Here is a 72,089-nt window from a genome sequence, read left to right on the forward strand (position 1 = left end):
TGTGTACCCATCGTGATGGCGAGCGTACAAGCATGTGTACGGCCCGTACCACTACGAGTACGCATACGCAACAACACCCATAGTGGTAGGGCCGTACACACGCCTGTACGCTCCCTATCACTATGGGTGTCCTCGCGAATGCGTACTCGTAGTGGTACGGGCCGTACACACGCCTGTACGCTCCCTATCACTATGGGTGTCCTCGCGTATGCGTACTCGTAGTGGTACGGGCCGTACACACGCCTGTACGCTCCCTATCACTATGGGTGTCCTCGCGTATGCGTACTCCTAGTGGTACGGGCCGTACACACGCCTGTACGCTCCCTATCACTATGGGTGTCCTCGCGTATGCGTACTCCTAGTGGTACGGGCCGTACACACGCCTGTACGCTCCCTATCACTATGGGTGTCCTCGCGTATGCGTACTCGTAGTGGTACGGGCCGTACACACGCCTGTACGCTCCCTATCACTATGGGTGTCCTCGCGTATGCGTACTCGTAGTGGTACGGGCCGTACACACGCCTGTACGCTCCCTATCACTATGGGTGTCCTCGCGTATGCGTACTCGTGGTGGTACGGGCCGTACACACGCCTGTACGCTCCCTATCACTATGGGTGTCCTCGCGTATGCGTACTCGTAGTGGTACGGGATGTACACACGCCTGTACGCTCCCTATCACTATGGGTGTCCTCGCGTATGCGTACTCGTAGTGGTACGAGCCGTACACACGCCTGTACCCTCACTATCACTACGTGTACGCATACGCGAGGACACCCATAGTGATAGGGAGCGTACAGGCGTGTGTACGGCCCGTACCACTACGAGTACGCATACGCGAGGACACCCATAGTGATAGGGAGCGTACAGGAGTGTGTACGGCCCGTACCACTACGAATACGCATACGCGAGGACACCCATAGTGATAGTGAACGTAGGCACGCGTGTACGGGCCGTTGCAATGCATTTGGGGTGCCCTAGGGCCCCGGAACGCACCGTACCTGTGTGTGAAGCTCCAAATTACATAGGGGACACATGAGGGACAAGTATTAAGGCCTACATGCATGCTGGTTGTCATGGAGACCAAGTTCAAATTTTGAATTTGTTCTGGAAGGTGCACAGGAGAAGTCAGTTGGAATGAATCTACTTTGTTGCAATGTGTTTGTGGGGCTGACATCATGCAGGAGAAAAAAACCGATAGAGAACCCACAGACTGCTAGGTTTGAAGGGATTGGAGGAAACATAGGATGCAAATGTGAGTGACCAATCACTCTGTACTCCTGTGCATGAGATGGGCCAGCAAGGCAGATATAAGGCAGCCAGGTCCCATGAGGGAGCACTTGCCTGCACATCTCTGTATTCCACGACCCAGCTGCTGCTACTGATTCCCTGGAACCATGTCAAGGGCTGTGGAGAGGTCACAGCCATTCACCCTGGAGGAGAACATGGCTTTGGTGGAAGTGATCCTCCCACGGTACCCCATGCTGTATGGGCGACCAGGTTATCAGGTGAGTGCAGTGTCCACTGCCACAGACTGTGTCCCCTTTTTGTGACTGTGACTTCTGCCATTGTGTCCAGGTGTGACACACATGCTATGTACTGTAGGGGGGTCCCAGGGGGGGGAATGCCTGATGTCTCCCAGCAGTGGCCTGAGACACGAGGGGTGGGTGCAGAGTCCTCCCAGCAGTGCCCTGAGACAGGAGGGGTGGGTGCAGAGTCCTCCCAGCAGTACCCAGAGACAGGAGGGGTGTGTGCAGAGTCCTCCCAGCAGTGCCCTGAGACAGGAGGGGTGGGTGCCCATCACTCCCAGCAGTGCCCTGAGACAGGAGGGGTGGGTGCAGAGTCCTCCCAGCAGTGCCCTGAGACAGGAGGGGTGGGGGCCTATCACTCCCAGCAGTGCCCTGAGACAGGAGGGGTGGGTGCAGAGTCCTCCCAGCAGTGCCCTGAGACAGGAGGGGTGGGTGCAGAGTCCTCCCAGCAGTGCCCTGAGACAGGAGGGGTGGGGGCCTATCACTCCCAGCAGTGCCCTGAGACAGGAGGGGTGGGTGCAGAGTCCTCCCAGCAGTGCCCTGAGACAGGAGGGGTGGGTGCAGAGTCCTCCCAGCAGTGCCCTGAGACAGGAGGGGTGGGGGCCTATCACTCCCAGCAGTGCCCTGAGACAGGAGGGGTGGGTGCAGAGTCCTCCCAGCAGTGCCCTGAGACAGGAGGGGTGGGTGTGATGCACAGTGTGAGCCTGGCTCATTGATTGTGTAGTTGCCCTCATTCCACCTGTGTCCTTTCAATGGCACGTACTGCTTTTGGCCTTCCCCCAGAGGATCATGTCCCTATGACAAAGTTGCAATGCGTTGGATGCACACTATGCCTTGTTGTAAACAGCAAATGTGTTCTAATCTGTGTCCCTGTGACATGTGCAAGGTGTATTGATGTAGTGTCACTTGTTCATCCTCACAGGTAGACGCCTCTGCCAAGGAGCAGATATGGCTGGACGCCGTCAGCGCCGTGAGGAGTGTGGATGGTTGGAGGCGGCACCTGTCCCAGGTGAGGAAACGCTGGCAGGATATCCGGTGCTGGACGCGGAGGATCGCACGGGTCCTGCTGGGGGACTCACCTGAGAGCCACAAGAACCGCGAGTGCCGCCGTCTCTCCCACATCCAGAAACGTGTGCTGGCGGTGGTCTTTCCTGACTTGGACAGGCGTCTACAGGACATGCAGCAGCCGGAAGGGGGTAGGTACATGTGTGTGTTTGTTGTGTTTCACCAGCATTTGTAAGTGCACTGTTCCATGGATACACTTCCAGGGTTTATGGTGCTGTGCAGATCCTGTTCCCCACAGTATTGCAGTGCTCTCCTGCCTCCCTTCCCCTCCTTGCAATGTGTTCCCTGGTCTGTGTGTAGTCACTCCATCACAAGGTTATGTAGCCTGACACCTTCTCCAAGTGTACAATGCCTGCAGCATCATGTGTTGGGGTGGTGTGTAACAGGTTTTGTGACCTTGCCTGTGCCCTGTCCAGTTCTGGACTTGTGGGTTCCATGTCAGTTGGCACTAATGCTGAGTCCAGACATGGGAGTTAATCTCTCGAGTGCCAGGCCTTCCAGCAGGCATGTCCCATGTGGTGGCCTGTGACATGATGTGCATGAGTGTGCGTTACGCATAGTGCAGGGATGTTAGCGTGTGTTGCAGTCATTCCCATTCAGGAGCATGGAGTTGTGTGGCCACTACTGTCCCCAGGGGCATATTTTCCTAGGTATCATGTGTGTAATCCGAGAATGTCGACAATCTCTGTGTCTACAGCATAGGTTGTGCTCTGTGCCATTGTCCCCTGGCACCATGTTTCTTGATGTGAGATGTATTACAAGTGTCCACTGTCCAGCCTGACCTGATTTTCAAAGTACATACTCACGGTGGCCATTGCCTGTGTGTCTTGTTGCAATCATCTGATGATGCCCATTTGTACATGATTATTTGGACAGGCGCACCTTGGGTATTTGGTGTGCAATCTTGAATTGTTGCATCCCATGTGTATTTCACCCAGACTAAGACATGTAAGTGCTTCCTGTGTCTCCACAGATTTGTCTCATGTAGGGGGTGGGTGGGGCGGCCATGGCCTACATGTGAAGACCTGTCATCTCCTTGCTCGGACTGGCCAGTGTGTGATGTTTGTCTGGACATACACTCAAGGTGCAGCGTGCCAGTCAGGGTGGGCATGTTCTCAGTATTACCTATGCTGCATGTGCCTCTAGTTCCTGGATTTGGTCCCTGCTCATCCCAATTTCCTGCCACGCTGTGTGGTGCAGATGCAGTGCTGTATTGTCCCCAGGGCCTTGCTCCTCAGTCAGAATACCATGTCATCTCATTTGCTATTGTGTTATGCTCTCCATAGTTTTTCCATGGCATGGTGGGTCACACAACTGTGTCTTGCAGGGCCGACGTATGTACCTTGTTTTGTAGTTGTAACTCATCCTTTGTTTCAGGCTATGCACTGTAACCTACGTAGATTTGACTCATGTGACATATGTATACAGGTGTATGATTAATTTCTGTCTCTTCACCCTGCCCACAGCATCGTCGGGGGACACGGAGGGAGACATGGACACAGACGGCGCGGAGGGACCGAGCACCAGTGCCAGCGGTGACATCGGGGCTGGCACTTCGAGTGGGACTGAGGCGGAGGAGAGTGAACCCGGGGACCTGTCGACTGGCACAACAGAGTATGAAGCTGACGGGTCTGAGGATGATCTCTCCGAGTGGCCGGTGGCTGCACCACCATCTGACAGCAGCCCTACATCTGGCACCACCCCCTCCATTGGCATCAGCCACCTCCCACGTGCTCGTGTCCCTTCCCAGCGTGCCCGGTCACCACATGTCTCCTTCCTGCCAGGCACCGCACCCCCTGCCCCTGTCTCCACTGCTGCCGCCAATGCTGAGTCTGTGGACATCCAGCGGCAGTTGCAGATTGGTCAGACTGCGATCCTTAATGTCCTCCATGGCCACAGCCAGGTCCTCAACAACATGGAGGCATACTTGGAGGGCATTCATTCATCGCAGGCTGACCAATGCAACTTGCTGAGGTCCATAGACTCCACACTGACTGCAACAGTGGGTCTCCTGCAGCGCTACGTCCCACCCCCACTCCCATGCCTGTCCCACATACACCCAGACGTAAGCATGCACCCACCACAACAGACACAGGCACCACACCAGCAGGGAAGGTCCGCTGCACACCTCCTGACACGCACACACAGGGTGCAGTAGGCACACCCACTGGGTCGGGGGGCAAACGTGTGACACGCAGCCAGAGTGGGAGTCCGCATTCCACCCAATCCACTCCCTCCAAATCCCCTCCCCTCAGCTCTCCTGGCCACATCTCCCCCAAAGACTCCTTCATGGCCGCTCTGTCCCTGAGCCCCACAGTGACACCACCCCGCAAGCGGTCAAGGAGGTCCCCGGTCAGGGTGCTTGAGTCCCCCCCCCTGTCCACACCCTCCCCCAGTGGCGCTGCGACCCATCCCTCTGACCCACCCCTCCTTGGGGCCTGTGGTTCCTTCGGGTGCAGGGGAGTCCCTGGAGGACCTTGCTAAGGTGTGCAGCGAGATCCTGGCCTCCGCCTTTGGCCCTGCCCCACCCCCTGTGGTGGAGTCCTCCATCCCTGCACCCACGACGCCTACCCTTCACCCTCCTGTCCCTGCGGTGCCTGTTTCTTCCCCCCCACATGATGCCCTCACCCCTGTGGAAGACAACGGATTGTAACTGTGCAGGCAAGCTAGGGGACACGCATCCCACTGTGTCCCCCATCCAGCTGGGACTCCTGGACTGCCCTATGGCCTTTGTTAATATTGGACTTACGTCATACTAGTTTTTTGCTCATGCTGAATAAAGCTATTTATTTTTTGCCCTTGGAACACTCCTGCATTGCTGGCATTGCTGTTGGTGGGGCTGCTACATGGTTGTGGGTGTTGGTCATGTGTTGGGTGTGTGGGTAATGTAGTAGTGTGCTGCTCATAGGGGGGACCCTGGGATCTGTGTGCCATCACACGGTGTTAGCTACCTTTCTCCATTCATGTAAGCAGTTGCTGCATGTTGCAATTGTCCCAAGGTGTATTACTTCCTCTGTGTGCCCTGACTTCTTCCCTGCAGGGTGTCCCCTGACTTTAGCACAGAGCTGTGTGTCCATTAGCTGGGTGTGTGACGTAGTCCTTCACCTTTGCACATGCATGCTGAGCGATGTCTCCACCTGCATCATTCGTGGCATCCTTGGTAGTCATTGTACTTGTGTATGTGGCCTATTGACATGACTTCATGTGTACATGTTTTCTTTTCTGCGCTATGCATGCGTATACTCCCAGCCTCGCACACATGTGGTACATGTACTGCAGGGTCTTTGTGCACCTGACTGACATTTGTGGGCATGGTATCTGTGACTACTCCACCCTTTGCGTTCCATGGGCACTGCTGGGAGTGATAGGCACCCACCCCTCCTGTCTCTGGGCACTGCTGGGAGGACTCTGCACACACCCCTCCTGCCTCTGGGCACTGCTGGGAGGACTCTGCACACACCCCTCCTGTCTCTGGGCACTGCTGGGAGGACTCTGCACACACCACTCTTGTGACTGGGCACTGCTGGGAGGACTCTGCACCCACCCCTCCTGTGTCTGGGCACTGCTGGGAGTGATAGGCCCCCACCCCTCCTGTCTCTGGGCACTGCTGGGAGTGTTAGGCACCCACGCCTCCTGTCTCTGGGCACTGCTGGGAGTGTTAGGCACCCACCCCTCCTGTCTCTGGGCACTGCTGGGAGGACTCTGCACACACCCCTCCTGCGTCTGGGCACTGCTGGGAGGACTCTGCACACACCCCTCCTGTGTCTGGGCACTGCTGGGAGGACTCTGCACACACCCCTCCTATTTCACAATATGTGCGCTCATGGCATACACGGATGTGGGTACGCTCCATGCATTCGAGGTGAGGGTACGGGTCGTACTTACACTGTTGGGGTGGGGGTACGCTCCATACGTACGTGGGTGGGGGTACGTGTCGTACTTACACTGTTGGGGTGGGGGTACGCTCCATACGTACGCGGGTGGGGGTACGGGTCGTACTTACACTGTTGGGGTGGGGGTACGCTCCATACGTACGCGGGTGGGGATACGGGTCGTACTTACACTGTTGGGGTGGGGGTACGCTCCATGCATTCGAGGTGGGGGTACGTATCGTACTTACACTCTTGGGGTGGGGGTACGCTCGATACGTACGCGGGTGGGGGTATGTGTCGTACTTACACTGTTGGGGTGGGGGTACGCTCCATACCTACGCGGGTGGGGGTACGTGTCGTACTTCCACTGTTGGGGTGGGGGTACGCTCCATACGTACGCGGGTGGGGGTACGGGTCGTACTTCCACTGTTGGGGTGGGGGTACGCTCCATACGTACGCGGGTGGGGCTACGGGTCGTACTTCCACTGTTGGGGTGGGGGTACGCTCCATACGTACGCGGCTGGGGGTGCGGGTCGTACTTACACTGTTGGGGTGGGGGTACGCTCCATACGTACGCGGGTGGGGGTACGGGTCATACTTACACTGTTGGGGTGGGGGTACGCTCCATACGTACGCGGGTGAGGGTACGGGTTGTACTTACACTGTTGGGGTGGGGGTACGCTCCATGCATTCGAGGTGAGGGTACGGGTCGTACTTACACTGTTGGGGTGGGGGTACGCTCCATACGTACGCGGGTGGGGGTACGGGTCGTACTTACACTGTTGGGGTGGGGGTACGCTCCATACGTACGCGGGTGGGGGTACGGGTCGTACTTACACTGTTGGGGTGGGGGTACGCTCCATACGTACGCGGGTGGGGGTACGGGTCGTACTTACACTGTTGGGGTGGGGGTACGCTCCATACGTACGCGGGTGGGGGTACGGGTCGTACTTACACTGTTGGGGTGGGGGTACGCTCCATGCATACGGGGTGGGGGTAGGGTCCGTACATATCCGTCCCCACGCTATGTGATGCTTGTGCGGCCCGTACCCAGGCCTTTGCCACGTGGGTACGAGCCGTCCCGCCATTGTTGGGGTGACGTGGGTGTGGGCGTGGTACGACTCGTACCCACGCTCTTCAGGCGTGGGTACGGGACGTACCTGTCTGGTTGTGTTGCCGGTTCGCGTCGTGACGGACTTCCGTTGTGGCGGTCGCTGGCTTAGCTGGACACGCCCCCACCCCCTCGTAGTGACCAGGGCATGGGAGTCAGGTATGTCCAGGGCATGTGTGCTGTGTGACTTTGGTGGGGGGTTTGTGGCCTGCCCTGGTCCTGCCACCCCCACCCCACCCCACTTTCCCCCCTCCCTTAGTTGTTCTGACCTTCTGCGGCGTCTGAACCTGTAGAGGAGGTCGACTGCTATGAGGGCCGGGATGACACGTAGGTTCGGGTCCATGTTTGTCCGTCGCGTACGGGTCCTCCTTGTTCGCGTCGTCCTGTCTGTCCGTCGCGTACTGGTCCTCCTTGTTCGCGTCGTCCTGTCTGTCCGTCACGCACTGGTACTCCTTGTTCGCGTCGTCCTGTCTGTCCGTCGCGTACTGGTCCTCCTTGTTCGCGTCGTCCTGTCTGTCCGTCGCGTACTGGTAGTCCTTGTTCGCGTCGTCCTGATTTCCCGGCAGTTTTTGGCAGCCGGAAAATATTCACCGTGCGGGATGACGTCGGTGCGAATCGTAATTCCTGGTTCGTGAATGGCAGGCTGCGAGCGTCCCGACGTCAGGTCGGCGCTTTCCCGGATCGCATTTGTAGGTTTATTTTGTTCGGTCGGGGTTTTTTACGATTCGTACGGAAATGGTGTTCCCGTGCGAATCGTAATTCCATGTTTGTATATTTTGACGACCGGGTACGCGTCGGACGGAGAATATGCTCCGTCCGACGGTTCGTACCCGGTTTTTACAGGATCGTGATCGGCGCCTTTGTGATTGATAATTTTCAACTTAATGAATCACCTTACAATTGCCCTGAGATTCTCTGGAATACTTTCTCAGCTGCCTCTAGACATATATCTTTCTTTTTTCTCTGTGAACATATAGCTTTCTTTCAGAAATTTACTTCAGATCTTGAACTGCATTAAACAACTGGAGCATACACATATGCTAGGATACTATGCTACTGAAGCTAAAGCATGCTTGGATTAATTGAGTAAAGGAAAATTCAATAAACTTTCAATGGAAGATGCTACATTGTAAATCCAGTGCTGCATTTTTTGTAGAACAGAATAAGGTTGGGAAACTGCTTATAAACCATCTAGTGAAGGTACAATCTATTTTATAACATAATAAAACAATAGTTTTCAGATGAAGATATTTTAGCCAAATGTACTAAATATTATGAGTTTCTTCATACTCCTGTGTAGCCCTTCTTCAGAAGCTATTCTTCAGTATTTACCCTCTCTTAATATGGCCACTATTATAGATGCAAACTATTGTTGTCTGGACACCAATATTACCACTCAGGATAGTCCCAAGGCCTTGCAATCCCTTAAGAAGAGTAGGGACCGTGTCCTTATGGATATCCTATAGAATTTTACATCCATTGCCCCAAAAGAGTCCTAGCCTACACCAACTATTCATTTGTTTAATAAACTTTAATTATTCTATGGGTTCATTTTTAGATGCCTAAATCTGTCTTATTCCAAAAAGAGAAAAAGGACCTTAAACTATGTAAAAACTATAAGCCAATTTCCCTAGTTAATTCAGACTATAAAATCTTTTCCAAAATTCTTGCCTAAAGTCTTGTTCCTTTACTCCCTAAATGAATTGGAAGAGAAAAATTGGGTTTCATCAAAGGTCGCCACTTTTCTGATAATATTAGATTGTTTTTTAACATTTTGAGTAAATCTAAATCTTATAAGCACTGGCAGCAATTTCTTTAAATGCCGAAATGGCGTTTGATCCTATTAAGTTTATTATCTAGTTTCTTTATTATATCCCTCTGCTCAAACTTCCATTTTCAGGTCTCGCTGAGCCCAGCGCATGCGCTGGCTCGGAGAGACATTTTGTATGTGTGTTTTCAAAGTGCTGCTGGCTGGCCTAGCGCTTGCGTTCACGCGACCGTGCACGCGCGCCTTCAGCAGCACTTTGAAAACTTGTGCGTCATCGCGATCGCGATCACTTTCGCTTTCAGAGCGATCGCGATGACGCACGCTTTCAATGCTTGTTGTTTTTTTTGCTCTAGTTTTAAAAGCAGCTTGTTGGGATGAGTGCAGATCGCTTAGATGGACTTTAAAATGATGTTTGTATTCCCTGTACCTATGCAGTGAGGAGAATGACGGCACAGCGCAGCACCAGACCTACTCCCACTGGTGGTAATATTTCCTTCCCCAGGGTTTACTGTCATTTTCTTTAAGAAGCCTGTAATTTTGTAGCCCGCACTGTCTTTACCTCTTACTCTTTGAACTCGTTGCATGCTCCCTCAGCATACCGTCCAGCAGGTCACCCTTCTCCCACCACTCCCTCGTTTATTTTATATTTCGGCTAAAGGCGAGCACTGAATCCCATGGACCCGTATAAGCTGTGCAAACCCTTGAATAAAAACCAAAATAACTGTGTGTTAGTATCACAAGGTTGCAGTGCAAGGGTCTTCCACTGTGCAGTCTGATGATTCACGTCTTTCCTCCCAGGATCCTCTGGCTTCCTTTCTCGTCAGACATCATGGAAGAGATCAAAGTTTCTCCATATTACAACTGGTTCAGAAGCACTGTTTAATTTAAAAAGGTATCAGTTTCTCCTCACATTTAAACCGTTACATTGTTGCAGTCTCCGACTTATTTACAGTTCTCCTTTGATCAACTTTAAGAAACGTTTATGGAGCACGGCCTGTATTGTCCACTCTCTGAAGATCTGTATTGCTCATTTTGTGTCTGAACTATACTGAAGGGGCATTTTGAAGGGACTTGTTTGTAAGTTTTGATGTGGCTGAGTGGGAAATAAACAGTTTCTCTCTTACTGATGAAGTAACCTTTCACATATGTGTTCCCACTAGCCACATGAGTCAGAAATTACACAATTACAGAATGCATGCTCTTTCTGAGAGAAGGCAGGTGGTTAGTATTTGAATCTACATTTCGTCTCCATGAATTCTTCCAACATTTATTAGTAGCAGACGTCTGTATCCCTGACCCATTGCTTTCCCATAGCAAGAATTTGCAATGGAATAGGTCTCGCATTGGAGAGATTTTGAGCTATTGGTATTGTAAATGACAATACATTATATGTATGTGTTTTGAAAACCTGAAAGCGGTGCGTAAACACACACTTTATACTCATAGCCCTTGCTTATGAGCTGCAAAGCTGGCAGTGAAAGAGGCGCCGTACAAAGTGTGTGTTTACGCACCACCTGCAGGTTTTAAAAAAAACACATAAATTAAAGGCATTGTCATTTACAATGCCAATAGCTCAGACTCTTACAAATGCGAGACCTATTGCATTGCAAATGCTTGTTTTTAATGTTCTCATATCAGCACCATTTCTTTACACCAAGAAGTTTAACAGGGCTGCCCCTACCACCTTTTTGTTTGTTTTAGCCCTAGAACCATTTTTATCTAAAATTCACCAGAATCCAGACACTCATGGGTTTGAATATGGTGACAAACAATTAAAACTTTCTGTATACAAGGTTTATATTATTTTATTAATGGCTCATTCACAAACATCTTTACTATCTTATTTGGCAGAAGTCACTAATGTTGCCTCTTTTTCAGGATATAAGCTTAATTCAGATAAATGTGAAATCTTCTAACTTAATAAATAGTGTTTTCACTCAGATTTCGCCTCCTCTCATTTCCATTGGAATCAAGACATAAATATATTGGTCTTTTATTCACTGATTCCATAAAAGAGACTGTTTCTCAATAATTTGAAAGTGGTTCTTACGACTTTAACCACTCTTACATCTAGATGCACTCCCTACTTTTGAATCAATCAATAATTAAACCAATCTGGATTTTTTATAGCGTGGCTGCTTACCTGTGAGTGTATCAAGGCGGTGAGAGTGCTGCTGCAGGGGGCTCAGTTGAACAGCCACGTCTTAAGTTCTCTTCTGAATTTCAGCGGAGAGGATGAGGTCCGTAGGTGCAGTGGGAGGTCATGCCAGGACTTTGCGGTGAGGTAGAAGGAGTGTCCTCTACTTTTGCTGCGACCGATGCGGGGTCTGTGAGTGAGGCAGAGAGAGGCGGAGCACAAGTGTCTGGAGGGGAGGTTAGAGTTCAGCCGGTGATTGATGTATATTGGTTCCTGGTTGTGGAGGTCCCTGAAAGAGTGGATCAACAACTTAAACTGGCATCTCTTTTGAATGGGGAGCCAGTGGAGCTTCTTGAGCTGGGTGGTGATGTGGGTCTGTTTAGGGAGGTCAAGGATGAGCCTGGCCACTGAGTTCTGTATTGTTGTCGCCTATTGAGGAGGTGTGAGGCGATTCTTATGTAGAGTATGTTGCCCTAGTCCAGTGGGCTGGTGACCAGGGCTTGTGTGACAATACGTCTGGTGTCAATAGGGAGCCACTAGAAAATCTTGCAGAGGATGCGAAAGTTAAGGAAGCAGGCAGATGATACTGTGTTGATCTGTCTTTCCGTGGTAAGCTTACAGTCCAGGAGGATGGCAAGGTTGCAGGAGTGGTCGGCCGGAGTGGGTGAGAGTATTAGTTTAAGAGGCCACCAGGTGTCATTCCATGGGGAGGCATTGTTTCCTAAGATCAGCACATTTGTCTTGTCTGTGTTGAGTTGTAGGCAGTTATCTCTCATCCAGTTGACGATGCTAGTCATTCACCCGTGGAAGTTGGTCAGCGTGGCTGAGGGTTCTCATGATAGTGAGAGGATGAGCTTGGTATTATCGGACTTAGGATATGATGTTTAGTCTATGCGATCTGACGGCGTTGGCCAAGGGAGTCATGTAGGTGTTGAACAGGGTAGGGCAGAGAGGTGAATATTAAGGGACGCTGCAGATGGTGTTCTTGGGTTCTGAAGTAAAAGAAGGAAGGCAGATTCTATGGGTTCTTTGGGTGAGGAAGGAGGTGATCCACTTGAGGGCACCTCCTTGGATTTCAATATTGTGCAGTCTTTTGATCAGGGTGTGGTGTGATACTGTGTCAAACACTGCTGAGAGGTCGAGGAGTATCAGTGCTGCCATTTTTCCTTGGTCAAAGAGAGATCTGAGGTCATCTGTGGATGCAATTAGGGCGGTTTTGATGCTGAGGTTTGGGAAGTGTCCAGAAGATTGTTGTTCTCCAGGTGTTCTGTTAGTTGGCAGTTGATGATCTTCTTGAGGATTTTGGTGGGAAACAGCAGCAGAGAGACACAGCAGTAGTTTTGGGGTTCATTGGGGTCAGCAGATGGTTTCTTGAGTAGGGGCTTGACTTCTTCATGTTACTGTTCTTGGGTAAGGTAGCCATGGTGATGGATGAATTGAAGATGGCACTGAGTTCATTGGTGATCCTTTTACTCCCAATTGTGAAGATGTGGTGGGTTAGGGTCCGTGGGTGCTCCTGAGTGGATGGAGTTCATGATGGCTGTGGTGTCTTGCATAGTGAGCTGGCACATGGAAGAGAGCAGGTGGTTGTGTTCTTCGTTTGTGGAGGCGAGATGGCTGAGGATATCAGTGGGTTGAGGTTTGAAGTGTCTGTAGATAGTGGAGATCTTGTTGTGGAAGAAGTCCGCAAGTGAGTTGCAGAGTTCCTGTGAGGGGTCATGACATTTTCAGTGGATGAGGGGCTGGATAACTCTCTGAATATGTTGAAGTGTTCCTTGCTGTGGTTGAAACTTGATGCGATCTGCCACAGCACTTCTTTTCATCTTTTTCAGGAGTTGATTAAATTGTTTGAGAATTCTTTTACAACAACATCGCGTATGTACGGTGAGTACCCCAACATCGCGTATGTATGGTGCGTACGCCAACATCGCATATGTACGCACCTTACAACAACATCGCGTATGTACGGTGCATACCCCAACATCGCATATGTACGCACCTTACAACAACATCGCGTATGTACTCACCGTACATAGGCAATGTAAAACAGCACAAGAAGGGTCTATTCGACTTGCATAACACCACAAAACACGTCTACAGTGCACAAAACATGGAAATGACTGACCTGGCCACATCCAAACAGGCAAAGAGCGGGGCAAACTCACAACCACCCCTTATAACACACCCACCAAAAATTCAAACTGAGGCCCACCCACAAATGGACCAATAAAAATGGCCCACACACACAAACCATGAGCCTTTGCAACAGACTCACTGCAGCTAGAGAGCACACACCAACAACTGCACCCATCTACCTTAACATATACACCTTCACACAACCTCCTTCACACATACCCCCTCTTCACATTCAGACCCACAACTTCACATTCAGACCCACACACCCACAACCATCCACACCCTCACCCCACACCATGCCCACAGACAAGAATCCAAAGTTCACAAGGGAGGAGCTGGGGATCCTTGTCAATGAAGTCATCAGAGTCGAGCCACAGCTGTTTGGAACATTGGTCAGACAGACCAGCATAGCCGAAAAATCACAGCTGTGGCAGAGGATCATCGATAGGGTGAATGCTGTTGCACCCATCAGAAGGACCAGGACTGAATGCCAAGCCAGGTGGTACGATCTGCGGAGGTCAGTCAAGCGAAAAATGAATGACGACTATGCACAGAGCAACATCACTGGAGGTGGTGGGCCCCGCAGACCAGTACATTTCCATCCCTGGGAGGAGAAGGTGATGGACTACAAGGAGTTCCAGAGCCTGGTGAGTACACAAACAACTTATGTAACATGGGGGTAATGGCATCCACACCCCAACTACACAAAAGGCACGCAACTACCTCCAAACACTCACTGGCCAGAACCATAGTCAAAAACAACGCTAATGCCACTAACATGTGTATGCCCCATTAAGAAAGCAAGGACATACTATGTCCCATGCTACACGAAGCACTAACCCAAGAATGGATGTCCGGTATGCTGGGAGGGTGGGTGTCACAAAACGCATTGTTGAACTCCAAATCAGACACAATTGCCCTCATCCCATATGGCCCAGGTACATACCTATGCACCATGCCCAATGCACAGGTACTGTGAAAGTACTGACAAGATAGCTGACACTGGGCCCTGGTGTAGGCAGCACAAGGCCCTCCTGTGACCAGTGCAAACACAAACACCAAGACAACAAGGTCAGATATCGAGGACAGGAACTCTCACTCACTGTCATGGGAGCATGCTCAATGGGGGGACAGCTACATCACCTGGGAGCCCCAATGCCAAATCACACTACACCCACCAGCAGGCCCTGTCACACACACCCCTTACACAAGCAGACACCCCCGGGACAGGCAATGGATTTACCCACTGTCACAATGGACATGTAACACAACAAGACCAATACATAGCCGAAGAAGCATCCAAGCCAATAATCAACAAGTCAAAGACTCAGGAACACATATCAATCTGTCCCCCGCAACATACCCATCCACAAGTGAACATTGAGGAGAATGCTAGTCACATACAACTACCTGAAGGAACAGTGCCAACTAGAATGTGTATGAAACATGGATGTTGCATGAAACAGCATTAACATTGTCTGTCTTTCACACACAGGGCAACGTGATGAATCTCCCCCCAGGGGGAGATTCACAGTCCCAGGCTCGGGAGGAACCTGATCCCACCGGCACCGATGCCTCTCATCACTCCGCGGATGACCCTGACCGACCTGGACCCTCTGCTGTCCAAGCCCCTGCAGCACCTGGTTCAGGAACATCTGTGCCAACCACCACCCCCATTCCTGCCACATCCCAGGAGACACCAAGGAGCCCTGCCCACAGTGAACAACTGAGCCAGTCTGACCAGGAGGGACAAGGTTAGCCGGGCAACCAGGAGGAGGCAGACAACACCACCACTGCCATCCCTCAGGGGTCCCGTAGACCCAATGTGCCCACAACGGCAGGCCAGGCTCATGTGGGCAGGGGTTATGGGAGTGGAGGCAGGCGGAGGCGAGAACCTGACCAGCCAGCTGAAGAGACCGGTATGTCACACATACACAACATCATGGAGGCATACCGGCGTGACACCAGGGAGATCAGCCAGGTAGTTGGGACACTCACAGAGATAAAGGGGACCATCACAGAGATGAAGAACCAGCAGGCCAAGCAACACGCCAGTCAACAAGAACACCAAGGACGGATGGAGGCAAGACTGGCTGAGCTCCTGGTGGTGCAAAGGGACATAAGCCATTCACTCTGTCGGATAGCATACAACATGGGCAACCCTCCCTGTGCCACCAGGCGAAGACCACCACCAGCCACAGGGAGGGAGGAGGAGGAGGATTTGCCCGACGGAGCGTCCCAAGCATCGTCAAGGCCTGCATCTGAGGGTCCCCTGAGGAAGGTGGGTCGTCCACGGAAAAGACCGTGAGTAGCAGCGGCCCATCCACATCTCCTAGGTCACCTGACCTGGCACCTGGCCTTCATGTGCAACAGCATCACCTCATTGACTGACATACTCTGCCACATGGACTTGCTGGTGACAGTCTGACCAATGATGCCAAACACTGTGGTCTGGACTCTGCTGCTTTCAAATGCCAAGGATCCCATCTCCCCCTGGGAGCTTTGGATTCTATGGTCCCTGTATTGCACCTCTTTCTTGCACAAATAACGCCCCAGACCTATAATAAAAAAAAACAAATGTAGTTGATGTTGCAGTAATTTCGCATGAGTCCACAACATACATGTGGGGATATGTCAAAGTATGCCTGAGTGTGGAACTAACTCCAGAGATCCATACACTGGGATCTGAGTCCGGTCGAGGACACACATGGGTCACAATGTATCATCAAATACAGACATGGAGCCCAATACTCACCTGTGATGGCCTCAAGCTGCTGAGGGGGGCTTGCAATACTGCTCGGACAGACCAATTTGGAAGAGTATCATGAAGGCGTAGTGGTCATGGGTCATGTGGAGGTGCCCGGGGAGGGAGTCCCAGGTCTGTTTGGCGAGGTGGGAGAACTATCTCCTGCATGCAGTTGTTCTGTGGATTTGATGAATGGTGGCCAGGGCAAGGTTGGCTGCACGGAGTTGGGCCAACGGGGTGTTGGATGACAGATGTCCAAGGTCGGTTTTGGGTCTGGGGTTGTGGACTCCCTCCTGAGTGTGGGTGAGGAGTCTGAAGGTGATCCTGCAGCAAACAGTGAGCCATTGTAGCTATCTCAGGTGGGCGGTGATGTGGCTGGGGCGGGGGATGTTGAAGATGAGGTGTGCGGATGCACCCTGGATGTGAACAAGTTCTCCTGCAGTTTTGTTGTTGTTCCTCCATAGAGGGCGTTGCTGTAATTGACCCGGCTGGTGTCGTGGACCTGGGGGACGGTCTGTCTTGCCTTGGAGTGGATCTATCTGTGGATCATTTGCAGCATGCGGAGGGTGTTGCAGCATGAGGTACAGATGGTGTTGAGTTGCATGGTAATTGTGAGCGATGAGTCCATGATGAACACCAGCTTGCATGCGTGGCCACTGTGTGCTGGTGCGGTGCCCAGGCTGGTGGGACACAAAGAGTTGACCCAGCCGTAAGGGGACAATCCTCAGATGATGACCTCAGTCCTGTCCAAGTCCAGCCTCAGGTGGCTGATGTTCAGCCATTCGTCAACGGATCTCATGCCTTCTTGAAGGTTGGATCTGGCAATGGCTGGGTCTTTGGTGAGGGTGAGTAGCAGCTGGGTGTCAATGGCATACGAGATGATACTGAGGACGTGTGTGCATGTGATGGTGGAGAGGGGGGTCATGGAGACATTGAAGATCGTCACGCTGAGAGATGAGCCCTGGGGCATGGGCCAGATCACCCCAGTGTACCACATGCTGAAGGGTGCAGGCCGACTCCCTGGGCCTTGCTGGTGACCTACTTGGTGATTTAATCCTGGGCCCTCCTCTGGATACCAATGTGAGCTGACAGTGTGGTAGCACATAGTGTAAAATGCCGTTGAGAGGTCAAGGGGGGTGGTCTCACCATTGTTGAGCAGGGCACAGTTGTCGTTGGTGGTGGCAATTATGACGGTTGCAGTGGTGTGATTACTGTGGAAGATGGTCTGGTGCTGGTTGCCTGGAGCTGTTTGCATGGAGGAAGTTTGTCAGTTGCTCATTGAGTGTCTTCCTGATGACATTTGCTGAGTAGGGAAGCAGGGTGATGTTCCAGGCGATCCTGCGGTACTGCCGTCCGTTGTTTAAGAAGGGCCTGGGTCTCTGCATGCCTCCAGCTCCCATGGAATGTGGCAAACTCAAAGGAGACATTCATGACGTGCTGGACGTGGGCTTCAAGGATGGGGGATGATGTGGTTTAGATGTTGTGTGGGAAGGGGCCGGATCGAGAGCCAGAGTGGATGGTGCACATGAGCCAGGTGGTGTATTTGCTGCTGACGGGAGTCCAGAACCTGAGGGGGATTTGTCCCGCGGATAATAGTGCTGTCTTCTCCTGTGTGCCATGGCTGTCGTGTATTTCCATGAGCTTGCAGTGGTAGAAAATTGCAAGGGATTTGATCTGCCTTGCAAGGGTGGGGTGTCTTTTGGATGGAGAGCTGCTGTCAGTTCACTCACAATGCTGAGGAGCTCCTTTATGTCATGTGTTTTGGTGCCTCTGCCCTATCTGAAGGATCTCCACTTGTCCTTGCTGATGATATGGTGATGGCTGTGTGTGGCGTTTTCCAGGGCTGTAAGGTATCTGGTTCTTTGTGTTGCAAGGTTTGCACAAGAGTCCGGCTAGATCTGTATGAGTCCATTAGGTCTGCCTTGTCCCTTGTGGCTTAACTGTTGTTGTGCTTCACAGGAAAGTCCGTCAATGTGGCAAGATTGTTGGATCAGTTGCTAATCCAGTGTGTGAGGTTGCAGGGTGTGGCAGGGGTGTTGGTTCGAGTGTCCCACACAGCTTGTCTGTGGTGACTTACATCAAGCATCTTTGGGGGATCTGTAGCGGGGTGTGGGGCAGTGTGCTGCTTGTCGGAGACGTGGATGCAAATGTTGATGGACCAATTATGGATGGTGGTGTGGTTCTCCTCCAGCAAGAAGTTACTGTCCCCCAGCCACATGTAGCCTGTGGAGGTGAGGGCGAGCGTACAGATGTACGTGTTGATGGCTTTGCGGAATTGTGGATGTAGGCCTGGAGATCTGTAGATGAGTGTTACTCTGAGGGTTGCCAGGGGGTTGGTGCAAAACCGGATTTGTGACTCTGAGGGTGTACTTGTGAATAAACTGCAATTCATCCTCCGGGATTGTTGGTGCCGTCCCTGCGGGTGATCTTGTATCCGTCAGAGATGGCAATGAAGAAGTTGTGTGCTGAGGATGCTTTTATCCAGGTTACTGTCATGAAGGTGATGTGTGGGGCTGTTGTGTTTAGGAGGTAACAGAGTCCAATGGCGTGCTGGTGGACGGAGCGGGTGTGGAGTAGGAGGCACATGACCTGGTTGTTCTGACAGGGTCTTGTAGGCGGGGCAGCACTGTGTAGGCAGTTGGAGTTGCACACTCAGCATGCAAAGGTGTCGTGTGTGCGCTTAGGGGTTGCCTGATAGCAGGCGGTTGCTTGTCTGGTGGACATTGCTTGGAGGGTGGCTGCAGCATGAGCCTGTTGTGTGACGTGGGTCATGCAAGGACCAGAGGGTCATGCACTGTGCACGTTGCAGGCGTAGATAGTCCTGCCTTTGACACGGCGTAGGCGCAACAGTGGCACAGACAAGCTGCTGGCTGCATTAAGAATGGGTGGAGGGGGGAAGGGAGGAGCATTTTGGAGGCATGTGAGTTGCAGAATCAGGGCACTCGGTGGGGTGGTGCCGCAGGTGAGGCAGCAGCAGGCAGAAGGGGTGAGAAACTAGGCAAAAAGTAGCACACAAAGACAAGGAGGTCAGAAAGGCACAGTGCAACAGGTGTATGTAAAGGAAGGAGTGTCAGGTTACTCATGGGTCACTCCGAGAAAATGTATGAAGAATCACCAAAAATGACGGCCACAGGATCAGGCAACAAAATGCGGAGCTGCACACAGGAGACACACCGTCAGCAGGCGTTGACGTCCTGTTGTGGGGAGCAACCTGCACAAATACATACACAACCAGGTACTTCATGTACAATAGAGATTATTAGCCATGAAGAACTGCATTCATGTTGCCGAAGTACACATACACTCATATGCTCAATCTTTGACAATTATGCCATAGATGACGCATGCAAACTGGCAAGAGATCTGCAGTGACAGAGATGAGGCACTTTGGATTGTGCTGAACACCTTTATTACACAAACTCACACAAAGGGAAATGCATCCATATGAACAGACTCACAGGTCAGTTGACAGAACATGTGGGACATACGCTGGACCCCCCTTCACAACACAGATGTTGTAAATCCCAATGAACTGGTACACAAGTTAAGGGGATGAGCCAAACACATTCTGCTGCACACGGAGAGGCTGCAATTCACCATAGAGCCTGTTGTTATGATGCCCCACACTATGTCCACCCGTAGAATCCGCAATGTTTCAGAGGCAAGTTTTACGCACATTGATGCCTTCATCAGACTCCACACTCCACTACAGATGACTGTCAAGAAGGGTGACAATCATGTCATGGGAGTGATGCTACATGCTATATGCTCCATGGTGAGAAGACATGTATGCATGGTACCACAACATGCACAGAAGCAGTCCCCACACATTCCCAACCCGTACCACCATCAAAAAGCCTTGCTGCAATCCTTACCCAAACTGACATTTCCACATGTCCGTGCATGGAACGCTGATTCAGCACACGTTGAAATCCTCATGAGGAATAGCAGGTTGACAAAGATGACACGAGCAGACAACAGGCGCAAAAACCTGGGAATGACAGACACACAAGAAGTCACCTAAAACAAATCTCGCCGCACACATGCTCAGTTACGAAACATGAACAATCTTGGACACATGCAAATTTCAAAGAAAGTCTCTCCGCAAAACTGTGTGGCATGACATCATCACTCGAGTGACACATCAGTACACACATCAAAGTCACTTTGCATTCAGTCAGCCGGACACACACATTGCAACACATGCCACTCAATGCTACAAGCTTGCACACTCATACCCAGTGACTCACCATTATGAGAAGAAGTTGCGTATGAGCTGACTCCGGATATCATCCTCCTCCTCCTCATCACTTGCCTCGTGACCAAGCCCTGGATCCTCCAAGGGTGGATGTCGCTGCTCATCAGGATCAAGGATGAGTGGCACTGCCTTCTCAACGGCCATGTTGTGCAGCATGCAGCACACAATGAAGATTTTGCAGACCTTCTCTGGTGCATATGGGAGGGACCCGCCTGTCTTGTCAAGGCACCGGAATCGGCTCTTCAGGAGGCCAAACGTCCTCTCAATCACTCGCCTGGTCTGCCCGTGTGCATTGTTGTACCGGTGATCTGCAACTGTTCTTGGGTTGCGGAGAGGTGTCATTAGCCATGGCATGTTGGGATATCCAGAGTCCCCTACATGGAAACATCATGTAAATAAGTGGGTCAGGAGATGCCGCAAGAGCCAAAGATACCGCAACACACAGGACAAACAGAGTATACCCACCAACAAGACATGCTCGTTCGTTGTGCAGCCTCAGCATCATTTGTGGCACCCTGCTACGCCTCATGATGTAGGCATCATGTGCTGATCCTGGAAAACGTGCACAGACATGGGAAATCAGCATGTTAGCAAGACACACCGCAAGGGCATTTATTGAGTGGTAATGTTTACGGTTGCGATAGGCTTGCTCCTGTGCCTGTGGTGGTACCAAAGCCACATGTGTCCCATCAATGGACCCAATGACATGGGGCATCCCTCCCAGAGCATAGAAATCACCCTTGACATCTGTCAACTCCTCAGGAGTAGGACATTTGATGAATTCATCAAGGTGATCCAACATGGCTGCCAAAACATCACGCAGGAAACGGATGAACATTGTCTGTGACATCCCACCAACATCTGCTATGGTCAATTGAAACGTACCTGTTACAAAAAAACTGTAGGGCTGCCATCACCTTCATCTTGGGGGTCAGCGCAGTAGGATACCTGTGTCGTGGTTGGAGGTGTGGTGCCAGCTTGTAGGTCAAGTCCTCAATCAACTGTCGAGTGAATCTGTAATGTCGGATGCAGGCACGTTCCCTCATGGCAGCCAAGTCTGGCATTGGTCTTGGGACAGGCGGTGCCCTGCAGGACATTGTGAGGAATAATGAAGATTGAGAGTCTGCCAACATCAATGTCAATGAACATAGCACATGCTAAACTGCTACTAAACATCAGGTAACTATGGAGTCTGGTGTGTGCAATACATCCAGGACACATATGCCAGCTTGCTGGCACTCCTTCGAAAAGCCAGATACACCTGTTGATTGTCAAGTCTACATGGCATGCCCTGAAATGAGCTGGGGGCAAGTCTGAGTGAACAGCCAGAGATATCACCGGAGTGACACACATCCACATAGCTGCATTGGAAGGATGTCATCTCATCCAGACAGTTGACTGCAAGGCACACGCACAGGTCACATGGAATGTCAAATGTACATATGAAACACATTGCGATGAAGGGGTACACGTGACAACAAAAAAACACAGCCATTGAGACGACGCAGACATGTATGCCTGGGAAAATATGATGTCCGATGCACACAGACCCTACAGCCGTGGGAATCCACATGTGGCATGGTGTGCGTAGATGTGTGCCATGCCCATCTCCACACAGACCCATGTTGGATGCACCAACAGCAGATGCAGTTGACGGAACACTAACAGCAAGCTCATGGGAACACATGACACACATCTGACATAGTCACATAGGGGCACGCTGATCGTGACATGTCAGTTGATAGAGTGTCCCTGTCCCTGGCATCAGGAGACAGGTGCGGGTGGTGATGACTGTGCCATCCCACTGCTGCTGTGCATGACACAGTTGGACTACAGACACACATGTGGCAAGTGTCAAGGTGATGTGTGCCACATAGTGCCCCATCACACATGACATGTGTACACAGGTCATCACACATCAATTGTGCAACTAGATGAGATGACCTGTGCAATATCACTGGCTGACACACCTAGGGCCTGCACATGAAAGTATGCAATGACAAGTACTTGATGGACATCCTTGTGCGACTCGTAGCCCTCCATTCCTGACGTGTGTATGCCTCGTATCACTATTGTACTGGTGCCGTTGGGGTACGTGTGAAACGCACCGTACCACCGCACTCATTGCTTGTGTATGCATCGTATCACTATTCTACTGGTGCTGTAGGGGTACGTGTGAAACACACCGTACCCCCGCATTCATTGCGTGTGTACGCATCGTATCACTGTTCTACTGGTGCCGTAGGGGTACGTGTGAAACGCACCGTACCCACGCATTCATTGCGTGTGTACGGTCCGTATCACTATTCTACTGATGCCGTAGGGGTGCGTGTGAAACGCACCGTACCCACGCATTCATTGCGTGTGTACGGTCTGTATCACTATTCTACTGGTGCCGTAGGGGTACGTGTGCAACGCACCGTACACATCCACTTCCGTAGTTGCGGTACGCAGGGGTTGCTGGACACGCCCCCCCAAGTGACCAGACCCTGGTGGTAATGTATTGGCTCCATATTCTAGGTTTGGATTTGGGTATGGGGTAGGTTTCCTGCCCCTCACACCCACCCTGGCCCCTGGGTGTTGTTCTCACCTTCTTCGGCGTGTGCGTCGGGTCCGGTGCACCAGGTCGTAGGCTAGGAGGACCGGGATGACACGTACGATGGGGTTCATGGCATGTACGTCGCGTACCGGGGCTCCGTTGCGTAGCGGGTCACGTAGGACTCTGCTTTTCCTGCTGTGTTTGGCTCCCGCAAGAAAAGAGCCGTACGGAGTGACGTATCGTACTTGCTGGGACGGAAACCGCTGCTTGAATATGTCCGGACGTCGCGTACAAGCTGTTCTAGATCAGAATCGTTGTTTTTTTTTTTACCCGTACGGTCTTTTGTACGAAACGTACGGAAATAGGCTTTCTGTACGAATCGTACTTCCTAGGTTGTACGGAAAGTTTACCGGGTACGAGTCGTACGGAGAAAACGCTCCGTACAACGATTCGTTTTTCAGGATTGGAATCGGCCCCTTTGTGTCAGACTCACAAGGCATAATGTTCTACTAAAAAGAATCCTAAAAAAAATTAAAAACAACAGAGAAATATGAAGTGCAGTCAGTCTAAACTGCCTCAACAAATCAGGGCCTTATTTACTATATTTTGACACATGGCAGTGGAGCAAGCCTCCCTGCTGCACTGCCGTGTGTCAAAGTAAAGGGGCAGGAATGCAGGACACATTCCTGTCCTTCTTCCCTGCGCTGGCACACAAACAGCAGTCGTGTGCCAATGGAGACACCCTTGCGTCATGTTGTAAGGGTGGCTGCGTTGCGGGGATGATTGTTTTTGTGCAGGAAGGGGAACCTTCCTGCACAAAAACAAGCATTAATGGCATTTCCCTCTTTCTATGTGTGCTGCAGAATGCAGCAAGCATAGAAAAAGGAAAACATTAGGGGAAATAATTGTATTTCTTCTGGCTGCGCAACTCCTATGCCTCCTCTGCGAAGTGTAGGATTCTGACGCATTATCAGCTTTACAAAATGTTGTAAATCTGGGAATGTGTCAGGTTCTATGGATGTTGTGTGAGAACAACCACAGCAACACCCATGGAATGCCCCTTTTACACAGAGTAATGCCTGAAAGGTGCCCATATTTATAAGCAAAAGACACACAATTGATGGACGTAATGCAGAACAAATCAAAACATTCACCCCCAGTCAAGAGAGCTGGGTTAAATCCATCTTTCTTTTGCTCACCATGCCACCCCAGTTTAGACCTGGTAATATGCAAATCAGTCTTGACCCTGTGCCTCATGGGAACACTCCAGCCTGAACTGTCAAGCCAGGTCCTCCCTGGACTGCAAACAAGCATCCTAGGACTAGTTTCGGGGTTTCACCCCATATCAGCCGGGATGGCTTGAATCCAGTGGCACAGTGAGCCTAGGACCCACGTCTGGGCATACCCGGCATACTTAGGGCGAGAAAGCAAAAGACACACAATTGATGGATGGAATGCAGAACTAATCAAAACATTCACCCCCAGTCAAGAGATTTGGGTTAAATCCATCTTTCTTTTGCTCACCATGCCACCCGAGTTTAGACCTGGCCATATGCAAATCAGTCTTGAGCCTGTGCCTCATGGGAACATTTAAGCCCGAAATTCCAAGCCAAGGCCTCCCTGGACTGGAAACAAACATCCTAGGACTGGTTTTGGGGTTTCACCCCTCATCAGCCAGGATAGCTTGAATCCAGTGGCACTGTGAGCCCAGAACCCACGTCTGGGCATACCCGGCGCACTTAGGGTGAGAAAGAAAAAGACACACAATTGATGGACGGAATACAGAACAAATCAAAACATTCACCCCCAGTCAAGAGATCTGGGTTAAATCCATCTTTCATTTGCTCACCATGCCACCCCAGTTTAGACCTGGTAATATGCAAATCAGTGTTGAACTTTTGCCTCATGGGAACAACCCAGCCCGAACTGCCAAGCCAGGTTCTCCCTGGACCGCAAACACGCATCTTAGGACCAGTTCCGGGATTTCACCCCTCATCAGCCAGTATAGCTTGAATCCAGTGGCACAGTGAGCCTGGGACCCACGTCTGGGCATACCCGGCATACTTAGGGTGAGAAAGCAAAAGACACACAATTGATGGACGGAATGCAGAACAAATCAAAACATTCACCCCCAGTCAAGAGATTTGGGTTAAATCCATCATTCTTCTGCTCCCCATGCCACCCCAGTTTAGACCTGGCCATATGCAAATTAGTCTTGACCCTGTGCCTCATGGGAACAGTCCAGCCCGAACTGCCAAGCCAGGTCCTCCCTGGACCGGAAGCAAGCATCCTACGACCTGGCCTGGCAGTTCGGGCTGGACTGTTCCCATTGGGCCCAGGGTCAAGACTGATTTGTATATGGCTGGGTTCAAACTGTAATGGCATGGTGAGCAAAAAAACGATGGATTTAGGCCCGGAAGTCTGTACTGGGATGAATGTATGACATTGTTCTGCATTCTGTCCATCAATTTTTGTTTTTGCATTTGTCACCCCGAGCGGGACGGGTATGCCCAGACGTGGGTCCCGTGCTTTCCATGCCACTGGAGTCAAGCTATCCTGGCTGATGAGGGGTGAAACACCAAAACCGGTCCTAGGATGCTTGTTTCCATTCCAGGGAGGAGCTGGCCTGGCAGTTCGGGCCAGACTGATCCCATTGGACACAGGGTCAAGACTAGGAGTGGGCGGAATTTGCGAACTTCACTTTCGCAAACTATTGCGAACATTTTAAAAATCTCCGCAAACACGCAGAAATATCGCAAAGATGCGGACGTTTTTTTCCCGCCCGTTCGCGGTATTTTCTGCATGATTGCGGCTCGCCAACTTACCCATGCGGTTGCTCACGGGCGCGGCCATCTTGTTTTCACTCATCTCGCGGTGCATGATCGCGAGAAGAAAGACGTGATCGCGTGACGAATTATTTGATCGCGCTACGAATTAAGTTAATGCGGGCGCGAACTGTCACAGGACAGCGCAAATGGCTACTAACAATCCAACATCTCGTGGAGAACGCGACCGGATCAGGAAAACTTGTCGCCAAACGCGGGGATTCAGGTAAGGCGATCGCGCACACGCGAGAATGTATTTTTTTACAGCGCGAGAAAGAAAAATATTTCGGTAAGATGCGGATTGCGGAAATTTTGACATTTTTGCGCTCTCCGCGGAACGCAAAAATGTCAAATTATCGCAATTTCCGCGAGCGGAACGGAATTTTCGCCCAGGCCTAGTCAAGACTGATTTGCATATGGCTGAGTTCCAACTGGAATGGCATGGTGAGCAAAAAAGTGATGGATTTAGGCCTAGATCTCTGTACTGGGGTGAACGTATGACATTGTTCTGCATTCTGTCCATCAATTGTTGTTTTTGCATATTTGCAAGGCCATGGAAAGGCATGCAGGGTGACTTTACTTGGTCTAGTAAATATGGGCATGCCGATTGTGCTGCTGGTGCGTCAAAAAAGTGACGCACCGGCGGCAGAATGAGCATGTAAATCAGGCCCCCAGAGGGTGTCAACAGATGATGTTTCAAAAACAGTGAGGAAGGGGATACTACCAAGAACACCAGAGTGGATAGAAGGGAGAATTAACTGAAACTGCTCATCTAGGCCCATGATTCTATTTTGCTTCAAGGAAATGCACAATCCCCCGTATATAGACACTGTAAAACAGGATTTGACCAATAAAAAATTTGCAAACTGAAACCCTCCTTTATCTGAAAAAGATACTGTATATGGTGAGATTTGGGCAGGCAATGGATTTTGCAGTGGGAGTTCTGCCGTAACACCCATTGCTTTTAGATGCTGCCCCATATTTACAAGGCCGGCGTAAATATGGGGCAGCGCCCAAAACAAGACCAGGTAAAACCTGGTCTTAAACTGGCGCAACGAGGAGAAATTATTAATTTCTCCCCTTTTTTGGTGTTTCCATGTGTGCTGCATTCTGCAGCACACATACCAAGAGCAAATCGCCGTTGGTGATTGTTTATGTGCAGGAAGTAGTCCCATCCTGCGCATAAACAATCATTAAATATTGACAAGTTGCAACTTCTATATGCACTGCATTCTGCAGAACACATAGAAGTTACAAATTGCCCTTAGTGATTGTTTATGTGCAGGAGGTGGCACCTTCCTGCACATGATCAATCATTTCCTGAAAAGCAGGCACTCTTGCACAATAGTGCATGGGGGCCTGCGTTGGACCTAGGCCGTTCAATTTAGTGCCAGCACTAGGGGAAATGCAGGGGTGCACAGCATTATTGTAAAGATAGCACATTTCTGCGTTTTCAGAATGTCGGAGTACGGTAATACCAATTGTGGCATAACACAGCCCTCCAATATTCTGTTGTGAATATCCCCCTAAGAGTGGCATGCACTATGGATGCCTCCTTACAAATAACAATGAGGTACTGATAACAACATGGCATGAAAAATAAAAGGAAACATGTGCATGAGAACACGATAAATATGCAAAGCATATCAGAGGCCTTTTATGAATCGGCCCCAGTGTCTTAAAATGGCTCATTGTGAGGAAACAGTACCAGACAATATCAAGTGTGAAAATACTAGCTAGGATTCAGGGTCATTTGTTAACATGCCTCATACAGGTTAATCGAATTACATTTTCAACTGTGCAAGAATGAACCAGCCACGCTGGGCTCCTGGTTTCATTAAAGAGATTGATGTCATGATCATGAATCTACTTTGCTTTTCTAAATGGGCTAAGAACACCTAATAAATATTGCACATTGCTCAGTTCTTTTGAGAAGACCATGCTGCTCGCTCATCGTTACTTACACAATATAAAGAATTATTGCCCGCAATTTAAATTAAATTATTTAAAATCCTGTGCATGTAGAAGCAAAGCTCATTTTGTGGCAGTGTAGTAATGTCTCTGTTAAATGCAATTCTCCCTTAATAAATGTAATTTTTATGGATCCAATACTTCTGCCTGCAGTGAAGAGGTCTGCATTCATTAGGGCGAAGCAACGCTATTCAGTACACAGATCTGAGTGTAAACAAGTGTGACCGGACTCCCCATTGTCCAATAATCAGGTACAAATCTAATTAAACACAGGGTCATGGCTACCAGTGGTCCAACGGGTGCACTGCACCGGGACCTGACAAGTAGGGCACTGGGGGGTGCATTTTTATTGCTTGCACAAGTGCCTATGGCACTGAAGTTAAGTTGTGAGTTAAACATACAATTCTTTGCCAAAACAATTTATAATAGAAGGGTTTTTCTAAGAAAGACAATTCAGTAGCCTCCTGTTTCTATCCAGACCGATTTATTCTTGCAATGCTCATATTATGACAGTAAAATGGGTGCTTCGTTTTCTCATCCGCCAGAAACATTATTTATATCGACTGAAAAATGAGGTGAATGCATAGTTCTCATCCATAATAACTTGCTTTTATATTGAGCCAAATAACACTCTTCTGGAATTTCTAAGCTCTGTAAATGAGACTAATAGCCCATTCATAGTAATTGATGTGACCACCTTCAAAGTTGCCTTGCCGAGATATGAGCTTCTGAGACACAGACGACTACATTTGTCTGCAGCGAGTGTTCACCCAAGTGTGCAAAGCTCCTGGCAACTAAGGCTAGGTAAACAAGAAGAATCCATTGTGTCAGTTATTAAAAGTAGACCCACTGTATCCCACCTACCCATGTCACATGGGGAATTTCATCATATCCTCAGGTCCTTTGAAGAGTGTTATCATTTATGATTATCAAAGAAATAACCAGGCTCAGCAGTTCACCTTTGACTCATGATAAAAGATTAAGAAAAGGGTATTGAGGGAAATGTATTTATTTGTTTTGTACGGCTCTTATAGAGAACCTCTATCGTTTATTAGAACATTGGAATGTTGGGAGCTCCATTGGACAACGGAGTGCTCTGGGCTTCTAATGGCTGGTGCCCGGAGCTCCAGCATTCCAATGTTTGTCGTTCATAGCTATTGCTGTGAACAAAGGCCTCATGGAGCCCAAGGGGGTTTAAATCCTCTCGGGCTAACTGAGGCCTTTGTTTTAATTGTTAGAACATTCTCCCCTCCAGTAGCTGAATGTTCTAATAGCCTTATAATCCACTGCAGCTGCGATATACCGGCCATTGAAGACCCGCTCCCTTGTTAAAGGCCCTCGCCTTCGGCTGAGTCGTTGTCATGTTTTATATACTAGCCCTGTCATGTATACTTCATTTTACGTACAACGTCCCATCCACACGACTATAACGATTCTAAACAGGTGACCTTTTACCTAATAGCTTGCTCCTGTCTCCTGGACACCAGGCACTATCAGGCACATGCATCATCATAGGGTTTTGCGATTCCTTAATAGCGATTATTAAGGAATCACAATTAAGGAATAGCAAAACCCTATGCGTGTAGGAATCGCTAAAGAAATAGCGATTCCCACCAATTCCTTAATTGCGACTAGCAAATTGCGAGTCGCAATTAAGGAATGTCTTCCCATTCATTCCTATGGGCCTCCATACACACTACTCTCTTTTCTGTAAGCCAAAATCCAGACTTCGAGCTACTCTATCCTGATTGACTAGCCTCTGCCAGGCTTAGCCAAGTTGTCTTAATGAGGTGTGAATTGGCCTGCTCTGAGACAATGGACTTCCTGTGGGTGGAGAACTGTGGCTGTAGTGCAGATGGAAGGATGAGGGGGAAGGTAGCCAAACTGGTCTCCAAAGCAAGAATGAAACTTTAGGAGAGCGCAAGCTCACCCCTACATCCTGCAACACCAGCCACACAGGAGCCCCTGTAATTAGATTACTGAAGGAAGGGAAGGGTTCAGGTTCAGAAACAAGTTTATTTAGACATTTGTCCATAAAATATTCTAAAGAAAAAAAACCAATTAAAATATTAGGGAGGGGCAGGGGAATGTTAATTAATCTTAGCCACGCTAGTTGGTTGGCTTAACCTGATCTAACCTTCAAGGAGAGAAATTAGCATGTGTATATATAGTGCTAAAATGTCCAAGCCTGTGACAGAAAACACTGTGAATATGTAAGTCATATATAAATTTTTGTAATAAGTAATCAGACTACACCTAGAAACATTTTGATGAGTGTTCGTTAAAAAATGCACTCAAGAACTCAGCTGGTGACAACCGCACATTACTTCTCAATATTAAAAACCTTAGTGGAACTATAACTGGCTCAATTAGTTCAAGCATTTACTGGCTCCCGATGTTGACCCAACATCCCATGGGCAAATCACTTAATCTCTAAGTGCCTAAAATCCCAAACAATCTGACCCTGTGTAATGTAACTGGTGCTCATGTAAAGAAGTGCTCCATGCCCTTGGGCCGATTTTGCACTGAGTAGAACTCTCAATAACAAAAAGGTACAGAGCCTCTTTCAAGACTGTAGTGGTTATCAGGTATCGGTGAGAGACGGGGGAAGGAGTTAGAGGAGATACCCTTCTAGTGAGGGCTGCTGATATCACTACTGCAACAGGTGTAGTTGTGTTGGTGCAAGGTGTGAAAGGTGAACACAACTCAAGCAACGATTATGGGGAGCAGAATTTGTTGGTCAATTTCTTTTGTTTGATGAATTTGCTCTTTGTAGGTTTCAGATTTATTGTAGAGTCTGAGGTACTAAAATGTTTCCATGAAATTATCTCATAAGCCCCTACCCCCTGCACTCAGCCCTGCCCCTCCACTCCCCAGTCCTTGCAATAGAGTTTTGAAGGGGGAGGGCAACTTTAAAATATTTTGGGGCGCCTCAGAAATATTTTTCTCAAAGACATCTGCCGTAGTGCCTGCAAGATAACTGCATTTATGACTGCCTGTTTAGAAGTAAAATATAGCAATATTTGGGTGCCGATTCCGATCCGTTAAAAAACTATTTCCGTACGACACAAATGCTTATTTTTTTCCATACGAATCGTACAAGTCACGTCCGACCCGTGAAGTACAATTTCTACGGGAAAAAGTACGTACGGATCGGCCCGCTCTATACGGATCGTAGCGGGAAAAGTTGTACGAGACGTACCCGGACACTTTTCCGTACGATTCGTAAAAAGACAGTCCGAGCGTACAAGTACGATCCGGCTATCCGATTTAGGAATCGGTCGGAAAACGGCCCGTACACGGGAAATGACTCTACCCGCTACGAAGCGAAGTTTGTACAACTCATAGCCCGGGAAAAGTTGTTCCCGGGGTACGAGTCATACAGGCCCCCCCACCCCCACCCCGTATGTACGCACCGTACCCCCACCACCCCCGTATATGTACGCACCATACCCCCACCACCCCCCGTATGCACGCACCGTACCCCCAGCGCGTACGTGCTGGGGGTACGGTGCGTACATACGGGGGTGGGGGTACGGTGCATACAAACAGGAGGTAGTGGGGGTACGGTGCGTACATATGGGGGGTGGGGGTACGGTGCGTACATACAGGGGATGGTGGGGGGCATGTACGACTCGTACCCCTGGGGAATCAGCTTTTACGGCTGTTTTTGGCTCCCGTAAAAAAAGAGCCGTACGGAGTGCCGTAGGGACGGATCGTACTTGCTGGGCCGTAAAACGCTGCTTACATATGTACGGACGGCCCGTACAGGCTGTTCCGGATCTGATTCGTAGGGTTTTTTTTACCCGTACGGTCTTTTCTACGATTCATACGGCAATAGGCTTTCTGTACGAATCGTACTTCCTAGGTTGTACGGACAGTTTACCGGGTACAAGTCGTACGGAGAAAACGCTCCGTACGACGATTCGTAGGGCCTTTTTACCGGATCGGAATCGGCACCTTGGTGTTTAGAGGAGTTATGTCCCGGTGCCACTGCACCTCCTGCACTATCTATTCAATTCATGACCCTCTTGACTGTAAGGTAACTGCACTTGTGAATGCTAGTTTAGTATTAAAATATTGCAATATTTGATGTTTAGGAGGTTCCGAGAGCTTTGGGCCCCAGTGTCTGTCACTGCACCTGCTGCACCATTGAAATCATGATCCTAGTGTCTGCAAGATAACTGCATTTATGACTGCTTATTCAGTAGTAAAATATAGCAGTATTTTGTGTTTTGAAGAGTTCGAACAACTTTTGGCCCTGGTGCCGCTTCACCTGAAGCACCATTGAAATCATGGCTCTAGTGCCAACTAGATATCAGCACTTGTGACTGCCTGACTAGCAGTAGAATTTAGCAATATTCTGCGTTTAGTGGTGTCCCTAGAGCTTTTGATCCTGGTGCCAGGGCACCTGCTACATCAGTCATATCAAGCCCTTTTTAACTGCATTTGTGATTGCATGTTTAGTAGGAAAATTTAGCAATATTAGGTGTTTGTTGGGGTGCCTAGAGCTTTTGGTCCGGGTGTTACTACACCTGCTGCCCCTTTCAAATCATGACCCATTTGCCTGCTAGATAAATGCACTTGTGACTGATTTGTTTATTAGTAATATTTTGCAATCATCTGGGTTTAGTGAGGACCCCTAGAGATTTTGGTCCCAGTGTCACTGCACCTGCTGCACCATTCAAATCAAGTCCCTTTTACCTGCAAGGTAACTGCAATTGTGACTGCCTGTTTTGAAGTCAAATTTAGCAATATTATGTGTTTGGAGAAGTTCTGACAACCTTTGGGCTCGGTGCTACTGCACCTGCTACACTATTAAAATCATGAACATGTTGTAAATTTAAAATTGATACTTGTATAGCGCACTACTCACCCGCAAGGGTCTCAAGGCGCTTGTACGAATACCGCTGTGGAACCCATCCTGGCTTTCCCTGTGAGGCGTCCACTCCTGGGCACCCCCAAGGTGGAGGCCAGGCATCCTTAGCGTTGTGGGGGCCATTGTGGAGATTAAGCAAGCTATTGCCCAGAGTTGCAGAGTGAGACTCCATGATTGGAATGGCACTGAGGTGAGAATTATCAGGTCAGTGGAATTTTTGAGCCCAAGACCCGCCAAGGCGGGAAATTGAACCCTGGTCCCGGGCTAGACCTCTGCATCAGGGTCTGCCGCTCTAATCATTGAGCCACACTTCTCCACTACAAGGTAGCTGCACTTGTGGCTGTCTGTTTAGTTGTAAAATATAGCAATAATTGATGTTTAGTGGAGTGCTTGGAGCTTTTGGTCCTGTTGCCACTGCACCTACTACATTACTGAAATCACGAAATTGGGAAAGGTACAAGAATGGATAGATGACAACAACCGTCTAACTCCTCACCAGGCAGGGTTCCGTGCGCACATTAGCACAATAGACCAGGTCTTCAGATTTATCTTGATATATTGGCGAACAGTGGTGCTTGGCGATGGCAGCATGTATGCAGCATTTGTCGACCTAAAATCGGCTTTTCATCTAGTGTCCTGTGATAAGTTATGGGTGGTTCTAGGGGACCTAGGTATGTTGACGGACCTGTTAACCTTCTTAGTTCGTCTTCATGAGAATAACCTTGCTCACATACGGTGGGGCACACAAGGGACCATAACTGAACCATTCCCCGTCGAAAAGGGAATGCGACAAGGGTGTGTTTTGGTACCCACGTTGTCCTCCATTTACATCAATGAGGCTGCTAATTTCTTATCTCTCACACCCACTGATGCACCAACCCTAGCTAGCTCCAAGGTTACAATTTGAATGTTTGCAGACAACACAATTATTATCTCAAAGACAGCTCGTCGATTACAGCGTGCGTTGTCTCTGTTTGAAGACTTCTGCAAGCTACGAGGGCTAAAGATAAATGCAGATAAAACAAAACTCATGATTTTTTAATAAACATCGATCATTTAGGGGCGAAATTCACATGGAGGGTGTACCTCTAGAGCAACTTGATGCCTTTATATACTTAGGCATCACCTTGGAGAAAAAGATGATATAGAGGCCCCACATTGAAAAAATGGTGTTAAAACATAGACAACTAGCGGGAGCCCTAAGTAAAGAATTTAGCTCATCTCTGACTAAACCAGTATGTTCCAATTTACAGATTTACAGTGCAAAGGTGGTTAGCTCAGTCTTCAATGGCTCAGAGCTTTGGGGCTTTGGAAATCTGATGCAGCGAGATTCTGCTGAAAATCAGTTCACACGAATAAACACCAGCCTCCCCAAAAGCACCCCTTCTCTCCCACTGCTTAGTGATATGGGAAGGTATTCATTGGTCGATCTAGCTAGGCTTCGTCCCATATTATACAAGCGTAGAATACGGAGTACCCCTGAGCTGTCCACCTACACAAGCGGTCTTAGGGATGTTTGAGAGGCAGACCGCTTCCACAAAATAGGCTGGCTCAGAGACATCAAAGGGGCACTGTTCACAATAGGCCTGACCCATTTGTGGGACAATCCATCCAACCTGCAGTCTCTACCCAAGGAAGCATTAAAGAAAAGATACTGGGAAATGGTGGGGCTAAATAGTACCAAAGCAAGTGCCAGCACCACGCTGACTGGGAACGATTATAAGAGCAAAACCTTGCCCCCATCTTGAATCTTACTGGGACATTATATCCAAGCCCCATGACCATAAATTTTATTTTCAATTCAGAGTGGGCACCCTGCCTCTAAAATCCTTTACTGCAAAATGAATAGCATTGGGAGACAACAAGTGCCCACACTGTGTTGAACATGCTGAAACTTACTTGCATATTCTCTTTGTTTCTCCCTCTTATGATGCTCCCATAAGATCTGGCTAGTGCCAACAAGTAAGAACTTGGGCACAAGTAGAGAAGCATTGAGAATTTTGACGCTGGACCCTTCACCTTCTTATGCAATTCCCCTAGCCACATTTTTAAGGTGGATGTGGTGCATCAGATCACAATATGTAGCAACTGATAATAATCAAACTCCTTCACAAGTTGGTTTTTCTTCTGGTGGGAAATTGACTTGATCTTCTTATAGGATGCTATTTAAACCCTATTGTATTCATGGAGTATTTGTCCCGTTTGCACTTTCAGACATGTTTTTATTCTTCATCTACGTTGGTGTTTTAACTAAATGCCCGATTTTATCTTTATCTGTTATCCTGTCATAATATTGCCAGTTGTATGTCCCATGGATTGCACTCCTCTGAGTTGAGGCTCTTAACATATTTGAACTCTCTATAATCATTTTATATTGTGTATTTGTTGTATATTAGTGTTTTTTATCATTCAATTCAACTTTCGACAACAGTTTTTTAAATTTGAATGTATTGGCCTGAAAGATTAATCCCTTTTGATAAACTTTGTATTTTACGCTGTAACTGCTTTTATGACAAATCTGTCGAAATAAAGCTGTTTGAATTGAATTGAAATCATAACCTTAGCGCAAGCTGGATAACTGCACCTGTGGCTGCCTGTTTAGTTGTATAATATAGCAATATTATGTGTTTAGAGGAGATCCGACAACCTTTGAGCCGGTGCTACTCCACCTGCTGCACCATTCAAATCATGTCCTTGTTGTCTGCAAGGCAACTGCACTTGTTGCTGCCTATTTAGTAGTAAAATATAGCATAGCTCTTGTATATTAACTTTAATTTTATTACAACATTTTGAATTTGTTCATAATGACCAAATAGATTAAGTTGAAAAATTCAATCCGATAATGCCTACAAAGAGCAAAGAAAAGTACTAAGGCATAAATAAGAAATCTCACAAACGTTCTAAAGCTAAAGCATCTGCTTTACACAACAAAATAATAAAAAGCAAGCATTCCAGCATACTGTTAGAAGCTGTCTGCCTTTTCGCTGGGAAGAAATTTCATCTTGACAGTGAATGGGGCTTAAACAGTGTAAACAGCTTTAGTAGAACTATCTTAAATGCGTGTACCAAAAAGAAAGTTCCAAATAAAAGTAAATAAACACAGTAATTCAACGTTGGGAACTGATAAGAGCCCCCTTTTAACATATTTTAAATACAAGAGATTTCACAAGCGCAGCTCAAGCACTGTGCAGGCTAATCCTGAAAATGGCACATAACATAACCATGACGCTTAACCAGAGGACACACAATAAAACGCTATTCACATAAATGTGCTTCCTAAATCTCAATTACAGTGTAAATATATCTGTTAAAATGAAACACACTTGTCTGAGCAGATGAAACAACGAACAGTTGATTCCATGATAGCCTCCATCAATCAGCACAGCTGTTACCTCAGACAACCAGGAACTGGCAAAACACCCTCTTACAACTGCCAGTGGGATGTTGGAACCCACCAAAAGGGAAAGGAAAACAGGGCAAACCAGGAAATGGAGGAAATTTACAATAAAGAAATATGTGCATATACCCTAACATACAACACATCTTCGTCCTAACACAGAAAAACCTTTCCCGAATTACAGAACTCAAAAAGAGTTAAAAGGTTTACCAAGGTTTTGTCAGTGGTACATACCCTAGGAACATAACTGCAAATATTTTACATGTACTACCCCTGCCTTTCCACTACAATGATACATTTTCAATGCATTATGTAAACCTTGTTCCACTGAGTAATTTTATGAAGTCTTACATTTCTCCGTCCAACCCCTTCAATGGAACCTCGATTTGACCCCTCATTGTGCTCCTGGTTGAGCAAAGAAGGGTGACATGAAGAGACTCTGTCCATGCTCCACATTCTACCATCTTCCAAAGTGACTTATTTTTTCCCCACATTGATTACTTTCATTGGTGGGGATAAATTGCTGAATCTTTTTTGTTGAGGAACTGGAAGTTTAATGAGAACCCGATCTCCCACCTTCCAATTACCCTCCTTCATACCATGGTTACAATCCTGTCTCTTTTTAGAGCTTTGTTGATGGAGCTCTCTCAACTTTTTCATTTTCTGCCGACACACCCCACAGGGCTCTCCACCCTCCAACCAGCTTGGTAACATTTTAGTTCCTGGCAATCTACCTTTTTTTTAATGCAAGATAGGGTGAGATATTTGTAATAAAATTTTGGGCCGTGTGGTAAGACCACAACCTAGTCTGAAGTGCTATATCAGCTGGATTACCAGACACCTAGACCAATAGCAAACATTCTTTAATCATTAGGTTAACTCTCTCCACCAAACCATTAGCCCTTGGGCAATACAGTGCAGTTTTGAGGGGATGAATGGACCACATTTCTAAGAAATGACACATTTCTTCAGAGGCAAACTGCAACCCATTTTCCATAATTAGGGTGCTGAGTACACCCTCCATAGCGAACACCCCCTTTAGGAAACTAATGATGTCTTGGGTGTTAATGCTCCCCACCACCTTTGTCATAATCGAATGAGCTTGATAATCCACCAAAACAAGCATGATTTCAACCATAGGGCATTTCTTAAAGGGCCTGTAATGTCCAACCTTAATTTGTCCCATGGTTTGGAGGGAACTCTGACAGGGGACAATGGTGCATCCCTGGTAGTCCTAGACTTGTCACTTTGGGCGCATTTTAGACAATCCCTCACCTTTCCTTCAACCACACTATTCATTCCGGGGAACCATAAGTGGCTCTAACATTGGCTTTGGTGATACTTCGTCCTAAATGTCCTGTTTCCTCTCATAACTCTATCATTGATGATACTTAGTTCATGTCACACTGCCCAAAATTCCCTGAGATCATTATTAGGAGATCAGGGTTTGATAGGCCACCCCTGGATAATTCTTTCCTTAACGTTTTTGAGAACTACATCCTTCTCCATTCCTGATTGCCATTCCTCAACTGAAATACTTGGAACATCCACCCACCAAATGGACTCTCCACCCCCACTACAAAACATGTTGAAATCTTCCCTGCAGGGTAGTCTAGATAAACAATCTGCTACCCGGTTCCTAATACCTGGAACAAATCCCTCCAGACCTAACAACCATTTGGCAACATGGGGTGTAGGGGTGTCTCTTCCTTTGGTCAAAAAAATATACACCAGAGTCTTGTGATCTGTGCGTACAACAAAGGGCAAACTCCAGAAATAGAACTTTAAATGGCTTTTGGCCAAAACACAAGCTAAGGCTTCCATTTCTAGTGTGGAATAATTCTGTTCTGCGTCCTTTAAAGTCCTGGAAGCCAACTCCACTATTCTTTCTTCACCATCCACTTCTTGCAACAAAGACACTGCAATACCAATTCCACTTGCATCCATGGTCAAATTAGTTTTACAACGGGTATTAAAATTTCCCAGAGACGGTGCATTATTTATTGCTTCTTTACTGAGATCAAAAAACTCATGACATGCCACATCTCATGGGAAAGTAATGCCTTTTTTAACATCTACTTTAATGATGCTGTCATATCCGCAAAAGCCTTAACACATTTCGTTATGTATTCTACTAATCCTAGGAAGGATCTCAATTCATCTTTATTCACAGATGGAGGAGCCTGTTTAACTGCACCAACCACATCTAACTAGTGAGCTCAGTTGTTTTATCAAAGCCCTACAGCTCAGACCCATACGAGGCGGAGCTAAGAGCTTTTGAGTCGTAGACCTGCAGAGCAGCTGCAACAGGTCTACTGTGGGAGGAAGGGTGTTCTTTCCCTAAAGCCCCTGTAACATGCTTATGCCTCAGTACCATCTTTGTTAGGTAGGGTTTCCTCAAGTCTGACTCCTAGGTAGTCAAAAGTGCTAACTCTTTCCAGGGGAGTCCCTCCTAAGGTTGGTTTGCCCTTATATGACTTTAGTTGTGATTATTATCAGGCCCCGGGTGTTGCAGAAATGTTTAAATCTATTTAATAATGTCTGTAGCCCCACCAGGGTTTTTGACATCAGCAGGGTGTCATCTGTAAATCAAAGGATTATTACATTTTCCCCACCTAAGGATGTGGCGTCAGCGGGCTCCTGTGCTAGAAAGCTTACCACTCCATTCATATACAAAGAAAAGAGTGTAGGAGCTAAAACGCAGTCTGGTCAAACTCCTCTGCTGACCGCATGCATTCTGTGAGTTGCCCCACCTTACATGAGCAAAATTATCTTCATGCAATCGGATGACCAGATTGAGAATTGTTGGCGGAATTCCCATGTCTTCAAGCCCTGCCCTGACCAATCACTACAACTTTCCAGTAAAGGAGCAGGAGGCGGAATACCTGATCAATAGTCCCTGTCTTACCTCAGAAACCTGTTGAGAATTGTGATAAAATGGCATTATCATCCACCCATGTCTGAATCTTTATTAAAAGAACTCTGCAAAAAACATTTTGCAGGGCATCTATCACGCTGATAGGCCTATAATTGCAGGGCTGTCCCCTGTCCCCCTTTTTATATATCTGGACCACCTCCACCCTCCTCCAGGACCCTGGTAATGAGGCACCATTTACTATGGCATTTGCAAGAAGTAAAATACAGTTGGCCCAATTTGAGATATCAGATATAAAGACGTCCCCCGGAATGCCATCTGGCCCTGGGGCTTTGGACTTGGAAATACGTCCGATAGATCCCTCTATCTCACTCAGAGAGAAGAAGTTATCGCTTGAGGACTGGACAGGGCAGGCAATATCCTCTATAGGAAATGGGTCAGCAACATCTAAGTAGAGCTTTTTAAAGTGATCATACCAAGCTTGGGCTGTGATGTGACTTGGAGGGGGTTGAGCCTCTGTTTTGTCACCCAAAGTGAACAACGACCAGAATGTTTTGTAATCTATGTCAGTGCAGGTTTCCTTTAGTTGTTGCCATTGGGATTCATCCCACACATTCTTGCATGCAGCAGGGTTGGCTTGTAGCTCCTTCTAGAGGCCCTAATTAAGCTGCTATCTTTAGATTTAACGACCAAGGCTAAATGTGAACCCTCAGTTCTACAATACTTTGTATACTAGGAAGCAGGGCCCCCCTTTGGGTTACTAGCCCTTGGTTTTCTCCCAGGTGCAATAAAGTAGGAGCCTATTCGATCAAATAGGCAAGAGTGGACGGTATTTACTTTGGCCATTCCTCCTGATCTTTGGACCAGGGACCGTAGTTTGGGGGTGTCTGCCACCAAGTCTTGCTGCATACCCCTGAGCTTCTCTTCGTGCAGGATAACCTTCCATCATTTTAAACTACGACTTCCTTAGGGACACTCAATGATGGTGTTTCATCTACATGGCATCCCCACAATGGCTTTATACTTAAACAAAGTGAGTTATGATCACCGTAAGTTGTATTGCCCACAATCATGTCAACTAGTTCTCTCCAAGAGGCTCAACTCTAGTAAAATGTAGTTGATACAAGAAGGGCTATTTATCCTATTAAAGGTAGTCTCGCCTAAACTATCTGATTTGGTTCTCCCATTTGCAGCCCTTAGCCCGTGCTCTAAGTTAAGGGCATTTACTTGGACCACCAATTGCGTCCATTTCTTAACTGGGTGAAGATCTAGGGGGGGAACAGCCCACCTCAGATCTTCTTCACTCATCCCTGCTATGCCCGCTTTATCTAGGAGCTCGATTGTAGTATTGAGGTCACCTGCTATTATTAATCTTGATTGTGTGGGGCTCTTGTCCAGTAACTCCTCCAGTTGCGAGAGTGTGGCAGAAGGTCTGCCCCCCCTCATTCCTCTCGCGTAAATATTATATAATTCAATGGGATAACCCTAGGTGCCCTCTATGCGAGTTCCCAAGATGTCTGGGCTACCAGTTAAAAGAAGAGTGATTTGACAGTCCCGATTATTAATCCCCCTACAGGTCGTCTAATCACCTTGGTGATTGCTGGGGAACATTAGAAGGCATACCCTGGCTTGAATAGAGGATCCAAACTCCAGGGTTCCTGGAGAATACATATATCAAATCTTTCCATGAAGTTGTTCCAGTGAGGAAGGGACATTTTGCTGCATAATTCTGCCATGTTCCATGATACTAAGTTGAGCTGGCAATTAGAGTCGAGGTCTGGGCACATTACCAAGCTGGGCTGTCAAGGCAGCTGTTAGCAAGAGCCCTGATGATTGTTTTAGAACCCAGGTTCCTGACAACACCTGCCCCCTCATTTTCATTCACTATTCCAAACCCTTCATTTTCTTGTGCCCTGCAAGAGTCCCTTTTGTGATTTAACAACTGAGTACCATCTAGGAAACAGCAGGGAATCATTTTTGTGGAGTGAATAGAGGGATTCCTACCCTGCTGATGGGCCTTCCCCTGTAGTCAATCAATGGCCTCCAGGGTTGAACTGCAACTTGCCCTGTCAATGTCAGCGGGGGATCTATTTTTGGCCTAGCTGGGGGAGTGTGACGTTTGAATTGGATATGTGATGAATCGGGGGACAGCTTCAGTTTTCAGGGGCTAGTAGATTTTCAACTAGTTTATGCCCTTTTAAGGTTAATTCTATGCAGTCAGTAGGCTGAGCCGAGACTGTACATCTTCTCGCCCTTATGATGTTGTCACGGATCACAGTGTGACATCCTCTAATGTGGTGGATCCCGTGGGTCGCTTTATTTATCAGAGAGTCTTTCCCCTCAAACACCTTCCTTTCACAGAGTTTAAGGACATTTACCATGCAGATTTTGTGAGCAGACGGCGATAATGGTATGGCAAGTGATGGTAGCTGCATTCTGCCATATCTTGTCGAGGCTGCCCCCAATTTATGGTGTAATTTGTTAGCCTAGGGTGAGTAGAGTAACCACTTCCTGCCAATGTGTTTATGAGGGAATCTGCTTTAAGGACATTTGTTTTAGGTCTTCCACTGGTACGGGAGTTTGCGGTAAGTTGAGAATGGGGGCACCTATATGAGGCCTGAGCCCTTTTTTGTGTACTGGGTAAGGATAGGATAGAAGGAACATCAATAGGTTGGCTAGCTAGTCTCGAGACAAGCTCGGTAAGGGGAATAGGTTGTGGGCTACTCTCCAATAGCTGTGTCAGTAGCCTTGTGAGGGCTTCTATCATAGATCTCATAGCCCCCACTTCTGCCCTAAGGTCGCTAATAAGCTGGTGGGTGTTCTGATCAAAGCAGTGAGAATTTGGTGCCAATGTATGCGTCGCCTCCGGTATCAATTCTGTGTTGCCAGCAGTTGGATTGTCTATTACATCTACAAGGGGGTATATCTATTACTACACTCAATTACTGGGTCAGGCTGATTCAAGGAGTGGCTGTCAGTAGGGTGTGGATGGACTCTCGCGGAGTGTATTTTGACACCCTGTTCCCTGGAAGTGGAGCTCTTGCTATTCGTTCTTCAAAACATGTCGGGGATAACCAGTGAGCTATTAGAACTGGTGTTTACTAAGGGAAGTCTGACTAGCCAAAATAGTTTGCGAAGTCGTTTGTTGAATATCTAAAATGTCTTCACATTCTTCTAGCAAGCAATCAATATGATCTAGGACACAATTATTTCCTGCGTATTTAGCTAATTCCTTGGCTTTTATCCCCTGTCCCAGGTGCCCCTCCTCCCTTGCCCTCCATTGCTTTCCTTTTCCCCATTGCCTAGGCAGCCCAATCCTGTAGTGAAAAATCAGGGGAGCAAATCTTTTTACAGGCGCACTGTGGTCTCAGATGTTAGTCCGTGATGTGAGGCTATCCCACAATTCTTGACTTGCTGGAGGGCCTTATACCGCCACAAATACAGGTAGGGGCACGAGGGATGAACCACTTGGGGCTAGATAACTTCCGTTGCTTATGGCTAAGGCGATATTAGGCGCCACTGGAGTCAAGCTATCCTGGCTGATGACGGCTGATAGCCAGAAACCGGTCCTAGGATGCTTTATTCCGGTCCAGGGAAGACATGGCTTGGCAGTTCGGGCTGGACTGTTCCCATGAGGCACAGGGTCAAGACTGATTTGCATATGGCCATGTCTGAACTGGGGTGGCGTAGTGGGCAAAAGAACGATGGATTTAACCCAGATCTCTTGACTGGGGGAGAATGTCTGCATTGTCAGCATTCCGTCCATCATTTGTTTGTTGAAACGCTTTTCGCCCTAAGTGGGATGGGTATTCCCAGACATGGGACCCGTGCTCACTACGCCACTGGAGTCAAGCTATCCTGGCTGATGACGGCTGATAGCCAGAAACCGGTCCTAGGATGCTTTATTCCGGTCCAGGGAAGACATGGCTTGGCAGTTCGGGCTGGACTGTTCCCATGAGGCACAGGGTCAAGACTGATTTGCATATGGCCATGTCTGAACTGGGGTGGCGTAGTGGGCAAAAGAACGATGGATTTAACCCAGATCTCTTGACTGGGGGAGAATGTCTGCATTGTCAGCATTCCGTCCATCATTTGTTTGTTGAAACGCTTTTCGCCCTAAGTGGGATGGGTATTCCCAGACGTGGGACCCGTGCTCACTACGCCACTGGAGTCAAGCTATCCTGGCTGATGACGGCTGATAGCCAGAAACCGGTCCTAGGATGCTTTATTCCGGTCCAGGGAAGACATGGCTTGGCAGTTCGGGCTGGACTGTTCCCATGAGGCACAGGGTCAAGACTGATTTGCATATGGCCATGTCTGAACTGGGGTGGCGTAGTGGGCAAAAGAACGATGGATTTAACCCAGATCTCTTGACTGGGGGAGAATGTCTGCATTGTCAGCATTCCGTCCATCATTTGTTTGTTGAAACGCTTTTCGCCCTAAGTGGGATGGGTATTCCCAGACGTGGGACCCGTGCTCACTACGCCACTGGAGTCAAGCTATCCTGGCTGATGACGGCTGATAGCCAGAAACCGGTCCTAGGATGCTTTATTCCGGTCCAGGGAAGACATGGCTTGGCAGTTCGGGCTGGACTGTTCCCATGAGGCACAGGGTCAAGACTGATTTGCATATGGCCATGTTTGAACTGGGGTGGCGTAGTGGGCAAAAGAACGATGGATTTAACCCAGATCTCTTGACTGGGGGAGAATGTCTGCATTGTCAGCATTCCGTCCATCATTTGTTTGTTGAAACGCTTTTCGCCCTAAGTGGGATGGGTATTCCCAGACGTGGGACCCGTGCTCACTACGCCACTGGAGTCAAGCTATCCTGGCTGATGATGGCTGATAGCCAGAAATCGGTCCTAGGATGCTTTATTCCGGTCCAGGGAAGACATGGCTTGGCAGTTCGGGCTGGACTGTTCCCATGAGGCACAGGGTCAAGACTGATTTGCATATGGCCATGTCTGAACTGGGGTGGCGTAGTGGGCAAAAGAACGATGGATTTAACCCAGATCTCTTGACTGGGGGAGAATGTCTGCATTGTCAGCATTCCGTCCATCATTTGTTTGTTGAAACGCTTTTCGCCCTTAAGGGGTTGGGTATTCCCAGACGTGGGACCCGTGCTCACTACGCCACTGGAGTCAAGCTATCCTGGCTGATGACGGCTGATAGCCAGAAACCGGTCCTAGGATGCTTTATTCCGGTCCAGGGAAGACATGGCTTGGCAGTTCGGGCTGGACTGTTCCCATGAGGCACAGGGTCAAGACTGATTTGCATATGGCCATGTCTGAACTGGGGTGGCGTAGTGGGCAAAAGAACGATGGATTTAACCTAGATCTCTTGACTGGGGGAGAATTTCTGCATTGTCAGCATTCCGTCCATCATTTGTTTGTTGAAACGCTTTTCGCCCTAAGTGGGATGGGTATTCCCAGACGTGGGACCCGTGCTCACTACGCCACTGGAGTCAAGCTATCCTGGCTGATGACGGCTGATAGCCAGAAACCGGTCCTAGGATGCTTTATTCCGGTCCAGGGAAGACATGGCTTGGCAGTTCGGGCTGGACTGTTCCCATGAGGCACAGGGTCAAGACTGATTTGCATATGGCCATGTCTGAACTGGGGTGGCGTAGTGGGCAAAAGAACGATGGATTTAACCCAGATCTCTTGACTGGGGGAGAATGTCTGCATTGTCAGCATTCCGTCCATCATTTGTTTGTTGAAACGCTTTTCGCCCTAAGTGGGATGGGTATTCCCAGACATGGGACCCGTGCTCACTACGCCACTGGAGTCAAGCTATCCTGGCTGATGACGGCTGATAGCCAGAAACCGGTCCTAGGATGCTTTATTCCGGTCCAGGGAAGACATGGCTTGGCAGTTCGGGCTGGACTGTTCCCGTGAGGCACAGGGTCAAGACTGATTTGCATATGGCCATGTCTGAACTGGGGTGGCGTAGTGGGCAAAAGAACGATGGATTTAACCCAGATCTCTTGACTGGGGGAGAATGTCTGCATTGTCAGCATTCCGTCCATCATTTGTTTGTTGAAACGCTTTTCGCCCTAAGTGGGATGGGTATTCCCAGACGTGGGACCCGTGCTCACTACGCCACTGGAGTCAAGCTATCCTGGCTGATGACGGCTGATAGCCAGAAACCGGTCCTAGGATGCTTTATTCCGGTCCAGGGAAGACATGGCTTGGCAGTTCGGGCTGGACTGTTCCCATGAGGCACAGGGTCAAGACTGATTTGCATATGGCCATGTCTGAACTGGGGTGGCGTAGTGGGCAAAAGAACGATGGATTTAACCCAGATCTCTTGACTGGGGGAGAATGTCTGCATTGTCAGCATTCCGTCCATCATTTGTTTGTTGAAACGCTTTTCGCCCTAAGTGGGATGGGTATTCCCAGACGTGGGACCCGTGCTCACTACGCCACTGGAGTCAAGCTATCCTGGCTGATGACGGCTGATAGCCAGAAATCGGTCCTAGGATGCTTTATTCCGGTCCAGGGAAGACATGGCTTGGCAGTTCGGGCTGGACTGTTCCCATGAGGCACAGGGTCAAGACTGATTTGCATATGGCCATGTCTGAACTGGGGTGGCGTAGTGGGCAAAAGAATGATGGATTTAACCCAGATCTCTTGACTGGGGGAGAATGTCTGCATTGTCAGCATTCCGTCCATCATTTGTTTGTTGAAACGCTTTTCGCCCTTAAGGGGTTGGGTATTCCCAGACGTGGGACCCGTGCTCACTACGCCACTGGAGTCAAGCTATCCTGGCTGATGACGGCTGATAGCCAGAAACCGGTCCTAGGATGCTTTATTCCGGTCCAGGGAAGACATGGCTTGGCAGTTCGGGCTGGACTGTTCCCATGAGGCACAGGGTCAAGACTGATTTGCATATGGCCATGTCTGAACTGGGGTGGCGTAGTGGGCAAAAGAACGATGGATTTAACCCAGATCTCTTGACTGGGGGAGAATGTCTGCATTGTCAGCATTCCGTCCATCATTTGTTTGTTGAAACGCTTTTCGCCCTAAGTGGGATGGGTATTCCCAGACGTGGGACCCGTGCTCACTACGCCACTGGAGTCAAGCTATCCTGGCTGATGACGGCTGATAGCCAGAAACCGGTCCTAGGATGCTTTATTCCGGTCCAGGGAAGACATGGCTTGGCAGTTCGGGCTGGACTGTTCCCATGAGGCACAGGGTCAAGACTGATTTGCATATGGCCATGTCTGAACTGGGGTGGCGTAGTGGGCAAAAGAACGATGGATTTAACCCAGATCTCTTGACTGGGGGAGAATGTCTGCATTGTCAGCATTCCGTCCATCATTTGTTTGTTGAAACGCTTTTCGCCCTAAGTGGGATGGGTATTCCCAGACGTGGGACCCGTGCTCACTACGCCACTGGAGTCAAGCTATCCTGGCTGATGACGGCTGATAGCCAGAAACCGGTCCTAGGATGCTTTATTCCGGTCCAGGGAAGACATGGCTTGGCAGTTCGGGCTGGACTGTTCCCATGAGGCACAGGGTCAAGACTGATTTGCATATGGCCATGTCTGAACTGGGGTGGCGTAGTGGGCAAAAGAACGATGGATTTAACCCAGATCTCTTGACTGGGGGAGAATGTCTGCATTGTCAGCATTCCGTCCATCATTTGTTTGTTGAAACGCTTTTCGCCCTAAGTGGGATGGGTATTCCCAGACGTGGGACCCGTGCTCACTACGCCACTGGAGTCAAGCTATCCTGGCTGATGACGGCTGATAGCCAGAAACCGGTCCTAGGATGCTTTATTCCGGTCCAGGGAAGACATGGCTTGGCAGTTCGGGCTGGACTGTTCCCATGAGGCACAGGGTCAAGACTGATTTGCATATGGCCATGTCTGAACTGGGGTGGCGTAGTGCGCAAAAGAACGATGGATTTAACCCAGATCTCTTGACTGGGGGAGAATGTCTGCATTGTCAGCATTCCGTCCATCATTTGTTTGTTGAAACGCTTTTCGCCCTAAGTGGGATGGGTATTTCCAGACGTGGGACCCGTGCTCACTACGCCACTGGAGTCAAGCTATCCTGGCTGATGACGGCTGATAGCCAGAAACCGGTCCTAGGATGCTTTATTCCGGTCCAGGGAAGACATGGCTTGGCAGTTCGGGCTGGACTGTTCCCATGAGGCACAGGGTCAAGACTGATTTGCATATGGCCATGTCTGAACTGGGGTGGCGTAGTGGGCAAAAGAACGATGGATATAACCCAGATCTCTTGACTGGGGGAGAATGTCTGCATTGTCAGCATTCCGTCCATCATTTGTTTGTTGAAACGCTTAAGGCGATATTAGGAGCAGCAACAGGCCCGGGCTAACCGCTACTTAGGGGTCCTCACGTCACAAAGGTTAACAAGTCACTTAAAGATAATTTAGAGTATAGCTTTGCTGCCGCTAATCAGACTGGCTTCTAAACATTCCATGCGCCTAAACACAGGCAAAACAAGTAAGAAGCCACAGTACCTTCTGTGACAACAGCTGAACCCCAGGATCCTCCGGAAAATTAAATGCAGGTAGGTGGCCATGCCCTGCCTCTCCCTGGCAGTGACAGGCCTGCCCTTGGCCAGTGCTTTGCCTGGGTGCTGTCTGCGCGCGTCCCACACTGCGGGGTCTGGCAGCTGCTTTAATGCACCCCGAGGCACCAGGAAATGATGCAGGAGGAAGCAGGGGAGCCTTAGGGATGTAGTCCGTGCCCCAGCTCTTGAAAATCGGGTCCCGCACTGCAGGGATCTGGCAGTTGCTTTAATGCCAGGTGTCAGAAAATGATACAGGAGAAAGCAGTGGAGCCTGGGGGATGTAGTCCGTGCCCCAGCTCTCGAAAATCAGGTTCCCGATGGCTTATAGCCCAAGCACAAGCTAAGGCTTCCTTTTCTACTGTCTAATAATTATGTTCTGCATCCTTTAAAGCCCTAGAAGTAAAAGACACTAATCTTTCTTCACCATCCACTACTTGCAACAAGGACACTCTAATACCAATTCCACTTACTTGGCAGGATATGCCCATATGTGGGTGCCTTGCTCACTATGCCTCTGGATTCAAGCTAGCCTGGCTGATGAAGGGTGTTACCCCGAAACCGGTCCCAAGATGCTTGTTTCTGTTCCCTGGAGAACCTAGCCTGGCAGTTCGGACTGGACTGTTCCCATGTGGAACAGGGTAAAGGTTGATTTGAAAATGGCTGGTTTTGACCTGGGGTGGTGAAGTGAGCTAAATAACAATGATAGATTTAACCCAGATTTAATTGTGACTGTGGGTGACTGTCTGAAAAGCTTCAGCCCTCCGTCCATCATCTTATTCTGTTTGCATTTTCAACTGGCTACCATAAGTCATTCTCTTCCCTTTCAAGAAATGAGATACCATAACTTGGCACCACAGCGTCGAGCGTCCAGATTATGATGGACTTCTTATTCATCATGGGCATGAACTAGGTAAGGGGGAGATTTGTTTTTACATTTCTGGATCGCTGGTTTTAAAAGGGACGTATAGAACAATGAATGTATCCTAAGGTATGCAGGCAACTTTAGTTAGAAAGTGACAGGATTGATCTTCAGACCTTAGGATATGTACCAATGAATTTTGTGTGAAAGATTTTCTTTTTTGGAAAAATAATGTTCTTTGTTGATAACCAGTACTTTTCACCAATTGCCTAATGTGGACTAGGGGTATCATCTCTTGTCTGCCGCGGTCTTATAGATTCTCTCCCTTTTACCAAATGCTTGGCCACTTGAGTTTGAATTTTCAAGATTTGTTGACTTTATCTGTGACTGCTGGAACTGTATTTACTTCTTTCTGACAGTGAACAGGAAGATAATTGGGATAGACACTATAGGTGCAATAAAATGATGGATGAATTTTGAATGGACAAATGGTGGGCTGAGTTATAGGCTATCTCAGCTAACCAAGGAATGTTCACCCAAGAATATTCAGCAGTAGTAACATGAGTAACACCTGAGATACTGTTTTAATGTCTGGGTTGATCATTCGGTTTGTCCGTCTGGCTGCGGGTGATGACTTGTGGGTAATGCAGGAGCTATTTGTAATGCTTTGCACCAACATGTCCAGAGCTTGGCTGTGAACTGTGTACCTCTGTTAAAAATATTCATTTTGGGAAGCCATGTAATCATATGATATTGTTTAAAAGTAGTTGGACTAATTGACTCAAAATGGGACAATTTTGACAACCTATAATAAGTAGGGGTGGGCGGAATTTGCGAAATCCACTTTCGCAAATTATCGCGAAAATGTTAAAAATGATCGCAGACACGCGGAAATATCGCGAAGATGCGGAAGTTTTTTTCCCGCATGTTCGCGAGATTTTCTGCATGGTTGCGGCTCGCCAACTTACCCATGTGGTTGCTCACGGGAGCGGCCATCTTGTTTTCAGTTGTCTCGCGGTGCATGATCGCGAGAAGAAAGACGTGATCGCGTGACGCATGACGTCACTGTGGGCGCAAACTGTCGCGAGACAGCGCAAATGGCTAAAAACAATACAACATCTCTTGGAGAACGCGACCGGATCAAGAAAACTTGTCGGCGAACGCAGGGATTCAGGTAAGGCGATTGCGCGCGCGCGAGAATGTATTATTTTACAGCGCGAGCAAGAAACAAATTATCGGCAAGCTGCGGAATGCGGAAATTTTGACATTTTCGCGCTTTCCGTGGAACGCGAAAATGTCAAATTATCGCAATTTCCACGAACGAAACGAAATTTTCGCCCAGACCTAATAATAAGCCCTATCTTGGTGAATAAATCGATTACCGCTAGGATGGTGGTATACCCATAGTCTTTAGCCAGGTCAGTGATAAAATCCAAAGAAATGTATTCCCGCTGAGTTGTTGGTGTAGTAAGTGGGAGTAATAGGGTTTTTGTTTTTCCTTCATCACTTGTAGCCCTTGCATAGGTTTCGCATACTTTTATCCATTTCAACAGTTCTCAAGGATGGTGTATTTTGTTCGTTGTGTTCCTGGATGACCTGCATAAGGATGTTTATGGTTCCCTTGGAATACCACATTACGTAACCTTTTGGTGGATATGTATAGTTTGAAGTTGTGGATTGGTAGACCTTGTATGATGCATCTCTTTGGAGCCTGTTGCACCCAAGACTACCAATCTTGAACCTTGAAATGTTCTTTTACTGTGTCTAAAAAACCCTCAGTGGAAAACAGATTCAAAATCTTTGTTGGATCTATGATAGGTTGTGGAGACTTGGTTATGTGCAGTAAGGTGGTATCTTGTCCGGCCAATACATCGGCGTTGCGTTTTTTTTTACCTTGCCAAAAGGTGACAACAACATCAAATTCTGCAACAGACAGCATCCATCTGAGTTTGCGAGGAGTGAGCACTCTTGCTGGTTTTATAAATTACAAATTTTGATGGTCCGTAAATACCATAAGTGTATGCTTTGCACCAAGCAAGTAATGTCTCCATTCTTTGAACGCTTCACCGAAAGCCAAGAGCTCTTTTTCCGCTATAGTATAATCCTTTCTGGTTGGGTTCAACCTTTTAGACATATATGCCATTGGATCCAATTGTGCTGTGGCATGTCTCTGAGACAGTATTGCTCCAGGTGCCAATTCTGAGGCAAATGCTTCTACAATTTATAGCAAGAGTAGCATGGGTGCAATTGGATAGGTGCCTAAGTAAAAGCAGTTTTTAGTTGATCAAATGCTTGTTGGGGATCACAATCCCACTTGAAACCAGTATTCTTTTTCAAAAGTCAGGTTAGAGGTTTTACAACTTGAGAGATGTGATCTATGAACCTTCTGTACAAGTTGGCAAATTCGAGAAAACACTGGACATCTCAGCAGAAGCACTTTAGCACGTATCAGTGGCTCATTTTATTAATTCCAGGTTGGCTTGGATGGTATTTTACCAATCCAAAGCTGTAATACTGTGTCTAGAGTTGTAAAAGGTTTTTGTCATTTTACAGCTTGGCATGGGTGGCACTGTGCTAAACCTATGCTTAAAGACTGTAGAAATGGCAAAGCAATTTTTTCCCATTCTATCTCAGCATGAATAGCAATGTGTTAATCCTATGCTTACAAACCTTGATGGAAAAGCAACATGTGAGGTGCATAAATTCAGAATGCCGCTGGTGTTGTAGAGTGTTCCATACAGGAGCTGCTCGCCACCTAAACTTTGGAACCACCCAGAGCTCTCTGATTCAATTTTGCATAATTTATGCAACACTCTGTACCTGAAAGAGTATTATTTTGACTCATGCCGGGTGCACCCTTATGTCTGGACAAAGCTAAACCTGTCTGAAAAGCTATAATTGTAGCGAAACACAGCATGGGTTGCATTTATTCATTCCAGGCTGCTTGAATATTATTTTACTAATTCAAAGCTGTAATACTGTGCCTGGAGTGGTAAAAGGATTTTCTCATTTTACAACTCAGCGTACATGGCATTGTGCTAATCCTATGCTTAAAGACTTTGCTGTAGACATGGCAAAATACTTTAGGCCTCATATACAAGGCCATTGCACCGCCGATGCATCACTTTGCTTGACGCACCATCAGCACAGTGTGCTTGCCCATGTTTACAAGGCCAAGTAAAGTCACCCTACGTGACTTTTCATGACCTTGTAAATATAGGCCCTTTCACACATTACTCTGAGTGAAAGGGGTGTTCCAGGGGTGTAGCTGTGGGTGTTCCCATACAACATCCATGGAACCTGACACATTCCCAGATTTACAATGCTTTGTAAAGATTGGAATGCATCAGAATCCTACACCTCCCAGGGAAGTCGTTGGAGTGGTGCAACAATGAGAAATATATATTTGAAGCTCTATAAATGCCACCATACCCAAATAAACTGTGTCACAGATTGATTGCGCCTGTATCAAATATCTACCACAATATAGCTCTGTAACCGCTGATTGGTCTGCTCTTCAAGATGGTCTGCATAGAGTTGTACATCATGTATGAATTATGTATGTTTCCACACATTGTCACCTGATGTTCTTTCGATGTGCTACCAATGTGCTTTGTGAAAACTTGGTTCAATTTTGACCACCAGTCTTAGAGGCGCCTTACAGTTTAGGTGATTATCAAAGGTAGTTGTGGGACCTGCAACGCATGTCACAACAATATGGTAATGTGTACATAACAACCAGAATTGTGCACTTGCACTAGTGTCTCACCATTAATATCATTAAGGTTTGAGCAATCACAAGTTCCACAAATTAGCACATGCCTTAGGGCCCGATTCACAGAACTAACTTAAGACAAAATCCTAAACTTACTACTTTTGGTATTCACAGAAGACATTAGTAGTAGTAGTAAAGTTAGGATTTTGTCTTGAGTCTGTCTTAAGTCTGTCTTAAGTCTGTCCTAGATTTGTCTTAAGTTTGTCTTATGACTGTCTTCTTAAGTCTGTCTTGAGTCTGTCTTAAGTCAAAGTTAAGACAAAATCCCAACTTTACTACTGCTAAATGCCTTCTGTGAATACCAAAAGTAGTAGGACAGACTTAAGATAGACTTAAGACAGACTTAAGACGGATTTAAGACAAACTTAGGACAAATTTAGGACAGACATAAGACAGACTTAAGACAGACTTAAGACAGACTTAAGACAAACTTAAGACAGACTTAAGACAGACTTAAGACAGACTTAAGATAGACTTAAGAAAACTTAAGACAAACTTAGGACAGACTTAAGAAAGACTTAAGACAAAATCCTAACTTTACCACTGCTAAATGCCTTCTGTGAATACGAAAAGTAGCAAGTTTAGGATTTTGTCTTAAGTTAGTTCTGTGAATCGGGCCCTTAGTGTTGAATATCAAAGTTTAAGCGCTACTGCGCTGTTACTGGGAGAGATCCAACCGATCCCTTACTTTTGACTAATGCAACATGTTCTGCGGAAGTCCGCCTTTTTACACTCAGTTGATGTTGCCGCAATGGAATCAATCTTCCATGAGCAGTCAGGCTGAATCAGGAGCAACGCATTGGACCATGCGACATTCAAGAAGCCCCCCGCAACTGCATCAGGAGAGGTAGAAAGAATAGCGAGCGTGAGGTCTAAGACAGGGCTCTGTTTATACACAGGAGCAACTCTCAAAATGGCTGCCACATGCAGACTGACGGGACATGTCGTCCCCAAAGATACAGAGTGCCAACTAGGCACCAAATCAAGAATCCTGTAACAAAGAAAACTTAAAAAATAAAAGGGCACATAACATGAGCATGACGCTTAACCAGAGGGCAAACAATAAAGCACTATTCTCATCAGTGCAGTTCCTAAATCTCAGTTCCAGCGCAAGCATGTCCTTCGGTAACAGTGACGCTTTAACCTGCTACTGGCAAAGGCATCATGAATCTTGCCACAAGGAGTCATACTGCTGGTGTGTGCACATGAATCCAGGTCCCTAGAGCTGCCAGTCATGGCCATGACACTACCTTAGGGGATTTGAAAGCTTAGCAAGGGGGATTCCTTGCCAAGTCGACATGGCAAATTAAAACTGCATCCAGGCTGCAATGGCAGGCATGGAACATGTTTTAAGGTGCTACTTAAGTGGGTGGCACAATATGTGCTGCAGGCCTACTGGTAGCATTATATTTACAGTTCCTGGGCATATGTTATACCACTCTACAAGAGACTTACAAGTAAATAAATATGGCAATTGGATATAAGCCAATTTAACCATGTTTAGGGGAGTGTGCACACACACTTTATCACTGGTAAGCAGTGGTAAAGTGCACAGAGTCCTAAGGCCAACAAACATAAATTCAGCAAAAAGTGGAGTGTTAAAGGCAATAGGCTTGCAGGTGTTCCTGCAGAGAGAGGCAGACTCAGCAATATGGATAGCTTCCAAATGAGAACAGGTAAACAGTTCATATTTGGTGTCCCTGAAATTGTAACGAAAACTCCTCTTTTATGGTATAGTCGGAGTTCAAATTACAGTTTTATAAATGTCACTTTTAGGAAAATGGCATTTCCTGCCATAGCCATTTAGTGCCTGCAGCCTGTCTCTGGGGCACATGACTAGGTGTAGTTGGCAGTTGGTCTTTTTGTATTCCTGCAAGACAGCCACACACAATAGAGAACGTACGTGTGCCTGGATGAGCTATCACTGGCAAGATGGGAGGCAGAGCTGGGCACGGCCCCACTTTTACCAGAAAAGGCTGTGTGTTGTCTTCACACAAAAGATTGCATACCCCTGGTATTGTCTGGAGCCAATGCAGAGGAGACAGGAAACCTGAATACGTCGTAGGGAATTCTTTTGAAGCTTCTCCCACTTCAATGAAGGCGCCAGGTATAAATATTCGACCTCAGACACAAACTCTTGAGTAAATGTCTGGACTTGTGGAAGATTCTTTCAGGAAGGAGGATTTCTGTGCTGCTGAAAGGACTGCACTCTGCTGGACTGCTGGACTGCTGGACTGCTGACCTGAAGCCCTGAAGGACTGCTGCCTTGCTGTGCTAATCTGCTTTCCTTCTGCCCCCTTGCCTGGGCAAGATGAACTGGACCGGCAACCTGTACCCAGGACCACCAGAGGTACTAGGAGAACTTGTCTCTTGTAACCAGCACTTGGGACTCTGCAACTGTGAGTTCTACCCTACCAAGTGAGGCCACCCTAGAACTGGAACCTTGGAAGAGGGCCTGATGGTGCTCACCAGCCCCTCTCTAGCTCAGGGTTTCTGCGCAGCAGCAAATCCGTCTTAGAGGGACCTCATTGAGAAAGTGTATGTCCTCATGTACACAAAAGCTGCAAGAAGCCCACTTTCCTGAAGTTCCAACTGGACCTGCCATGGACCCTGCTGGTGGCTTCTGAAACGGTTTGCCAATTTTTTCTCTGTCTTGCTTGGTGGAAGAAGAAGACCAGTCTGACCACAGAAGGCTGCACCAAGAGGGACACTAAACTGAAGCCAATTGACTTTGAGACCTTCCTGGGTATGGGCATTGGACTTGACCCACTGAGGACATTCCTGCCTTTGTCGATGACTGCACCAGGACTTCGATCTTCAGCAGCCCGCTGTCATCGAACCCTGACTTAGATCCAGCTTGAGGCTTGCCCGCCAATAACTCAGCAACAGCCATCGTTTCTCCAGAAAATATTCAGAAAGTCAGAAGGTAAATCTATAGCCAGAACCTACCTGGGCCTTGAATCAGATCAGTGCTCCCTCATGGTTGGCCTAGCACGACCAGTTGCTCGCGTGGCACTTTGTGTTTTTTGGTGCTAAAATTATTTAATTTAAACATTTCAAAGATTCATATCTCCAGTTCTCGCTACTAGATGTTCTGGTATGTTGGTGTCATTTTCTCCAATAAAATATGTGTATTTATAATTTGGAGAGGGATCGTTATTTTATTGTGTCTCCGACTTTTTTACTGCTTTGCTTCGTCTAAATGTTTTCTTAAGTTTAGACTGTCTGTTCTCTGCCATAGCCAATAGAGGTTGAGCTCCAGTTTAAATTAATGAAAGCTTTACAGGACTTAACAATGATAGTGATGTTATTACTTGTAGTGGGCTACCATCCACCCCAACTAATAATCCACTTTGTCACAGTAAGAAATCTCTGTTGAGCTATGTTGCACACATGAGTGTACATAGCACATCAGAGAGAGCCGAATACGCTCTGAGTTTCAATACTAATATTTGTTTTTACTTTCAGCGTAGAGCTTGAAAGGAGGGATGGTCTGATAAATTGAGGATGCCTAGAATTATGGCTTCTCTTTAGACTGTGAAACTGCAATATAAATGGCCTGCCGCAGATACACCACCCCTGAGAGCTATGCTTATGAAAAACTCCATGCTTGAAAGTTACTTTAATCAGCAAGCTTCTAGGCTCTTCCAACTCATGTCACACCACTAAAAACAAATATTATAATAATTAGTAATTTTATTGAAATCATGTCTACTACCTGACATTATCAGGCCCTTGAATGCATCTTTTGCTTAGGGCCCTAAACATTGACCGCAATGAATGCCATTTAGGGGGAAAGCTACACATGTGCACTGTGGAATTTTTAACTTTAGAATTTCAATAAATGTAGATTTACATTCTTTATTTTTGTCGTATATAATTAAAAATAAGCCTGTGAGGCTATGAATTAGAGACTCATTTATAAAAATGTGTTACCTGAGTTCAAAACTCTCACCTTGTATTCCCATGCATGTTTTGAGACTAATTTGATGCTTGGATAGAAACATTTTCATGCCCATTTTTTGCCGTTTTCTATGCTCCAATTTACAAAAATCTAGCAGCTAAAGGTTAATCTAACAAAAATATTTGACAGACCAGAGTGCTTTCTGCACTCACCTGATAAGAAGGGCATCAGTACAAAGAAGCATTGATAATATCTACCAATTCTGATATGCTTGAGCAATCGCCATGTACAGTGATGTCATTAATGATGTCAGGCAGTCAAAATAATCTTTATTTGCTTAATAAAAACTATAAAAGAAACAGGCATAACATTGAGTAAAAGATTCGAAACAGAAAGTTACATACAGGTAATAAACAACAGCAGGAAACATTGGTCTTGACACAAAAAAATGGATGAGTGGTGATGTCAATTCAGATATCAACAGTGGTGTTATCAATGATATCATAGAATATGTTTTGTGTGTAGTGTGTGATGTAATATGTGAGGTCATAAGCAGTGCATGACAAGTGCTCAGGTTATAGTTATTTCATCTAACTATACCTGATGAAGTTCAGTGTTCTGTTTAAGTTTAAAATGTTGTATTTTAACTTCCATTTTCACTTAACTAGAGCATCACTTATACCTTTATTTTTTCAGTGATTTTTTTAAGTTTCTATTCAATGTAAAGTAAGATACCTAACTCTAACGTCACTTTAACCTTTGTTTTGTTCTGTGATTTTCTAGTGTTTTTTTGTTTAAGTAAAGTAATATGTTATTACCATTCTCACCCCCAGCGTGCATATAGAACCTCCCCATGGGCCTTGTACTCCCTGCCATGCAGGGCCTTCTGTGTGTCATGGGGTTGGCTGCAGGGCTAAGGCCTGGTCTTTTGCAGGAGTAAACGGGGTTGCGCTGGTTCCTGTAAGAGTCCTGCATGATCACATCAACTCATTTGTTTTTACATTTGGCCCAGAAGGACCCCTATAAAGTCCAGAGTGTCAGGGTACCCAAACTCTGCCCCTTATACTTTATCATTTGTTATGTTATGTTACGACTATTTATTGTGCGCACAGATACTCCAGCCAAGGAGCGTCCTGGCGCAGAGACAAGGTAGCACGTAACACAACCACAGGCTAAAAACAGATGCTAAGAGACAGCTAAAACAAAAAGGTTTTTATGGCCCTCCGAAAAGTCAGAAGGTCCTCCAGCAAGCGGATTTCAACAGGCAAGGAGTTCCATGCTGACGCAGCCATTACCCTAAACGAGCGTCCTCCCATGCGGCTAAGCCTGAATCTGGGAACCACCGCAAGGGCCAGACCCTGAGAGCGAAGGCTACGGGCAGGGACATAGAAAGACAGACAACTCGACAGGATTTCCGGGCCTGTACCTCGCAAGATTTTAAAAGCAAGGCACAATACCTTGAAGAGGATGCGCTTCCTAACCGGAAGCCAGTGTAGGGAGCGAAGGACACCTGTAACTGAGCAGAATCTGGGCAAGCCAACGATCGCCCTCGCCGCAGCATTCTGAACCCGTTGTAAGCGGGTTAGTTCAGCCTGGTTAGCCCCAGCCAGGAGAGAGCTGGCATAATCCAGGCGGGAGATGATAGTAGCCTGGATCACCAGCTGCCTGGTCGGGGCGTCAAAGAACTTGAGAACAGGTCTCAAGCCCCTCAGGAGACCGAAACAACAGGCCGCGGTTCTTTTAGTATGGCCTACAAAGGAGAGGCCCGCATCCAGCCATACCCCCAGATTTTTCACTTCCGATACCGGGATCGGAGTAGGTCCCAACTCTGAGGGCCACCAGTGGTCACCCCACAGCTCCACTCCCTTCCCGACGACCATCACCTCTGTTTTAGTGGCGTTTAGCTGAAGGCAGTTGCCTGTCAGCCAACTAGCCACCGCCTTCAGTCCGGACTGAAACCTGGGGGCCTCAATCTCCGCATCCCCACTGAGAGTAACCGCCAGCTGAGTGTCGTCAGCATATGAGACCAAAGTAAGGCCCCACTGCCTAGCGACATCCGCCAGCGGTCTCACGTAAAGATTAAACAACGTGGGACTCAGCGAGGACCCTTGCGGAACCCCCATGGCCAGTGGTTGGTAGTTGGACTTGAAGGGAGGGATGGCAACACAGAAGGAGCGGTCATCTAAAAAGGAGCGGAACCATTGCAACACCTGACCGCCAATGCCAGTCTCCTCGAGCCGACGCAGGAGGATGCTGTGGTCTACCGTATCAAAGGCGGCGCTAAGATCTAACAAAATAAGCGCCGCCGTTTGACCAGCATCCAACCTTGCCCGGAGGTGTTCCACCATCACAAGTAGCGCAGTTTCCGTACTGTGCCCAGCACGGAATCCGTTTTGTGTGGGGTCGAGGGCATTGGTCCGAGTCAGATGTTCAGACAGGGCCAGGTTAACGTGGGCCTCCGTGATTTTGGCTGGCCAGGGTAACAACGAGATGGGGCGATAGCTCTCAGGCTTGGAAGGGTCCAGGGTAGGCTTTTTAATGATTGGGGACACCACAGCTTGTTTCCACTTAGATGGAACGGTTCCCGTTTCCAAGGAGAGGTTGACAAGGGAGCATACGGCTGTACGCCCCATAAAAGCCTGATCTCGAAAGAGAGCAGGCCTTACTGGATCGGATGGGGACCCAGATTTGACTTGCAGCGCAAGTTTGTCAAAACCATCCAAGGTAAGGGGGGGGAAAACAAGCAGTGTAGTCTGATGATGGACCCCATTTATACTTTCCTCAGTGAACCCTATGCTAGGGAATGTCCTATATATAGCTTGGACCTTCCCCAAGAAGTAAGATGCAAGGGATTCACAATCGGAAAGGGAGCTCACGGTAGTAGAGGTAGTCCGCTTCGCTGTGAGATCTTTTACGGCCTTAAAGATAGCTTTTGACGGATTCGGACTGTTCCGGAATTCGATGGCATAAAAAGCCGCACGGGCACGGCAGATAGCTCGATGGTAAAGCTTAACGGACTTGGCGTATGCAGCTTTTAGATCAGCCCCATAGGTTTTCCTCCAAGCCCTCTCTGCTCGTCTACAGGCACCCTTTAGGGCCCGAAGAGTGCCATCGTACCAGGGACTCGACTCTCTGGAATTGATTTTAGTTGAAACGATGGGTATCAGAGAGTCCAAGGCCCTAGTTATCCATGAACAGAAGAGGTCATACCCCCTTTCCACTTTCATTGATTTTAAGGACCCAGTGTGTGCTCCCCATGTCCTATAATGGCAGCCACAACATTTCTCTTCATGGTGCAGCCAGTCAATCAGAACAAAAGATCCCACAGGACTTGTGTGCGCGTCTTGCTCTCACAGGAGCAAAGTGGCTGATAGGAAAGAAAAGCTCCTCCAGCAATCAAATAACTCTATTATTTGAAGTTGCATGCCCACAGGACTCTCACAGGAGTTCCGCGTACCCAATCATCAAGATATTTATACATTTTGTACCCTAATTTCTCAAAAACTACTGAACGGCTATACACAAAATTACAAAAAGCATGCTTTCTGGACCAAGATCTAGCTTTTGGTATTTCTGTTCAATTTTCCTATGGGAAAATGAATGGGTAAAATGTGTTTTGGGACCCACATTTTTTCTCTGGCTGAGCTTGATGGATCGCCATGAAACTTTCCTGGAAATAGTTGAAGATTCATCAAGCAGCAAACGAAAAAATCAATATCCTAAGGTCACTAGCCTATACATAGGCTTCATACATCAACCTCTGTTCCAAATTCTCATGCATTCATATATTCATCGTAAAACATGACAAATATACCCAATTGTGAAATCTCTGAAACAATTAATTCATATTTGGGATTCCGAAAAAATAAATGGCAGTTATTAATATACAGTGTGCTTCAACATATTGCATTTTTAAACACACCTATAAGGTCACTCTAATTAATCATTTTTTATTAATTAGTTTATATGATTTAATATGTAAGTATCGTCTGCAGTACACCCAATTCGACCAGTGCTCTTCAAACAAATGTGTCCAAAACTTGAAACAACTTTCATGCTACAATATGGCTGTCGGTTTTAAGAAATGAGCCTCTTCAGACAAATAGTAAAGCTCATTTTAGTGTCTAATTATTTAAAGATCAGAGCTCAGATGTTTCCGATATTACATTCATACCATCTATCAATGATGAAATAATCATATTGCATGTTGCATCCTGGTTGCTTAATTTCTTTCTCAGTACTCATAGGTATTCATGAAGAGTAGAGCGTATGGAGTCTTGATATGAGCCCCATAAATTTGCCCACATGGGCACTGAAAAATCAAAGCTTAAAGAGACATTTTAGTTACATAAGGTGCCATGGTACTTCTGCCAGACCAACTGACCAAATATCACTATAATTTGAACCCTAATTTCTCAAAACCGGTCGAACAAATTTACACCAAATAATGACTGGTATGCTTTCTGTGCGAAGATGTAATGTTCTGCCAAATTTGGGTTAATTCTGTTCAGTCTTTTTTTCTGTATTGCTTCCAAATATCACAATGAACAAGCAAAATTTCCTTTTTGAGACCCTCCCTTTTCTCAGCCTCTGCAAAAAATCTGGAAAATTGTTTGCACCATAGGGCTGCGATAAACATCCAGAAGGAATGCATACACTTCATTAATTATACACCATGTAGTTGCATCCTCAGTGTTCCCACCAATATTTCATTGTGGTCTTTTTTTGCCTCATATCAGTGACATTAGGGCTATTGGGTGAAGCCTTCAGCAGGGAAGTAATAAAAGAATTAGACTAAGTTTAGAATCACACTACTATAACTGGGGCGCCTTCCCTATATAGTCCTGAGGAACACCCGAAGGGATTTTTATAACACACTATTCTTAAAGGGTTGAAACGTTTGTGGATTATTAGAGAAAGGCTTGCACCACTATATAATGTTGGATTGCATGCAAAACAACATGATTGCCTGTCCAACTGAGTTCTTTTGAAGAGTGTGTGGCCAAGCCCCAAATTGATTCCATTTGGATTGTTTCATTCATTTGGAAGATTCATTGGATACTATATACAGGCGTGTGCTTCACAAGCACTAATTTCACTGTACACCGAGCACCCAGTGAGAACTACATTGTCATCATAAGTGAAATTAACTATTACATACTTAAAAACTTTTGTGCTTTGTTTGTTGAATTTGATATACTTCATTAAAACAAGTGGAGGGGATTGCTATGTAACCTATCCTTTACATTATATACATAGCATATCTTACAAAATCACTGCACATATATACTGTAATAGACCCAGGTTCCGAGGATCACAGACAACCCTACAGATTGCAAATACTCATCAATAATCTTTGGCATTTCTCCAAATTAATGAATGAAATTCCGACAGCAAATACACACTGTTTCGGAATTTCAAGCCATAGCTCAGAGAAATTCCGAATTATATTGTTGAACTGTGGACACCTCAATCTCGACCAAACAAGTGCTAGGCTTTGCTCTGAGTTGGCACACCTGTTCATGATACAACTGCCGGTAGTGTTGTACATGCTTGCACAATACAATATTAATGCTTTACTAGGTGACACACACTTACAGTACAGAAACGCATTTTTTCTTTCTACCATTCAAACCATTCAAAATGATTGTGAATGACTACAATAGTACCAATAACAAATATGCAATTTGTATGATAAAAGTTGTGAGATGTTACCATTAAATAAATCAGAGATTATTTTGTACAATACATTTCGGAATCGCACATCTCCAGTGAATAGAAATGTGCTTGAAGTCACAGGTGCAGTTTCACAAAGGTGTTGCTAATATATGCAGCATGAGCGTTGACACATGTGTGCTTGTGCATGTGTGCAACTTGCACATTTTTCAAATTTAGTAACAGTTCAAAGCACATCTTATACATATTAGTCACTTCTTCATTTAAGTAATTCATAGCAAATTTTGCATTTAAAAAAAAAGCTCAAATGCTAATAAAGGTTGTTGCTCTTGATCAAATGTGCATGTTGAAAATTGATTTGCCAGCATATGGAAGGTGCATAGATCCATTGCAAGAACTTGTTTAGAAAAAGAAAATAGAAGCACTATTCATTTTGGCGTACTTGACACCTATGCTCCTCTCAACTATCTCATGTACTTGCTGGCTGAATAGGCATTTTATACATTGAAAAAAAGAAACTAAGGGGTATATTTACAAGAATTACTGCTAACTAGCGTTAGTTAGCAGCAATTTTCTTACCGCCACGTACTGATCTATTTACAGTACATTGCTACGTAGCGATAGGATCTGCTCGCCGCAGCAAATGTTGCCATTATCCCTAATGTCACAGCGATAACAATCTTGCCGCTAACATTAAAAAAAGAGTGACATCCGTCCAGTCAGCAGCCAGAAAAATCACGTTACTCAGCATCATGTAACTGCTTCACAGAAAAATAAGCCACAAAAAGCTCGCAAAGCACCAAAAAAAAAACCTGGAAGCAAAATGGAGCAAGCTCGACTCAGTATAGCAGGAGATACTAACTCCCCTAACACCCAGGATGACCAGCCAGAGACCGAGGGGAAGAGGAAGAGAAAACAAGATTCAGTCAGGAGGAAAATTACATCCTGATTGCGGACAGCGAATCAACACCAGCTCTTTGTCAGCACCAGGGTGTCACTGGGTACCAAAAATGCCATTTGGCAGTCCATTGTGACCAATGCGAACGCAGTAGCAGAAGTCAAGAGGACAGTGGCCGACCGTAAGATGCACAGGCAGGATGCCAAGCGCATGACTAAGAGGAAACTGTCCGACAATTGGCAGGCAGCACTGCAGACCGGAGGTGGGAGTCCAAAGTCACAGGAGGAGCTAGATGCCTTAGAAGAACATGTGTCCGCAGTCATCTGTGAGGAGTCGGTGGTTAAAGTTAAGGGACAGGATAGTGCTGAAGATGACCAGCTACATCAGCAACAGGGTAAGTAACAACAAGGGGCATTGGGGGGAATGTTGCCTCTGTACCTCTAAATATGTCTTAGTGCCAACCACACTGTGTGCAGACCAAACTCCAGATACATAGGTACTTGGGGGAATATTCACATGCCACTTTAGCTTTTGAATACATATAGAGACACACAATGGTGGTGTAAGTGACTTGTAATCCTGCACACCTGCACATCTAAATATGTAGATATGCAGACAATTGACCACAAATGTGTATCCTAACTCTGGGCTACATCAACAAGCAAAGGGGTATATTGACTAGAGAAGTGGAAGAGCTTTGCATTAACCTCCTTGGCTCAACCCCACCATCTGCCAATTCTGTAACACAGGGCTGCATCTCATTAACAATATGATGCAGCCCTGAGTTTCACCCTGTGCTGGTGCAAAAGTTAGCAGCCTACCACCAATGCAGGCACCCTCACACCTCAGTGCAAGGGTGTCTGCGTTGAGGGGAAGAATGTTTATGTTCAGGAAGGTCTCTCACTCCTGCACAAAAACAATCATTGGCTTTGTGCTGTTTGCTGGAAACAGCAAAAACAAGGAGAAATAACACATCTCCCCTCGTTTTCATGTTGAAGACCATGATTCACCAGGTCCTAGTTTTAGCATTGCTGCCTAATCATGCAGCCCGTGTAAATAGGGGACAGTGTCCAAATCAATGGGATTTGCGGTGGAATTCACAGTGCAACACTTACTTCCCTCCCCCTTAATGGAAAGTACAGCTTGAAAGAGTGCATGATTTATTAGGCAGCCTTAAGCCACTTTAAATGCAGTGACTCTGCATCATAAATAAGGCTAAGCACTTATTGCCACAGGAAAGTCATCAAAGTGACGTACCTGTGGTGTCAGGGGATCGTAAATGTTCCAAGAAGTCATTGTCCGTCGGGTCAGCCTACTTGGCTTAAAGTAGCCCTCTGCCATTACTGAAACATAGCACTGCACTGTACATACAACAATATGGCTCAGGCCTGTGTCACAAAATGCATTGGTGATCCATGTAGGTGACTAGTAAAAAACAGGCAGTCATGTACAATGGTGAAAGAGTGTCTGCTTTGGGGCTAGCCAGCAACATCAAATGCATGTGCATGCCAAAATTCCATGCATCAACATCAGTCTGAGGCCCTGCTTCACAGAAGCAGCTGAGCACCGTGTCAATCCAAGAAGACGAACGCTTTACATTACAGGTTTGTACATAGGACCACAGGTAGATAAGGAAAGTGTGCCTCCTCTACAAGGTATTTCCAATCCACATCAAGTGGGTCAACACTGCCATGTAAATATAGTGAAGCATGCATGCCCTCACTAAACAAAAACATGATAATGGTCCGGTTGCAATAGTGTTGTGGAAAATTGCTTAAAGCAAATGATATGGTTTAACTGCTGCTTTTATGTGTGAAGGTAAATGTAGCACACATAACTACATCCCTAAAGGGTGCAAAGCCCTCCCTCAAAGTACACCCACCCATGTTGCCCACATCTAAAGCTGTACTGCCATTGCAAACACCTTGTGTCAATTATGTGAACATTCCATATTGAGAAAAATGAACATCCTGGAAGGCCAAGGTGCTGTCCACCTTTGCGTAAAAGAGAGATGCATTTAAAAGTACAGTGTAAGGCCTCAGCATTGTAGGAATGTGTTCACTACAATCACAACATGCACCTATTTCAGAAGCCTACCTCAAAATCCTATGTCCTCCTGCTTGTATACCATAACCAATGCTCCAAAGTGCAAGGGTGACTGGATAGAGGAAATGATTATCAATGAACAAGAGGATGTCCTTCCCTGCACACCAAAATCCACCAATAGGATTAACCTGTGTCAATTTGATTTGTCCACCTTCAGACACATAGACACTTGTTAAAGTATGGGAAATCAAGCACTTCTACTTGTCATCTTATCTTGTACATCACTGTGTCCCTGATATCAGGTGCATGATTACCATCCTCATGCCACACTACAAAATAGGTGGCAGTGCCAACATCAAGGAGGGGTGCATTCTAATCTACACCTCAAAACCTAGTGACAAAAGCAATATGCAAACTTGATTGAGTAAGGATGACCCATCCACAATGCAGTGTAAAGACACAAGAATAAGACGAATTCTCCAATGGCAACAATGTGAATAAACCAGCCCCATTAGGGAACACCTAGAAGCCTTCAGTGGCACCCACAGTCTTCTCCATGCTCCCCAACATTCCATGAGTGACATAATTGGATTCCTCACTCAGAGACAAGAACAACTGTCCAGTCAAAGTGGCACGTGCTGGGGAGAGTCTCGTAGGGGATTCCTGTGGGAAATATGGCGACCGTGAGCTAAGCAGTCACGGCCGATGCTCCCTTGTGCCCATGCTTGGTCTCAATTAAGGGGGAGCCTCGGAATGATATTTTCAACTTAACTACTTCTCTTCTCTTATACTCCCACCTTACGGTGTTTGGTCTTTTCCGCGCAATTTTCCCTCCGCTTTCTTGATCTCTGCTGGGCGTGGTGCATGGCCCCAGAACTCCCTGGAGGCTCGCCGGCGCTCCGAGCCTCCTGGTGGGAGGGCGTGACTCGTGAGTGGCGGCACAGCGGTGTAGCATGCTTCCAGGTCCGGGCTACTGGAGGCAGATTCAGCACCGGGGACTACGTCAGTGTGAGATCCGGCAGTAGTGGTGAAGGAGACAGCGTGACTGAGTTGGTTGTTCAGGTAGGGTGCCTGGGGCCTGGTTTTGGCAATAGGGTCATCGCTTACACTCAAAAGAAAGGTAAGAGCTCATTTGGGCTTTTGCAGGACTTTTATTCCAGTCGAGTGTGTGAGTGCCATCAAGGGAAGTCTCTCGACATGATCACCCCGATATCCAGCAAGGAAGAGGGGATTTCCACTTGTATGGAGACAAGCAAGACAAGCGAAGCACACCAACTCGGTCTTATACCACCTAGTCTGTAGATATATGCTGCGCACCAGGGTGGCTCAGTCTTATGCCAATATCTACATTGCTCAATCAACTCTGCCTACTAGTGTCTCTCCACCCATTGTGGAAGCGCGGTTGGCAGTAAGGCAGGTTAAGATCAAAGGTGTAGTAACACGTCTGTCGCCAGAGCCGAAGGAAGAGGGAGGGGTAGGTGTAAGAAAACATCAAACTCAAAAGTAAAAATAACCCCCTCTTTAAAATCGTTCTATAAGGTCCTGTCTTCATTCTCGTCTACAATCCTGGGCCCAGACAAAGAATGTTTTCTTAGTCACAGCAGGCTACAGTCTGACATATTACCAGATTCCCCTCAGCTCAGGACTCCCGGCATGTCGATCCCCCCGCAAAGTAATATGCAGTCGCCAGACATTCCTGCTCTCCTGAGTGATGTGGTAGCGGGCTCTGGGAATTCTCTCACTGCCTTCCATCCTGCAGTTGGCATTTCAAATAGGCTTACCGTCCTAGAGGTTGGCGATGCGTATGTTGGTCAACAAGATCCCCTCCATGTGACTGATAATTCAGGATCTCATCAGGCTCTTTGGCAGAAATCTTATTGTCTCTTAAGGACGAGATGAGAAACAGGATTACAGTTTTGGAGACAAACCAGGCAGCGATTCAAGCTTCTTGTGTGGTGTTAGCACAGAAGTTGGAGGAGGTCTAATTAAGAACCGATGCATTAGAACAGGAGATACCGAAAATTAAGGAGGCACTCCATACCTCTATAACGGAAATGGCCAAACTAGCAATCCAGAGTAAGGAATTGAAGGAAGACCTTGAGCGTCTGGAAAATCACACTAGGAAGAACAATCTGAGACTTATTAACGTCCCTGAAGCACTTGAAGATTTCAGCTATTAGGGGGTTTGTGGTATCCTTGTTAAAAGAAACAGTGCTAAAAACTCCCCTAACATAGATCTTGCATAGGAAATACAATAAATTTTAATCAATTTCCTTACATTTACTGTTAAAGAAGCAATTCTTTCCTCAGCTTTAAAGGAAGGAAGCATAAGATCTAAGTCCCTCTCAAATCCCTTCTCTTTTCAATTAGATCTGATGTATCCCACATTACTGCTACAAAACAGTGGGAGCTGGACAAATGAATGGAGGTTTTAAATAAGCTGGGGGCTAAGGCTCAACTGAAGCTTCCTGCATCATTGCACATCATGTGGAATAACCACATGTACATTTTTCGCTCAGTAGAGGAGGTGGATGCTCTTATAGAAAAAGTTAAAGGTAGGGTATAAGTAGGAGAAGGCGGAGGCAAAGGGGGCCCAAGTAAGTGAGACCGGTGATAGAAGTATTAAACAATTCTTTTTTCATATATGGCCCAAGGGACAGAGGCCAAATAGGTTCCAGCCTAATAGAAGGGAGGGTTTCCCGAGCGGGGGTCACAGGGGGGGTGAGGGGTGTGGTGGTAGGAGGCACGGGGTGGGGAGCAGTAGGTAAAAACCTAAAAAATCTCACATTTTTAAGTGATCGTCTGTTCTGAGTTTTACACTCTGATGGCAGTATTCTCCCTTCGAGTAGCGAGGTTAAGTTTATCTCGTGGAATGTCAATGGTTTAAGGTGCCCCCGCAGACAAAGATTGGCGTTGAAATATCTAGAACTATCCCCGCTCAAATTTGTCTTATTCAGGAGACATATTTAAGCCATGCAGAGTGTTGCATTATATTTCCTAAATATTCCTGGGTAAATTATTTTTGCTCTTCTGAGCAGACAGTTCATAGCAAGGGGGTGGATATATTGATAAAACAGGGGGCAGGATGTTGTATCAAATCCATTCATTCTGACCAGTCAGGGAGGTGGATAGTGGCCATATTAGATTTTGGAGTCTAAGGGTTAGCATGGGCCTCCTTTTATGGCCCCAATACCGACGACCCAACGTATATTTGTTAAATTACATTCTAATTTGCTTGAAGTAGTTTCGCCGATAATTATAGGAGGTGATTTTAATGTTCTTCTTGATCCCCTAAAAGATAGATCCAATCAGAGCCACTATGTGGAAGCCCCTCAAGTACGACGAGCTTTGAAAAATATGTTACACGATTTGGAGCTCGTGGATGTCTGGAGGATAAAGATGGGTGATAAACAGGGGTTTACGTTCCATAGAAAGAAGCACGGCCATTCTTCCAGAAATTACTATGTTTTAACGGACAGGTCAAGTTTGGATAATATGACTTGTATAACTGTTTTGCCCAGTCATGTATCAGACCATGCCCCAGAGTTGTTTTCCTTTGTGGGAAAAAGACATAATTTACATCCCAGATGGACACTTAAAAGGTCTATGCTGTCAGATATTGATATAGCGAGGGCTCTTAAAACAGCCACTTTAGTCTGTTTTTCTATAAATATTGGTTCGACTTCTATAGATTTCATCTGGGATGCCTTTAAGGCAAACATAAGGGGCCTGTTACATAGTCTTATCTGCACAAGGAATAGGGCAGAGGCTCGGGAGCTACAGGCCCTGGAGGGGAAATCCTTCTATTGGAGGGGAAGAGGTCCCAGCTTATCCATGGGAGCACTGAAAGGCTCTCACAAATCCAGAGGGACTTGGAAGATGCCCGTCAGGAGTATAGGGGTAGGTTAGATCACAAGTGCAGGGCACAATGGATGACTAAAAATATGCAGAACTTTGAGTATGGAGAGAGGGCAAGCGCCCTCTTGGCATGGAAAGCAAGAGAAGATCACGCAAAGAATAAAATCAGTGAACTGACAATAAATTAAAGTGGGGAGGAGTCAAGTAGCCTAGAGGACATGCAAGCCTGCCTTCTTTCTCTATTCTCAGACCTATACAGGGAAGAGACGGTGCCTAATACTGAAACCCTTCAAACTTGGCTGAGAGAGAAATCTCTGCCGACTTTAACAAATGAGGGTCGTGAAAGCCTAGATGCTCCAATCACTGAGAATGAAATCGTAGACCAAATAAGTAAGTGCAACACAATAAGGCAGCAGGTACTGACGCGCTTCCCAGTGAGGTTTATAAACTCCTCCTGGATGAATTGGCCCCGATATTGGGTATCCTATTCAACTCAGTGTATAGTTCGGAAGGTCAGGCTCCAAGGTCCTGGAAAGAAGCTACCATCGTATTCATCCTGAAACCTGAGAAGGACCCCAAAAAAGCGGACTCTTATAGACCAATCTCCCTGCTGAATGCCGATTATAAGATCTTTATGAGTGTTTTTGCAGGGAGATTGGTCAAGCTGGCTCCTCAGCTGATAAATCCTGACCAAAAAGGTTTCATTCCCGGGGGATAAATCCAGGAGCAGAAGCATCAGCTAATTGGTAACATTGATTTGGCTATGGGGAGATCGGATCCCTTGGCCGTCATGGCACTAGACACAGCCAAGGCGTTCGATAGAGTCTGCTGGGTATACCTCTGGGAGGTACTTAGGCAGATGGGTTTTGATCCTATTTTTGTTCAGACCTTGATAAATTGTTATCAGGGTGCCGCTGCAAAAATTCTGTTAAATGGCATGTTAACCTCTAGCTTTAACATCCAAAGAGCTAGACAGGTCTGCCCCATCTCTCCGTTGTTGTTCGATGTTTCCATAGAGCCATTAGCACAAGCAATAAGATTAGACGACCTGATTTCCCCCTTTAAATCTCAGCAATATTGTAGGAAGTTGACCCTTTATGCTGAAGATTTGCTGTTATATACCAGCGATCTAGGGGTGGGTATACCTAGGGTTGAAGCATTGTTGGAAGAATTTGGTTCCCTTTCAGGATATCTTGCCAACACCTCCAAAACAGAGGTGATGTCTTGGAACATCGACTACTGGGAGGGTACCAAGAGTAATGAGTTTAAATACCTGGGTATTACTATCATTAAAGATCTTGACAAAATCCCCCAGATCAATCTGAATAAGACAATTAAGGAAGTGGACCATCTATTTTCTAGATGGAAAAATCTCCCCTTAACAATTTTAGGCAGGGTCAACTTGGTAAAAATGGTTATCCTCCCCAAGTTGATATATTTATGTAATACAATCCCTCTTGATTACCCTACTAAAGATATTTGTCAAATTCAAAGTAAGATCGGAAGTATCATCTGGGCAAATAAGGACGCTAGATTGCCATGGAAAAAGCTGAGACGTAGGCTCACTAAAGGGGGGTAGCTCTTCCAGATATTAGCTGGTACTCCGTCGCTTTCCAATTTAAAAACATCCGGATGTTACTTGTAAAACTGGAAGAGACATCTTGGGAGAGACTATTGGGGGAAATGGTGAAGGTAGAGGGTGGAGGCGGAGGTGAAGGCTTTCTCTATAAATTTGGGGCACCTAGGTTCTTCAAAACGGTGCGCTTGAAGGTTCTCAGGGCCGCCCTTAGCCTCTGGTATAAGGTCAGATGTAGATGGGGGTTTGGGTACTATTCAGATTTTGCCCCGATGTGGGACTCCCCGGGGACCCCGTTAGACTTGAAGGATAGCCTTGCGATCCCAATTAAAATGGCGGGTATTACTATTTGGTCGGAGCTTCTATCCTCTGATGGAGTGTATCCCTGGGAGGTCCTAAGAGCGAAGGTCGGAAGTAGCCTTTCTAGATTTAAATACTTGCAACTAGCCTCCTGGTTCTCAGCGAAAAAGGAGGACAAACGAGGAGATTGGGAGACAGAGCAATCTTTGCAAGAAGTACATCTTAAAAGAAAGGAGGTCTCTATCTGGTACAAGAAGTTCTTGGAGGTGGAAGACATGAAACATCCTCCGCAGCATGCATTCTGGAATCAGTCTCCCTTTGAGTCTGAGATTGAAGACTTGTATGAACCCTCCCCGAAGCTCCTCTATAAGTATGTTAAACCGGCCAGCCTAAAAAAGAACCATTTCTTTGTTTTTAATAGGCTTTACTATACACCTGCAAAGATCGCTTAGTTCGCACACCTATCCTCCCCCAAATGTCCAAGATGCAATCTTTTTAATGCTAAGGACATCCATATTTTTTATGAATGCCTCGAACTTAGAGCCTTTTGGAGGGGGGTGGGGAAGTTCTATATGACATTTTTAAACTTAAAATCACGGTTAATGTCTCCTTGGTAATATTTGGTGATGATGGTGCGCTTCGAAACAATTTCCAGCAGGAACATAGAGGCTTGTTGTTATATCTGGTTTGAATAGCCCGAAGAGAAATCTGCATGAAGTGGAAAGATCCGCGGCCCCCAACGTGTGAGGACCGGTTAAATGCTGCATTTACTATGGCCCGTCTGGAGCAGTGGGAAGAGATCGAGAGTGGTGTGAACATCTGGCAGGCCCTAGTGTCCTGCAGTAGGGAGCTGAGTCTGGTATAGCTCCTCCTTGGTTTAAATCGGTCCTATGATTACACCAACCTTCCAACAAAGGGGGCTGGCCCGGTTTGGCCTAAGCAAATGCAGTAGCCGTAGGGCGCACAGTCTTGAACGACAGCTTCTTTTTTGAATTGCAGACACTTATTGGTGAGATGAGGACAAAAAAAAAGTGTCACCAGTGAGTTAGGTAAAAATGTACAAGATCATGGAGCAGAAGCAGGATTCACACATAGCTGCTATGGTTGCCTACCACACAGACATTGCTGGAGCCTTGCAAGCCCTGCAGCTCATCATCACTACAGTGATGCCTCATCTGTTGACACAGATGAATGCTGATGCACCTTCAGCATCCACCTCTTCCCCCCCTGATAATGAATTCAGTCAGTGATTATTAAATATTCGGGGAAAAAAAGAACATGTAAAATAGAATTGTATAAGAATAAATGTTCTTGCGAGTGTATAAAAATGTATTATAACTTTGCTAAAGAAAAATAGAAAAAGACTAATTAATAAAAAAAACAAAAAGTGAAAATTGTTAACCTTTGTGTGGTGAATCACTGTTTTTAGGCCTTCATCCCTTCTTTCATAATTAGTTTATATTCAAAGTAATAGAGGTCGTGAGGGAAATTTCTTTATAGGTTTGTCTTTATCTCCCCTTTTTCCCTGACCTTAAAGAAATCTCAAG

This window comes from Triturus cristatus, chromosome 3_1, assembly GCF_964204655.1.
Source record: "Triturus cristatus chromosome 3_1, aTriCri1.1, whole genome shotgun sequence".
Taxonomy (NCBI): Eukaryota; Metazoa; Chordata; class Amphibia; order Caudata; family Salamandridae; genus Triturus; species Triturus cristatus.